At 49.3% G+C, this 72,089-nt stretch overlaps 1 protein-coding gene across 2 annotated transcripts; it reads left to right on the top strand.

The window, feature by feature from the left end:
* The first annotated feature begins 24,606 nt into the window (after window positions 1–24,606).
* Window positions 24,607–70,327, top strand: LOC141273128 (uncharacterized). Of its 2 annotated transcripts, none has more exons than XM_073684562.1 (7): window positions 24,607–24,744; window positions 50,874–51,023; window positions 51,153–51,332; window positions 51,415–51,538; window positions 51,587–51,717; window positions 64,631–64,721; window positions 68,102–70,327. In XM_073684562.1, the coding sequence occupies exons 1-7, from the start codon at window positions 24,619–24,621 to the stop codon at window positions 69,607–69,609; spliced, it is 2,310 nt and encodes a 769-aa protein (XP_073540663.1). In that variant the 5' UTR covers window positions 24,607–24,618; the 3' UTR covers window positions 69,610–70,327. The 2 variants fall into 2 exon arrangements, with proteins under 2 accessions (XP_073540663.1, XP_073540664.1); XM_073684563.1 differs by having other exon boundaries at window positions 51,620–51,717; window positions 68,102–70,325.
* The last annotated feature ends 1,762 nt before the right edge of the window (window positions 70,328–72,089 follow it).

The following is a 72,089-nucleotide window of genomic DNA, read 5'->3' as shown; positions in this document are numbered from 1 at the left end:
TGTACACACACAGCTCTGCCCTGTACACACCGTACACACACAGCTCTGCCCTGTACACACACAGCTCTGCTCTGCACACACCGTACACACACAGCTCTGCCCTGCACACACCGTACACACACAGCTCTGCCCTGCACACACCGTACACACACAGCTCTGCCCTGTACACACACAGCTCTGCACACACCGTACACACACAGCTCTGCCCTGTACACACACAGCTCTGCTCTGCACACACCGTACACACAGCTCTGCTCTGCACACACCGTACACACACAGCTCTGCCCTGTACACACACAGCTCTGCTCTGTACACACCGTACACACACAGCTCTGCTCTGTACACACCGTACACACAGCTCTGGCCTGTACACACACAGCTCTGCCCTGTACACACACAGCTCTGCTCTGCACACACCTCTGCTCTGCACACACCGTACACACACAGCTCTGCCCTGCACACACCGTACACACACAGCTCTGCCCTGCACACACCGTACACACACAGCTCTGCCCTGCACACACACAGCTCTGCTCTGTACACACCGTACACACACAGCTCTGCTCTGTACACACCGTACACACACAGCTCTGCTCTGTACACACCGTACACACACAGCTCTGCTCTGTACACACCGTACACACACAGCTCTGCTCTGTACACACCGTACACACACAGCTCTGCTCTGGACACACCGTACACACACAGCTCTGCTCTGGACACACCGTACACACACAGCTCTGCTCTGGACACACCGTACACACACAGCTCTGCTCTGTACACACAGCTCTGCCCTGTACACACCATACACACACAGCTCTGCCCTGTACACAACATACACACACAGCTCTGCCCTGTACACACAGCTCTGCCCTGTACACACCATACACACACAGCTCTGCCCTGTACACACCATACACACACAGCTCTGCCCTGTACACACAGCTCTGCCCTGTACACACCATACACACACAGCTCTGCCCTGTACACACCGTACACACACAGCTCTGCCCTGTACACACCGTACACACACAGCTCTGCCCTGTACACACCGTACACACACAGCTCTGCCCTGTACACACCTTACACACACAGCTCTGCCCTGTACACACCTTACACATACAGCTCTGCTCTGCCCTGTACACGCCGTACACACACAGCTCTGCCCTGTACACGCCGTACACACACAGCTCTGCCCTGTACACGCCGTACACACACAGCTCTGCCCTGTACACACCTTACACACACAGCTCTGCTCTGCCCTGTATACGCCGTACACACACAGCTCTGCCCTGTACACGCCGTACACACACAGCTCTGCCCTGTACACGCCGTACACACACAGCTCTGCCCTGTACACGCCGTACACACACAGCTCTGCTCTGTACACACACAGCTCAGCTCTGTACACACCATACACACACAGCTCAGCTCTGTACACACCATACACACACAGCTCTGCCCTGTACACACCATACACACACAGCTCTGCTCTGTACACACACAGCTCTGCTCTGTACACACACAGCTCTGCTCTGTACACACACAGCTCTGCTCTGTACACACACAGCTCTGCTCTGTACACACCGTACACACGCAGCTCTGCTCTGCACACACCGTACACACACATCTCTGCACACACCGTACACACACACAGCTCTGCCCTGTAGACACACACAGCTCTGCCCTGTAGACACACACAGCTCTGCCCTGTAGACACACACAGCTCTGCCCTGTAGACACACACAGCTCTGCCGTGTACACGCCGTACACACACAGCTCTGCCGTGTCCACGCCGTACACACACAGCTCTGCCGTGTACACGCCGTACACACACAGCTCTGCCGTGTACACGCCGTACACACACAGCTCTGCCCTGTACACACACAGCTCTGCCCTGTACACACCGTACACACACAGCTCTGCCCTGTACACACCGTACACACACAGCTCTGCCCTGTACACACCATACACACACAGCTCTGCCCTGTACACACACAGCTCTGCCCTGTACACACACAGCTCTGCCCTGTACACACACAGCTCTGCCCTGTACACACACAGCTCTGCCCTGTACACACCATACACACACAGCTCTGCCCTGTACACACACAGCTCTGCCCTGTACACACCATACACACACAGCTCTGCCCTGTACACACACAGCTCTGCCCTGTACACACACAGCTCTGCCCTGTACACACACAGCTCTGCCCTGTACACACACAGCTCTGCCCTGTACACACCATACACACACAGCTCTGCCCTGTACACACACAGCTCTGCCCTGTACACACACAGCTCTGCCCTGTACACACACAGCTCTGCCCTGTACACACACAGCTCTGCCCTGTACACACACAGCTCTGCCCTGTACACACACAGCTCTGCTCTGTACACACACAGCTCTGCTCTGTACACACACAGCTCTGCTCTGTACACACACAGCTCTGCTCTGTACACACACAGCTCTGCTCTGTACACACACAGCTCTGCTCTGTACACACACAGCTCTGCTCTGTACACACACAGCTCTGCTCTGTACACACACAGCTCTGCTCTGTAGACACCGTACACACACAGCTCTGCCCTGTACACACACAGCTCTGCTCTGCACACACACAGCTCTGCTCTGCACACACCGTACACACACAGCTCTGCCCTGTACACACCGTACACACACAGCTCTGCCCTGTACACACCGTACACACACAGCTCTGCCCTGTACACACCGTACACACACAGCTCTGCCCTGTACACACCGTACACACACAGCTCTGCCCTGTACACACACAGCTCTGCCCTGTACACACACAGCTCTGCCCTGTACACACACAGCTCTGCCCTGTACACACACAGCTCTGCCCTGTACACACACAGCTCTGCCCTGTACACACACAGCTCTGCCCTGTACACACACAGCTCAGCTCTGCCCTGTACACACACAGCTCAGCTCTGCCCTGTACACACACAGCTCAGCTCTGCCCTGTACACACACAGCTCAGCTCTGCCCTGTACACACACAGCTCAGCTCTGCCCTGTACACACACAGCTCAGCTCTGCCCTGTACACACACAGCTCAGCTCTGCCCTGTACACACACAGCTCAGCTCTGCCCTGTACACACACAGCTCAGCTCTGCCCTGTACACACACAGCTCAGCTCTGCCCTGTACACACACAGCTCAGCTCTGCCCTGTACACACACAGCTCAGCTCTGCATACACCGTACACACACAGCTCTGCACACACCGTACACACACAGCTCTACCCTGCACACACCGTACACACACAGCTCTGCCCTGCACACACCGTACACACACAGCTCTGCCCTGCACACACCGTACACACACAGCTCTGCCCTGTACACACACAGCTCTGCCCTGTACACACACAGCTCTGCACACACCGTACACACACAGCTCTGCCCTGTACACACACAGCTCTGCTCTGCACACACCGTACACACAGCTCTGCTCTGCACACACCGTACATACACATCTCTGCCCTGTACACACACAGCTCTGCTCTGTACACACCGAACACACACAGCTCTGCTCTGTACACACCGTACACACAGCTCTGGCCTGTACACACACAGCTCTGACCTGTACACACACAGCTCTGCACACACCGTACACACACAGCTCTTCCCTGTACACACACAGCTCTGCTCTGCACACACCGTACACACAGCTCTGCTCTGCACACACCGTACATACACATCTCTGCCCTGTACACACACAGCTCTGCTCTGTACACACCGAACACACACAGCTCTGCTCTGTACACACCGTACACACAGCTCTGGCCTGTACACACACAGCTCTGACCTGTACACACACAGCTCTGCTCTGCACACACCGTACACACACAGCTCTGCTCTGCACACACCGTACACACACAGCTCTGCCCTGCACACACCGTACACACACAGCTCTGCCCTGCACACACCGTACACAAACCGCTCTGCCCTGCACACACCGTACACACACCGCTCTGCCCTGCACACACCGTACACACACCGCTCTGCCCTGCACACACCGTACACACACCGCTCTGCCCTGCACACACCGTACACACACCGCTCTGCCCTGCACACACCGTACACACACCGCTCTGCCCTGCACACACCGTACACACACCGCTCTGCCCTGCACACACCGTACACACACCGCTGTGCTCTGTACACACCGTACACACACAGCTGTGCTCTGTACACAGCGTACACACACAGCTCTGCTCTGTACACACCGTACACACACAGCTCTGCCCTGTACACACCGTACACACACAGCTCTGCCCTGTACACACCGTACACACACAGCTCTGCTCTGTACACACCGTACACACACAGCTCTGCTCTGTACACACCGTACACACACAGCTCTGCTCTGTACACACCGTACACACACAGCTCTGCTCTGTACACACCGTACACACACAGCTCTGCTCTGTACACACCGTACACACACAGCTCTGCTCTGTACACACCGTACACACACAGCTCTGCTCTGTACACACCGTACACACACAGCTCTGCTCTGTACACACCGTACACACACAGCTCTGCTCTGCACACACCGTACACACACAGCTCTGCTCTGCACACACCGTACACACACAGCTCTGCTCTGCACACACCGTACACACACAGCTCTGCTCTGCACACACCGTACACACACAGCTCTGCTCTGCACACACCGTACACACACAGCTCTGCTCTGCACACACCGTACACACACAGCTCTGCTCTGCACACACCGTACACACACAGCTCTGCTCTGCACACACCGTACACACACAGCTCTGCTCTGCACACACCGTACACACACAGCTCTGCTCTGCACACACCGTACACACACAGCTCTGCTCTGCACACACCGTACACACACAGCTCTGCACACACCGTACACACACAGCTCTGCACACACCGTACACACACACCTCTGCACACACCGTACACACACAGCTCTGCCGTGTACACACCGTACACACACAGCTCTGCCCTGTGCACACCGCGTACACACACAGCTCTGCTCTGCACAGCGTACACACACAGCTCTGCTCTGCACACAGCGTACACACACAGCTCTGCTCTGCACACAGCGTACACACACAGCTCTGCTCTGCACACAGCGTACACACACAGCTCTGCCCTGTACACACCGTACACACACAGCTCTGCCCTGTACACACCGTACACACACAGCTCTGCCCTGTACACACCGTACACACACAGCTCTGCCCTGTACACACCGTACACACACAGCTCTGCCCTGTACACACCGTACACACACAGCTCTGCCCTGTACACACCGTACACACACAGCTCTGCCCTGTACACACAGCTCTGCCCTGTACACACAGCTCTGCCCTGTACACACAGCTCTGCCCTGTACACACAGCTCTGCCCTGTACACACCATACACACACAGCTCTGCCCTGTACACACAGCTCTGCCCTGTACACACAGCTCTGCCCTGTACACACCATACACACACAGCTCTGCCCTGTACACACAGCTCTGCCCTGTACACACCATACACACACAGCTCTGCCATGTACACACAGCTCTGCCCTGTACACACCATACACACACAGCTCTGCCCTGTACACACCGCTCTGCCCTGTACACACCGTACACACCCAGCTCTGCCCTGTACACACCGTACACACACAGCTCTACCCTGCACACACCGTACACACACAGCTCTGCCCTGCACACACCGTACACACACAGCTCTGCCCTGCACACACCGTACACACACAGCTCTGCCCTGTACACACACAGCTCTGCACACACCGTACACACACAGCTCTGCCCTGTACACACACAGCTCTGCTCTGCACACACCGTACACACAGCTCTGCTCTGCACACACCGTACATACACATCTCTGCCCTGTACACACACAGCTCTGCTCTGTACACACCGAACACACACAGCTCTGCTCTGTACACACCGTACACACAGCTCTGGCCTGTACACACACAGCTCTGACCTGTACACACACAGCTCTGCTCTGCACACACCGTACACACACAGCTCTGCTCTGCACACACCGTACATACACATCTCTGCCCTGCACACACACAGCTCTGCTCTGTACACACCGAACACACACAGCTCTGCTCTGTACACACAGCTCTGGCCTGTACACACACAGCTCTGGCCTGTACACACACAGCTCTGACCTGTACACACACAGCTCTGCTCTGCACACACCGTACACACACAGCTCTGCCCTGCACACACCGTACACACACAGCTCTGCCCTGCACACACCGTACACACACAGCTCTGCCCTGCACACACCGTACACACACCGCTCTGCCCTGCACACACCGTACACACACCGCTCTGCCCTGCACACACCGTACACACACCGCTCTGCCCTGCACACACCGTACACACACCGCTCTGCCCTGCACACACCGTACACACACCGCTCTGCCCTGCACACACCGTACACACACCGCTCTGCCCTGCACACACCGTACACACACCGCTCTGCCCTGCACACACCGTACACACACCGCTCTGCCCTGCACACACCGTACACACACCGCTCTGCCCTGCACACACCGTACACACACAGCTGTGCTCTGTACACACCGTACACACACAGCTGTGCTCTGTACACAGCGTACACACACAGCTCTGCTCTGTACACACCGTACACACACAGCTCTGCCCTGTACACACCGTACACACACAGCTCTGCCCTGTACACACCGTACACACACAGCTCTGCCCTGTACACACCGTACACACACAGCTCTGCTCTGTACACACCGTACACACACAGCTCTGCTCTGTACACACCGTACACACACAGCTCTGCTCTGTACACACCGTACACACACAGCTCTGCTCTGTACACACCGTACACACACAGCTCTGCTCTGTACACACCGTACACACACAGCTCTGCTCTGTACACACCGTACACACACAGCTCTGCTCTGTACACACCGTACACACACAGCTCTGCTCTGTACACACCGTACACACACAGCTCTGCTCTGTACACACACCGTACACACACAGCTCTGCTCTGCACACACCGTACACACACAGCTCTGCTCTGCACACACCGTACACACACAGCTCTGCTCTGCACACACCGTACGCACACAGCTCTGCTCTGCACACACCGTACACACACAGCTCTGCTCTGCACACACCGTACGCACACAGCTCTGCTCTGCACACACCGTACGCACACAGCTCTGCACACACCGTACACACACAGCTCTGCACACACCGTACACACACAGCTCTGCCGTGTACACACCGTACACACACAGCTCTGCCCTGTGCACACCGTACACACACAGCTCTGCCCTGTGCACACCGCGTACACACACAGCTCTGCTCTGCACAGCGTACACACACAGCTCTGCTCTGCACACAGCGTACACACACAGCTCTGCTCTGCACACAGCGTACACACACAGCTCTGCTCTGCACACAGCGTACACACACAGCTCTGCCCTGTACACACACAGCTCTGCCCTGTACACACCGTACACACACAGCTCTGCCCTGTACACACCGTACACACACAGCTCTGCCCTGTACACACCGTACACACACAGCTCTGCCCTGTACACACCGTACACACACAGCTCTGCCCTGTACACACCGTACACACACAGCTCTGCCCTGTACACACCGTACACACACAGCTCTGCCCTGTACACACAGCTCTGCCCTGTACACACAGCTCTGCCCTGTACACACAGCTCTGCCCTGTACACACAGCTCTGCCCTGTACACACAGCTCTGCCCTGTACACACAGCTCTGCCCTGTACACACAGCTCTGCCCTGTACACACAGCTCTGCCCTGTACACACAGCTCTGCCCTGTACACACCATACACACACAGCTCTGCCCTGTACACACAGCTCTGCCCTGTACACACCATACACACACAGCTCTGCCATGTACACACAGCTCTGCCCTGTACACACAGCTCTGCCCTGTACACACCATACACACACAGCTCTGCCCTGTACACACCGCTCTGCCCTGTACACACCGTACACACACAGCTCTGCCCTGTACACGCCGTACACACACAGCTCTGCCCTGTACACGCCGTACACACACAGCTCTGCTCTGTACACACACAGCTCAGCTCTGTACACACCATACACACACAGCTCTGCCCTGTACACACACAGCTCAGCTCTGTACACACCATACACACACAGCTCTACCCTGTACACACCATACACACACAGCTCTGCTCTGTACACACACAGCTCTGCTCTGTACACACACAGCTCTGCTCTGTACACACACAGCTCTGCTCTGTACACACCGTACACACGCAGCTCTGCTCTGCACACACACAGATCTGCACACACACAGCTCTGCTCTGCACACACCGTACACACACAGCTCTGCACACACCGTACACACACACAGCTCTGCCCTGTACACACAGTACACACACACAGCTCTGCACACACTTTACACACACAGCTCTGCTCTGCACACACTGTACACACACAGCTCTGCTCTGACACACCGTACACACACAGCTCTGCTCTGCACACACCGTACACACACAGCTCTGCTCTGCACACACCGTACACACACAGCTCTGCTCTGCACACACCGTACACACACAGCTCTGCTCTGCACACACCGTACACACACAGCTCTGCCCTGTACACACAGAGCTCTGCCCTGTACACACCATACACACACAGCTCTGCCCTGTACACACCATACACACACAGCTCTGCCCTGTACACACAGCTCTGCCCTGTACACACAGCTCTGCCCTGTACACACAGCTCTGCCCTGTACACACAGCTCTGCCCTGTACACACAGCTCTGCCCTGTACACACAGCTCTGCTCTGTACACACAGCTCTGCCTTGTACACACAGCTCTGCCCTGTACACACCATACACACACAGCTCTGCCCTGTACACACAGCTCTGCCCTGTACACACAGCTCTGCCCTGTACACACCATACACACACAGCTCTGCCCTGTAGACACAGCTCTGCCCTGTACACACCATACACACACAGCTCTGCCCTGTACACACAGCTCTGCCCTGTACACACCATACACACACAGCTCTGCCCTGTACACACCGCTCTGCCCTGTACACACCGTACACACCCAGCTCTGCCCTGTACACACCGTACACACACAGCTCTGCCCTGTACACGCCGTACACACACAGCTCTGCCCTGCCCTGTACACGCCGTACACACACAGCTCTGCCCTGTACACGCCGTACACACACAGCTCTGCCCTGTACACGCCGTACACACACAGCTCTGCCCTGTACACACACAGCTCAGCTCTGTACACACCATACACACACAGCTCTGCCCTGTACACACACAGCTCAGCTCTGTACACACCATACACACACAGCTCTGCCCTGTACACACACAGCTCAGCTCTGTACACACCATACACACACAGCTCTACCCTGTACACACCATACACACACAGCTCTGCTCTGTACACACACAGCTCTGCTCTGTACACACCGTACACACGCAGCTCTGCTCTGCACACACACAGCTCTGCACACACACAGCTCTGCTCTGCACACACCGTACACACACAGCTCTGCACACACCGTACACACACACAGCTCTGCCCTGTACACACAGTACACACACACAGCTCTGCTCTGCACACACTTTACACACACAGCTCTGCTCTGACACACTGTACACACACAGCTCTGCTCTGACACACCGTACACACACAGCTCTGCTCTGACACACCGTACACACACAGCTCTGCTCTGCACACACCGTACACACACAGCTCTGCTCTGCACACACCGTACACACACAGCTCTGCTCTGCACACACCGTACACACACAGCTCTGCTCTGCACACACCGTACACACACAGCTCTGCTCTGCACACACCGTACACACACAGCTCTGCACACACCGTACACACACAGCTCTGCTCTGCACACACCGTACACACACAGCTCTGCTCTGCACACACAGCTCTGCCCTGTACACACCGTACACACACAGCTCTGCCCTGTACACACCGTACACACACAGCTCTGCCCTGTACACACCGTACACACACAGCTCTGCCCTGTACACACCGTACACACACAGCTCTGCCCTGTACACACCGTACACACACAGCTCTGCCCTGTACACACCGTACACACACACACAGCTCTGCCCTGTACACACAGCTCTGCCCTGTACACACCATACACACACAGCTCTGCCCTGTACACATCATACACACACAGCTCTGCCCTGTACACACAGCTCTGCCCTGTACACACAGCTCTGCCCTGTACACACAGCTCTGCCCTGTACACACAGCTCTGCCCTGTACACACCATACACACACAGCTCTGCCCTGTACACACAGCTCTGCCCTGTACACACAGCTCTGCCCTGTACACACAGCTCTGCCCTGTACACACCATACACACAGAGCTCTGCCCTGTACACACCATACACACACAGCTCTGCCCTGTACACACAGCTCTGCCCTGTACACACCGTACACACACAGCTCTGCCCTGTACACACCTTACACACACAGCTCTGCTCTGTACACACCGTACACACACAGCTCTGCCCTGTACACACCGTACACACACAGCTCTGCCCCGTACACACCGTACACACCTTACACACACAGCTCTGCTCTGTACACACACAGCTCTGCCCTGTACACACCTTACACACACCGTACACACACAGCTCTGCCCTGCACACACCGTACACACACAGCTCTGCCCTGTACACACCGTACACACACAGCTCTGCCCTGTACACACCGTACACACACAGCTCTGCCCTGTACACACCGTACACACACAGCTCTGCCCTGTACACACCGTACACACACAGCTCTGCCCCGTACACACCGTACACACACAGCTCTGCCCCGTACACACCTTACACACACAGCTCTGCTCTGCCCTGTACACACCGTACACACACAGCTCTGCCCTGTACACACCTTACACACACAGCTCTGCTCTGCCCTGTACACACCGTACACACACAGCTCTGCTCTGCACACACCGTACACACACAGCTCTGCCCTGTACACACCGTACACACACAGCTCTGCCCTGTACACACCGTACACACACAGCTCTGCCCTGTACACACCGTACACACACAGCTCTGCCCTGTACACACCGTACACACACAGCTCTGCCCTGTACACACCGTACACACACAGCTCTGCTCTGTACACACACAGCTCTGCCCTGTACACACCGTACACACACAGCTCTGCTCTGCACACACCGTACACACACAGCTCTGCCCTGTACACACCATATACACACACAGCTCTGCCCTGTAGACTCCGTACACACACAGCTCTGCCCTGTACACACCGTACACACACAACTCTGCCCTGTACACACCGTACACACACAGCTCTGCTCTGCACACACCGTACACACACAGCTCTGCTCTGTACACACCATACACACACAGCTCTGCTCACACCGTACACACACAGCTCTGCTCTACACACACCGTACACACACAGCTGTCCTGTACACACACAGCTCTGCTCTGCACACACCGTACACACACAGCTCTGCTCTGCACACACCGTACACACACAGCTCTGTCCTGTACACACACAGCTCTGCTCTGCACACACCGTACACACACAGCTCTGCCCTGTACACACCATATACACACACAGCTCTGCCCTGTACACACCATATACACACACAGCTCTGCCCTGTACACACACAACTCTGCCCTGTACACACACAACTCTGCCCTGTACACACCATATACACACACAGCTCTGCCCTGTACACACCATACACACACAGCTCTGCCCTGTACACACACAACTCTGCCCTGTACACACCATATACACACACAGCTCCGCCCTGTAGACACCGTACACACACAGCTCCGCCCCGTACACACCGTACACACACAACTCTGCCCTGTACACGCCGTACACACACAACTCTGCCCTGTACACGCCGTACACACACAGCTCTGTCCTGTACACACCGTACACACACAGCTCTGCCCTGTACACACCGTACACACACAGCTATGCCCTGTACACACCGTACACACACAGCTCTGCCCTGTACACACCGTACACACACAGCTCTGCCCTGTACACACCGTACACACACAGCTCTGCCCTGTACACACCGTACACACACAGCTCTGCCCTGTACACACCGTACACACACAGCTCTGCCCTGTACACACCGTACACACACAGCTCTGCCCTGTACACACCGTACACACACAGCTCTGCCCTGTACACACAGCTCTGCCCTGTACACACAGCTCTGCCCTGTACACACAGCTCTGCCCTGTACACACAGCTCTGCCCTGTACACACCATACACACACAGCTCTGCCCTGTACACACAGCTCTGCCCTGTACACACAGCTCTGCCCTGTACACACCATACACACACAGCTCTGCCCTGTACACACAGCTCTGCCCTGTACACACCATACACACACAGCTCTGCCATGTACACACAGCTCTGCCCTGTACACACCATACACACACAGCTCTGCCCTGTACACACCGCTCTGCCCTGTACACACCGTACACACCCAGCTCTGCCCTGTACACACCGTACACACACAGCTCTACCCTGCACACACCGTACACACACAGCTCTGCCCTGCACACACCGTACACACACAGCTCTGCCCTGCACACACCGTACACACACAGCTCTGCCCTGTACACACACAGCTCTGCACACACCGTACACACACAGCTCTGCCCTGTACACACACAGCTCTGCTCTGCACACACCGTACACACAGCTCTGCTCTGCACACACCGTACATACACATCTCTGCCCTGTACACACACAGCTCTGCTCTGTACACACCGAACACACACAGCTCTGCTCTGTACACACCGTACACACAGCTCTGGCCTGTACACACACAGCTCTGACCTGTACACACACAGCTCTGCTCTGCACACACCGTACACACACAGCTCTGCTCTGCACACACCGTACATACACATCTCTGCCCTGCACACACACAGCTCTGCTCTGTACACACCGAACACACACAGCTCTGCTCTGTACACACAGCTCTGGCCTGTACACACACAGCTCTGGCCTGTACACACACAGCTCTGACCTGTACACACACAGCTCTGCTCTGCACACACCGTACACACACAGCTCTGCCCTGCACACACCGTACACACACAGCTCTGCCCTGCACACACCGTACACACACAGCTCTGCCCTGCACACACCGTACACACACCGCTCTGCCCTGCACACACCGTACACACACCGCTCTGCCCTGCACACACCGTACACACACCGCTCTGCCCTGCACACACCGTACACACACCGCTCTGCCCTGCACACACCGTACACACACCGCTCTGCCCTGCACACACCGTACACACACCGCTCTGCCCTGCACACACCGTACACACACCGCTCTGCCCTGCACACACCGTACACACACCGCTCTGCCCTGCACACACCGTACACACACCGCTCTGCCCTGCACACACCGTACACACACCGCTCTGCCCTGCACACACCGTACACACACAGCTGTGCTCTGTACACACCGTACACACACAGCTGTGCTCTGTACACAGCGTACACACACAGCTCTGCTCTGTACACACCGTACACACACAGCTCTGCCCTGTACACACCGTACACACACAGCTCTGCCCTGTACACACCGTACACACACAGCTCTGCCCTGTACACACCGTACACACACAGCTCTGCTCTGTACACACCGTACACACACAGCTCTGCTCTGTACACACCGTACACACACAGCTCTGCTCTGTACACACCGTACACACACAGCTCTGCTCTGTACACACCGTACACACACAGCTCTGCTCTGTACACACCGTACACACACAGCTCTGCTCTGTACACACCGTACACACACAGCTCTGCTCTGTACACACCGTACACACACAGCTCTGCTCTGTACACACCGTACACACACAGCTCTGCTCTGTACACACACCGTACACACACAGCTCTGCTCTGCACACACCGTACACACACAGCTCTGCTCTGCACACACCGTACACACACAGCTCTGCTCTGCACACACCGTACGCACACAGCTCTGCTCTGCACACACCGTACACACACAGCTCTGCTCTGCACACACCGTACGCACACAGCTCTGCTCTGCACACACCGTACGCACACAGCTCTGCACACACCGTACACACACAGCTCTGCACACACCGTACACACACAGCTCTGCCGTGTACACACCGTACACACACAGCTCTGCCCTGTGCACACCGTACACACACAGCTCTGCCCTGTGCACACCGCGTACACACACAGCTCTGCTCTGCACAGCGTACACACACAGCTCTGCTCTGCACACAGCGTACACACACAGCTCTGCTCTGCACACAGCGTACACACACAGCTCTGCTCTGCACACAGCGTACACACACAGCTCTGCCCTGTACACACACAGCTCTGCCCTGTACACACCGTACACACACAGCTCTGCCCTGTACACACCGTACACACACAGCTCTGCCCTGTACACACCGTACACACACAGCTCTGCCCTGTACACACCGTACACACACAGCTCTGCCCTGTACACACCGTACACACACAGCTCTGCCCTGTACACACCGTACACACACAGCTCTGCCCTGTACACACAGCTCTGCCCTGTACACACAGCTCTGCCCTGTACACACAGCTCTGCCCTGTACACACAGCTCTGCCCTGTACACACAGCTCTGCCCTGTACACACAGCTCTGCCCTGTACACACAGCTCTGCCCTGTACACACAGCTCTGCCCTGTACACACAGCTCTGCCCTGTACACACAGCTCTGCCCTGTACACACCATACACACACAGCTCTGCCCTGTACACACAGCTCTGCCCTGTACACACCATACACACACAGCTCTGCCATGTACACACAGCTCTGCCCTGTACACACAGCTCTGCCCTGTACACACCATACACACACAGCTCTGCCCTGTACACACCGCTCTGCCCTGTACACACCGTACACACACAGCTCTGCCCTGTACACGCCGTACACACACAGCTCTGCCCTGTACACGCCGTACACACACAGCTCTGCTCTGTACACACACAGCTCAGCTCTGTACACACCATACACACACAGCTCTGCCCTGTACACACACAGCTCAGCTCTGTACACACCATACACACACAGCTCTACCCTGTACACACCATACACACACAGCTCTGCTCTGTACACACACAGCTCTGCTCTGTACACACACAGCTCTGCTCTGTACACACACAGCTCTGCTCTGTACACACCGTACACACGCAGCTCTGCTCTGCACACACACAGATCTGCACACACACAGCTCTGCTCTGCACACACCGTACACACACAGCTCTGCACACACCGTACACACACACAGCTCTGCCCTGTACACACAGTACACACACACAGCTCTGCACACACTTTACACACACAGCTCTGCTCTGCACACACTGTACACACACAGCTCTGCTCTGACACACCGTACACACACAGCTCTGCTCTGCACACACCGTACACACACAGCTCTGCTCTGCACACACCGTACACACACAGCTCTGCTCTGCACACACCGTACACACACAGCTCTGCTCTGCACACACCGTACACACACAGCTCTGCCCTGTACACACAGAGCTCTGCCCTGTACACACCATACACACACAGCTCTGCCCTGTACACACCATACACACACAGCTCTGCCCTGTACACACAGCTCTGCCCTGTACACACAGCTCTGCCCTGTACACACAGCTCTGCCCTGTACACACAGCTCTGCCCTGTACACACAGCTCTGCCCTGTACACACAGCTCTGCTCTGTACACACAGCTCTGCCTTGTACACACAGCTCTGCCCTGTACACACCATACACACACAGCTCTGCCCTGTACACACAGCTCTGCCCTGTACACACAGCTCTGCCCTGTACACACCATACACACACAGCTCTGCCCTGTAGACACAGTTCTGCCCTGTACACACCATACACACACAGCTCTGCCCTGTACACACAGCTCTGCCCTGTACACACCATACACACACAGCTCTGCCCTGTACACACCGCTCTGCCCTGTACACACCGTACACACCCAGCTCTGCCCTGTACACACCGTACACACACAGCTCTGCCCTGTACACGCCGTACACACACAGCTCTGCCCTGCCCTGTACACGCCGTACACACACAGCTCTGCCCTGTACACGCCGTACACACACAGCTCTGCCCTGTACACGCCGTACACACACAGCTCTGCCCTGTACACACACAGCTCAGCTCTGTACACACCATACACACACAGCTCTGCCCTGTACACACACAGCTCAGCTCTGTACACACCATACACACACAGCTCTGCCCTGTACACACACAGCTCAGCTCTGTACACACCATACACACACAGCTCTACCCTGTACACACCATACACACACAGCTCTGCTCTGTACACACACAGCTCTGCTCTGTACACACCGTACACACGCAGCTCTGCTCTGCACACACACAGCTCTGCACACACACAGCTCTGCTCTGCACACACCGTACACACACAGCTCTGCACACACCGTACACACACACAGCTCTGCCCTGTACACACAGTACACACACACAGCTCTGCTCTGCACACACTTTACACACACAGCTCTGCTCTGACACACTGTACACACACAGCTCTGCTCTGACACACCGTACACACACAGCTCTGCTCTGACACACCGTACACACACAGCTCTGCTCTGCACACACCGTACACACACAGCTCTGCTCTGCACACACCGTACACACACAGCTCTGCTCTGCACACACCGTACACACACAGCTCTGCTCTGCACACACCGTACACACACAGCTCTGCTCTGCACACACCGTACACACACAGCTCTGCACACACCGTACACACACAGCTCTGCTCTGCACACACCGTACACACACAGCTCTGCTCTGCACACACAGCTCTGCCCTGTACACACCGTACACACACAGCTCTGCCCTGTACACACCGTACACACACAGCTCTGCCCTGTACACACCGTACACACACAGCTCTGCCCTGTACACACCGTACACACACAGCTCTGCCCTGTACACACCGTACACACACAGCTCTGCCCTGTACACACCGTACACACACACACAGCTCTGCCCTGTACACACAGCTCTGCCCTGTACACACCATACACACACAGCTCTGCCCTGTACACATCATACACACACAGCTCTGCCCTGTACACACAGCTCTGCCCTGTACACACAGCTCTGCCCTGTACACACAGCTCTGCCCTGTACACACAGCTCTGCCCTGTACACACCATACACACACAGCTCTGCCCTGTACACACAGCTCTGCCCTGTACACACAGCTCTGCCCTGTACACACAGCTCTGCCCTGTACACACCATACACACAGAGCTCTGCCCTGTACACACCATACACACACAGCTCTGCCCTGTACACACAGCTCTGCCCTGTACACACCGTACACACACAGCTCTGCCCTGTACACACCTTACACACACAGCTCTGCTCTGTACACACCGTACACACACAGCTCTGCCCTGTACACACCGTACACACACAGCTCTGCCCCGTACACACCGTACACACCTTACACACACAGCTCTGCTCTGTACACACACAGCTCTGCCCTGTACACACCTTACACACACCGTACACACACAGCTCTGCCCTGCACACACCGTACACACACAGCTCTGCCCTGTACACACCGTACACACACAGCTCTGCCCTGTACACACCGTACACACACAGCTCTGCCCTGTACACACCGTACACACACAGCTCTGCCCTGTACACACCGTACACACACAGCTCTGCCCCGTACACACCGTACACACACAGCTCTGCCCCGTACACACCTTACACACACAGCTCTGCTCTGCCCTGTACACACCGTACACACACAGCTCTGCCCTGTACACACCTTACACACACAGCTCTGCTCTGCCCTGTACACACCGTACACACACAGCTCTGCTCTGCACACACCGTACACACACAGCTCTGCCCTGTACACACCGTACACACACAGCTCTGCCCTGTACACACCGTACACACACAGCTCTGCCCTGTACACACCGTACACACACAGCTCTGCCCTGTACACACCGTACACACACAGCTCTGCCCTGTACACACCGTACACACACAGCTCTGCTCTGTACACACACAGCTCTGCCCTGTACACACCGTACACACACAGCTCTGCTCTGCACACACCGTACACACACAGCTCTGCCCTGTACACACCATATACACACACAGCTCTGCCCTGTAGACTCCGTACACACACAGCTCTGCCCTGTACACACCGTACACACACAACTCTGCCCTGTACACACCGTACACACACAGCTCTGCTCTGCACACACCGTACACACACAGCTCTGCTCTGTACACACCATACACACACAGCTCTGCTCACACCGTACACACACAGCTCTGCTCTACACACACCGTACACACACAGCTGTCCTGTACACACACAGCTCTGCTCTGCACACACCGTACACACACAGCTCTGCTCTGCACACACCGTACACACACAGCTCTGTCCTGTACACACACAGCTCTGCTCTGCACACACCGTACACACACAGCTCTGCCCTGTACACACCATATACACACACAGCTCTGCCCTGTACACACCATATACACACACAGCTCTGCCCTGTACACACACAACTCTGCCCTGTACACACACAACTCTGCCCTGTACACACCATATACACACACAGCTCTGCCCTGTACACACCATACACACACAGCTCTGCCCTGTACACACACAACTCTGCCCTGTACACACCATATACACACACAGCTCCGCCCTGTAGACACCGTACACACACAGCTCCGCCCCGTACACACCGTACACACACAACTCTGCCCTGTACACGCCGTACACACACAACTCTGCCCTGTACACGCCGTACACACACAGCTCTGTCCTGTACACACCGTACACACACAGCTCTGCCCTGTACACACCGTACACACACAGCTCTGCCCTGTACACACCGTACACACACAGGTCTGCCCTGTACACACCGTACACACACAGCTCTGCCCTGTACACACCGTACACACACAGCTCTGCCCTGTACACACCGTACACACACAGCTCTGCTCTGCACACACAGCTCTGCCCTGTACACACCGTACACACACAGCTCTGCTCTGCACACACCGTACACACACAGCTCTGCCCTGTACACACCATATACACACACAGCTCTGCCCTGTAGACTCCGTACACACACAGCTCTGCCCTGTACACACCGTACACACACAACTCTGCCCTGTACACACCGTACACACACAGCTCTGCTCTGCACACACCGTACACACACAGCTCTGCCCTGTACACACCGTACACACACAGCTCTGCTCTGTACACACCATACACACACAGCTCTGCTCACACCGTACACACACAGCTCTGCTCTGCACACACCGTACACACACAGCTGTCCTGTACACACACAGCTCTGCTCTGCACACACCGTACACACACAGCTCTGCTCTGCACACACCGTACACACACAGCTGTCCTGTACACACACAGCTCTGCTCTGCACACACCGTACACACACAGCTCTGCTCTGCACACACCGTACACACACAGCTCTGTCCTGTACACACCGTACACACACAGCTCTGCTCTGCACACACCGTACACACACAGTTCTGCCCTGTACACACCATATACACACACAGCTCTGCCCTGTACACACCATATACACACACAGCTCTGCCCTGTACACACCATATACACACACAGCTCTGCCCTGTACACACACAACTCTGCCCTGTACACACCATATACACACACAGCTCTGCCCTGTACACACCGTACACACACAACTCTGCCCTGTACACGCCGTACACACACAGCTCTGTGCTGTACACGCCGTACACACACAGCTCTGTGCTGTACACGCCGTACACACACAGCTCTGTCCTGTACACACCGTACACACACAGCTCTGTCCTGTACATACCGTACACACACAGCTCTGTCCTGTACACACCATACACACACAGCTCTGCCCTGTACACACCGTACACACACAGCTCTGCCCTGTACACACCGTACACACACAGCTCTGCCCTGTACACACCATACACACACAGCTCTGCTCTGCCCTGTACACACACAGCTCTGCCCTGTACACACCATACACACACAGCTCTGCCCTGTACACACCGTACACACACAGCTCTGCCCTGTACACACCATACACACACAGCTCTGCCCTGTACACACCATACACACACAGCTCTGCTCTGCCCTGTACACACACAGCTCTGCCCTGTACACACCTTACACACACAGCTCTGCCCTGTACACACCGTACACACACAGCTCTGCTCTGCACACACCGTACACACACAGCTCTGCCCTGTACACACCGTACACACACAGCTCTGCCCTGTACACATCATACACACACAGCTCTGCCCTGTACACATCATACACACACAGCTCTGCCCTGTACACACAGCTCTGCCCTGTACACACAGCTCTGCCCTGTACACACAGCTCTGCCCTGTACACACAGCTCTGCCCTGTACACACAGCTCTGCCCTGTACACACAGCTCTGCCCTGTACACACAGCTCTGCCCTGTACACACAGCTCTGCCCTGTACACACCATACACACACAGCTCTGCCCTGTACACACCATACACACACAGCTCTGCCCTGTACACACCATACACACACAGCTCTGCCCTGTACACACCTTACACACACAGCTCTGCTCTGTACACACACAGCTCTGCCCTGTACACACCGTACACACACAGCTCTGCCCTGTACACACCGTACACACACAGCTCTGCCCTGTACACACCGTACACACACAGCTCTGCCCTGTACACACCGTACACACACAGCTCTGCCCTGTACACACCGTACACACACAGCTCTGCCCTGTACACACCGTACACACACAGCTCTGCCCTGTACACACCGTACACACACAGCTCTGCCCTGTACACACCGTACACACACAGCTCTGCGCTGTACACACCGTACACACACAGCTCTGCCCTGTACACACCTTACACACACAGCTCTGCTCTGCCCTGTACACACCGTACACACACAGCTCTGCCCTGTACACACCGTACACACACAGCTCTGCACACACCGTACACACACAGCTCTGCCCTGTACACACCGTACACACACAGCTCTGCTCTGCACACACCGTACACACACAGCTCTGCTCTGCACACACCGTACACACACAGCTCTGCCCTGTACATACCTTACACACACAGCTCTGCCCTGTACACACCTTACACACACAGCTCTGCCCTGTACACACACAGCTCTGCCCTGTACACACCGTACACACACAGCTCTGCTCTGCACACACCGTACACACACAGCTCTGCTCTGCACACACCGTACACACAGCTCTGCCCTGTACACACCGTACACACACAGCTCTGCCCTGTACACACCGTACACACACAGCTCTGCCCTGTACACACCGTACACACACAGCTCTGCCCTGTACACACCGTACACACACAGCTCTGCCCTGTACACACCGTACACACACAGCTCTGCCCTGTACACACCATACACACACAGCTCTGCCCTGTACACACCGTACACACACAGCTCTGCCCTGTACACACCGTACACACACAGCTCTGCCCTGTACACACCGTACACACACAGCTCTGCCCTGTACACACCGTACACACACAGCTCTGCCCTGTACACACCGTACACACACAGCTCTGCCCTGTACACACCGTACACACAGCTCTGCTCTGCACACACCGTACACACACAGCTCTGCTCTGCACACACCGTACACACACAGCTCTGCCCTGTACACACCGTACACACACAGCTCTGCTCACACCGTACACACACAGCTCTGCTCTGCACACACCGTACACACACAGCTCTGCTCTGCACACACCGTACACACACAGCTCTGCCCTGTACACACCGTACACACACAGCTCTGCCCTGTACACACCGTACACACACAGCTCTGCCCTGTACACACCGTACACACACAGCTCTGCCCTGTACACACCATACACACACAGCTCTGCCCTGTACACACCGTACACACACAGCTCTGCCCTGTACACACACAGCTCTGCTCTGTACACACCGTACACACCCAGCTCTGCCCTGTACACACACAGCTCTGCTCTGTACACACCGTATACACACACAGCTCTGCCCTGTACACACCGTACACACACAGCTCTGCCCTGTACACACCGTACACACACAGCTCTGCCCTGTACACACCATACACACACAGCTCTGCCCTGTACACACCGTACACACACAGCTCTGCCCTGTACACACCGTACACACACAGCTCTGCCCTGTACACACCGTACACACACAGCTCTGCCCTGTACACACCGTACACACACAGCTCTGCCCTGTACACACACAGCTCTGCTCTGTACACACCGTACACACCCAGCTCTGCCCTGTACACACACAGCTCTGCTCTGTACACACCGTACACACCCAGCTCTGCCCTGTACACACCGTACACACACAGCTCTGCCCTGTACACACCGTACACACACAGCTCTGCCCTGTACACACCGTACACACACAGCTCTGCCCTGTACACACCGTACACACACAGCTCTGCCCTGTACACACCGTACACACACAGCTCTGCCCTGTACACACACAGCTCTGCCCTGTACACACACAGCTCTGCCCTGTACACACACAGCTCTGCCCTGTACATACCTTACACACACAGCTCTGCCCTGTACACACCTTACACACACAGCTCTGCCCTGTACACACACAGCTCTGCCCTGTACACACCGTACACACACAGCTCTGCTCTGCACACACCGTACACACACAGCTCTGCTCTGCACACACCGTACACACACAGCTCTGCTCTGCACACACCGTACACACACAGCTCTGCTCTGCACACACCGTACACACACAGCTCTGCCCTGTACACACCGTACACACACAGCTCTGCCCTGTACACACCGTACACACACAGCTCTGCCCTGTACACACCGTACACACACAGCTCTGCCCTGTACACACCGTACACACACAGCTCTGCCCTGTACACACCATACACACACAGCTCTGCCCTGTACACACCGTACACACACAGCTCTGCCCTGTACACACCGTACACACACAGCTCTGCCCTGTACACACCGTACACACACAGCTCTGCCCTGTACACACCGTACACACACAGCTCTGCCCTGTACACACCGTACACACAGCTCTGCTCTGCACACACCGTACACACACAGCTCTGCTCTGCACACACCGTACACACACAGCTCTGCCCTGTACACACCGTACACACACAGCTCTGCTCACACCGTACACACACAGCTCTGCTCTGCACACACCGTACACACACAGCTCTGCACACACCGTACACACACAGCTCTGCCCTGTACACACCGTACACACAGCTCTGCCCTGTACACACCGTACACACACAGCTCTGCCCTGTACACACCGTACACACACAGCTCTGCCCTGTACACACACACAGCTCTGCCCTGTACACACCGTACACACACAGCTCTGCCCTGTACACACACAGCTCTGCTCTGTACACACCGTACACACACAGCTCTGCCCTGTACACACACACAGCTCTGCCCTGTACACACCGTACACACACAGCTCTGCTCTGTACACACCGTACACACCCAGCTCTGCCCTGTACACACACAGCTCTGCTCTGTACACACCGTATACACACACAGCTCTGCCCTGTACACACCGTACACACACAGCTCTGCCCTGTACACACCGTACACACACAGCTCTGCCCTGTACACACCGTACACACACAGCTCTGCCCTGTACACACCGTACACACACAGCTCTGCCCTGTACACACCTTACACACACAGCTCTGCTCTGTACACACACAGCTCTGCCCTGTACACACCGTACACACACAGCTCTGCCCTGTACACACCGTACACACACAGCTCTGCCCTGTACACACCGTACACACACAGCTCTGCCCTGTACACACCGTACACACACAGCTCTGCCCTGTACACACCGTACACACACAGCTCTGCCCTGTACACACACAGCTCTGCCCTGTACACACCGTACACACACAGCTCTGCCCTGTACACACACAGCTCTGCTCTGTACACACCGTACACACCCAGCTCTGCCCTGTACACACACAGCTCTGCTCTGTACACACCGTACACACCCAGCTCTGCCCTGTACACACCGTACACACACAGCTCTGCCCTGTACACACCGTACACACACAGCTATGCCCTGTACACACCGTACACACACAGCTCTGCCCTGTACACACCGTACACACACAGCTCTGCCCTGTACACACCGTACACACACAGCTCTGCCCTGTACACACCGTACACACACAACTCATACAAAATGTAAAACCATCCTGATCCCGCACTGATCACATCCTGCACAACATGCTGCATAGGCCAAGGCAGCTGATCATGTGACCCCGTGACTCCTCCCATCCATGTGACTGATCACATGACTGTGACCTCTCCGCAGGTCCTGTGCGCAGTGATCAGTGATATATCCAGTCTATATGTAGCTCGGTGTGTATCGGCCTCAGCACAGTGCTTCGCATCAGTTCCTGTTCTCTACAGTCTCCAGGTAAGATTCAGATAGTTTAGATTTGCTCCTTTGTTTTTGATGGTGGATTGACTGTGTTATGTGATAAATATATATACAGTGGCTATAGAAAGTCTACACACCCTTTAAACTGCCTGGAGTTTGACATGTAAAATTATCATGCCAAGAAGAATCATTTCAGAACCTTTTCCATCTTTAATGTCACCTGAAATCTGTACAAATCCATTGAAAAGTAAAGAAAGATAAAGAACTAAAATAATGTGGTTGCATAAATCTGCACATCCTTAAACTAATACTTTGTTGAAGTGACTCACCCCCTGGGCCAGTGCTGTAGTGCGGCGCGCGGGGGATACCCGGAGCCGGATCCGATGGGGGTAGTAGTCTTCGTGTGGCGGTGACCCGGTCCGCGCCCAGGGTGGTCAAACTAAGTGGCAGTTATTGGTATGATGGTATTAGTGTCCGACTACGCCACCCGTTGAATGCGGTTATGAAACCGCCGCTGCAGGGCAGACCGCTGAGGCCGGTAGTATAGGTGTGCAGCAATGTTGATATAACCCCCAACGGGAGAGGTATGGCCTCAGGGCAGCGGATGTGGGTGATGTTGGGAGTGATGGTGTGGATGTCCCAGCACTAACGGTGCGACAAGGAAGCACGGAGACGCGAGGGTACAGTTCAGGGCCTTTACTGATGGTACAAGGCAAATTCCCCCGGGAGTACTGGCTAGTAGTTGGGGCCTGGTTAGTCTGTGAGTAAGCCGGAGTTCCCCTGGCCAGGTGGAGTTGTAGGCCTTCCCGTTAGTCTGTACCCTTCCTGGCTACCCTGCTTTCGGCGGTTACAAGTAGCCCACGTCCCTGGGTATACCGTGTGGTGCTCACCCGTATGGCTGGTGACCTGGGGCCTCCTGTTAGCCTCCGCTCCGGGATGGCGGTGCTGGTCCCTTCGTTGTGACTGAGCCTCCGGGCTTTTATGGCCAGAGGACCTGGAATCCCCTGCCGGATGGATTCTGCTGCTGGGTATATCTTAGTCCCCACAGCCTCGGACTCCTGTGTCCGGTTTTAGTACCTTCTCCCAGGGCGAGCTCTGCACAGCTCCAGCCCCTGGCGCTTCTCCTTGGCTCCTACAGAGCTCCTGATGTCTATCTGTCCCTGTTTCTGCGTGTCCAGACCAGACTCCGTCTCTGTCTGGACCTTCTCTCTCTAACCCTGCCTCAGCCCCAGTTTATGTAGGGGAAGTTCTTCCCCTCCCAGGACTGGGCAGGAGGTGTGGCATGCTTAGGATTCCTGCCCAGGAGACCTCCCACCTGCTCACAGACGTAATACTGCTATTACTGTGGAAACCAGACCCCTGGGGTGCCACATTCCCCCCTAGTGAAATTTAGTACTCCCGGACTAAACATAAACATAACAGGGTATAAACAATAACAATTAAATACATGAGATGGTCACGGCGTGTCCGTAACCGGGAAGCAATAAGGGTGTCCATTTCACCAAAGAACAGGGAGCCGTAACCAGGTAGGGGTCTGTCCTGCCCCGAGTCTTTAACAGTCTTTAGTCCATTCCTGGGTCACGCTCCAAACATATTTACAACAGAGTTCCGGTTACTCACTGTCCATAACCTGTCAGTCCATATAAAGAAATCTGTAACTGAAAAACATAATTAGCAACGGCTACAACAAAAGCAGGTAAACATAAAATAGTTAAAGCAACTAGCCAACTTAGATTCTCCAACGTACGGGCATCTGGCCTCTGGTAACCCTAGTGGACCTACGGAGCTCACTAACTGGTCCTGCACTACAGGGTGTAGGAGGTGTTATGGGCAGGCTGGGCAGCTTTCTGCGCACTCTTTGGCTCACTAGGGGCACGGCAGGCTCACTACTAGCAGAGGGTTGATCCTCCTGTACTGCTGGTGTGGACTCTTCTGCCTCTTGGGCCGCCTGCTCTTCCAGCTCTACTGGTTCCTCTGTAGGCACTTGCGGGGCTGGCTGGAGAAAGGTGAGGACGGGTACCACGACAGCACCGTTTACTTGTGTCCAAGACCGGGGGAAGTCTCCGAGTACAGTCCTGATCATTTCTTCCCTTTCCTCTGCGGGTCGAGGGTTTTCTTGATCTTCTTCTTCAGGGTTTTGCAGCTGCTCGGGACACTTCTTCAGGTGGTCTCTGGAGACAACGGCTGTGGTTTCTCCTCCATCCTTACTGATCACGCAAATCTTTGGGTTCTCATGGCTTGATGGCAGTACGGTGTACGGGTCCTTCTCCCACTGGTCGTCCAACTTGTGGAGCCGTCTTTTCCTCTTCAAGACCTGCTCTCCAGGTACCAGGGGAACAGCGGGAGCATACTGATTATAAGCCCTCTCTTGCCTTTCTCTAGCTTGAGACAGACTTCGCTCCACGCTCTCCTGCACTTTCCGATACTGCTGCTGCCGTCCTGTATCCCAGTCTGCCTCTGGCGAGGTGTCCTCGGGCGTCAGGACTCCCATATCCAGGTCGATAGGCAGCTTACCAGGCCTCGCTCTCATTAGGTAAGCCGGGGTACAGTTGGTAGAACCTACAGGGATGTGGTTGTATAGGTCCACCAGATCAGGCAGCTTCTCAGGCCACAGACTGCGTTCTTCCAGGGGCAATGTTTTCAGGAGGTCTATCACCACCTGGTTCATCTTCTCGCAGAGTCCATTAGTCTGTGGGTGATAGGGCGTTGTTCTTATCTTCGTGCTGCCATACAGGTTGCAGAACTCCTGGAAGACTTCCGCTTCGAAAGCTGGCCCTTGGTCTGTCAGCACTTGGTCCGGGTACCCGTGTGGACGGCAGAAGTGCTGCTGGAAGGCTCTAGCTGCTGTTTGAGCCGTTAAGTCCTTGACCGGGACCACCACCAGGAACCGGGAGTAATGATCTACGATTGTTAGGGCGTAGACATACCCAGATCTGCTTGGAGCCAGTTTCACATGGTCCAGGGCTACCAGTTCCAGTGGCTGTCGGGTGATGATGGGCTGCAAGGGAGTTTCTGGCTGGCACGGTCCTTCCTTCTTAGGTGGCACGGTCCACAGTCTCTGCACCACCTCTCGATGGCTCCTCTCATGCCTACCCAGTAGAACCGTTCACGCAATAAGAACTCCAGCTTCTTCCACCCGAAATGTCCTGCTCCGTTGTGGTACGCCTCCAGAATCATAGCCGCGTCTCGTCTGGGGACCACTACCTGCCAGGTCAACTCATGTGTTCGAGAGTTAACCATTCTCCGGCACAACTTCTCCCTGTAGAGGAACAGCCTACTTTTCTCCTTCCACAGTTGCTTAGTCTCCTCTGGGGCGTCTGGGTCCAGACTGGCATCGGCTTGGGTCAGCATTTCCTTCACCAGACGGACTGCAGGATCACTATCTTGCGTCTCCGCCCAGTTGTAGTGGGGCAAGGGATTGAACGTCGCGGAGCGTCTGTCCTTCACACGGTGGGAATACAGGGTAATCCCATGACGGTGGAACGCAGGGAGCTCAACTTCTTCCAGATCTTCTGGATCTTCCCCTACGTCTGGTAAGTTCGGCATTCTAGACAGGGCATCCGCGTTGGCATTTGAGCGTCCTGCCCGGTATTTGATGGTGAATTCAAAGTTGGACAGGCGAGCCATCCATCTCTGTTCCAGAGCACCGAGCCTTGCAGTGTCCGGGTGTGTCAACGGGTTGTTATCCGTGTACACGGTGAATTTGGAGGAGGCAAGGTAATGCTTGAAACGTTCGGTCACTGCCCACATTACTGCCAGGAACTCCAGCTTGAATGAGCTATAATTCTCAGGGTTCCTCTCGGTGGGTCGTAGCTTTCGGCTAGCGTAAGCGATTACTCGTTCTTTTCCTTGCTGGATCTGGGACAGCACGGCTCCTAGCCCGATGTTACTTGCGTCCGTGTGGAGGATAAAGGGCTGGCTGTAGTCTGGATATGCCAGGATTTCATCCCCCGTGAGGGCCATCTTCAGCTGGCAAAAGGACTCCTCTTCCAGCTTTTCCCACCTGAAGGGCGGCTTCTGGTTTTTGGCTTTCCGAGATTGACCTATCAGGAGGTCCTGCATAGGGGCTGCCATTTTGGTGAAACCGGGAATGAATCTTCGGTAGTAGCCTACCAACCCGAGGAACTGCCGCACTTCCTTGATGCTGGAGGGTCTTGGCCAGTCCTTAATCACGGTGATCTTATCAGGGTCAGGAGCCACTCCGTCAGCACTCACCACGTGTCCCAGGTATTGCACCTTTGGTTTCAGGAGGTGACACTTGGAAGGTTTCACCTTTAGGCCGTAGTTTGCCAGAGCTTCGAACACTTCTGCCAGGTGTTTCAGGTGGTCCTCGTAGGTCTTGGAATAGACGATGACATCGTACAGGTATAATAGGACCGTCTCGAAGTTCCGGTGTCCCAGAGAGCATTCCATCAACCGTTGGAAGGTTCCTGGTGCGTTGCAGAGCCCGAACGGCATACAGTTAAATTCGCTGAGACCCATCGGGGTGGTGAATGCGGTCTTCTCTCGGTCTGCCTCTGCTACAGGAACCTGCCAGTACCCGCTAGTGAGATCCAAAGTAGAGAAGAAGTTAGCAGATTTTAATGCAGCTAAGGACTCTTCTATCCTTGGTAACGGGTACGCATCTTTGTGTGTGATACGGTTGACCTTCCTGTAGTCTACACACATTCTCATAGTGTTGTCCTTCTTTTTCACTAAGACTAGTGGAGCTGCCCAGGGGCTACAGCTGTCCCTGATTACCCCAGCCTCCTTCATGTCTCTAAGCATCCCCTTGGCGTGTTGGTAGTGTGCAGGGGGTACGGGTCGGTATCTCTCCTTTATGGGAGGATGGTCTCCCGTGGGGATGTGGTGTTCTACCCCCTTTACTCGCCCGAAGTCTAACGGGTGTTTACTAAACACTCTCTCGTACTCTTGAACCACCCGATAGACTCCTTGTTTCTGGTGTGAGTGAGTGGAGTCAGTACCCAGATGTAGTTGCTGACACCAGTCCTCCACTGGTTTCTTAGAGCCGTTACCTTCCTCTGGTTGAGATGGAGGCAAGGGTTCCACGGCCTGTACAGAATTCTGGTTTATGGTGAACAATTTAGCTAGCGTGGCATACCGGGGCAGGTGTACTTCTCTCTCACTGATATTTATGATGCGAACGGGCACCCTCCCATGGCGTACATCGACCACCCCCCGTGCTGTCAAAATGGTGGGCCTACTGTCTGAGTAGACGGGTTCTACCATTGCTTGGTAGTCTCTACCTCTTAGACCAATAGCTGCCCGGCACCAAATCATCATCTCACTTTTTGGGGGCATGGCAATAGGGAACAGGTCACACATTCTCACGCTACCTATCTCACCACCAGATAGTTCCACCTGTTGCCGCTTCATCAGTGCCCGGATCTCTTTTTGGAGCACACGCTGCTGGCCGGAACTGGCGTTCTTGGCAACCTGCTGTAAAATGAGAATCACCTCTGCAAGACAATTTTCAATTACATTGGTTCCCAGGGTGATTCTAGGGTGACTCTCATGACGGTCTATGTCCACTATAATCAGTCCTTGTTCCGCCAGTTCGACTTTACCGATTTTAATGGTCACCTCCTTGAATCCCACCTGCGGCACGGGCTGACCATTGCTGGCGATGATACTCAGGTCGTCGTCTGGGTAGCGGGTTATGTCCGAATCATTCCAGTACTGCTTGAAGATCACGTACGGGATGGTGGTGACCTGTGACCCAGTGTCTAGTAGGGCACTCATAGGAATGCCATCCAGTACCACAGGCAAGATTGGACGTCCCCCTACGTATTTATCACGCCAGTTTGATGGGCCTGATGGTCTTATGCCTGGGGGTTGGCCCTCTACCCCAGGTTGTGCCCGTTTAAATGACAGTACCTTGCCACATGTCCGGGTTGATTGCAGCGGCGGCAAATAGGTCGTCCGTCCTCGTTGTATCGATCGCTGGGTCTTCCTCTGGCCGGTGGGGTCCTCCTTGGTCGGCGCCACGGGATGTCCTCCGGTCCGGATGCCAGCTCGATCTTCCCTGCAGTAGAAACCTGTAAAGACTGCACAGTTCGGGTTAGCGCGGCAACGCTTTTAGTTAGCTCTTGGACCTGATGGTGCAGGTCTGTAGCCGGGTCACTGTTTAAAGCCTGCGCATCAGCTCCCACAGGCCCTGCAGACAAGGGCGCCGTCTCCTGGTGATAAGTGATAGCAGGGCGCCTGTGGGTCACAGCGCCACCTGGTGCCGGTTCTCGGAGCAGCCGGATGGCTCTGTCCTTGAACTGTGCAAAGTCCAGGTCAGGGTCCTGTAAGGCCATTGCCCGCAACTGGGTCCGGTGGGCATTGCACAGTAGACCCTCAATGAATTGTTCAGTCAACAGCTTATCTTCATTTCCCACGCTGTCAGGGTCTGCCTGCTTAATGGCTCTCAGGGCCTCTTGTAGGTTTAGAGCATAGTCTCTTACTCTCATGTGCTCGTTGTTTGCACCCATAAAATCTTAGTTTTATTTCGGCTGAGGTGCGGGTGTCAAATGTGTCTTTCAGCCGGGTTAGTATGTCTCTGACAGTCCTCTTCCTCCCAGGTGGCCAGGACTTTACCTCCCTTTGGGCTGCCCCGATTAATTGGGCCACCAGGATGCTCACTTTTTGCGCCTCCGTGAGGGGATACACCTGGAAGAGGCTATCCAGCCTTTCTCTGAAGTCATTTAGGGTATGTGACTCCCCTGAGTACTGGGGTAGCCAGGCTGCCCCCGGGATATAGGGCATGGTGAAAGGCATGACCGCAGCAGCGGTGGCGCTGGCGGCGGCTGTGGCGGTGAAGCTCTCCTCCGTATCCGACATCTTCCTCCCCCCTAGTGGACCGTGGCCTACCTTGCGATGATCCTCTTCCGTAGGCCGCGGCTCCGCAGTGGATCGTCAGGGTTGAGGACCTTCCGTCGCGCTCCTGTGACGTCGGCGTCTGCTGGGCTCCTTCCAGGACCTTACGCAACGTCCGGACGTGAGGCGGGGCTTCAGTTCTCGCGGGCTTTCGGAGTCCACGCCCCTCTTCTTCCCGCGCGGCGCCCTCAGGATGGCGTCCAATGGCGGGAAAACTCCACGGATGGCGGGAAGAAGGCAGAAGATGGCGTCGGATGGCGGGAATCGGCTCCAGATGGCGGGAAACGACTCCGGACGGCGGGAAACTTCACCACAGGTAAGTATAAAAGTCTCTTTTTTCAGGCACGCAGTACCCGGTGGTTGCGGGCACGTAATCCTGCCGACTACGCCAAAGTTGACTCACCCCCTGGGCCAGTGCTGTAGTGCGGCGCGCGTGCGCGCGGGGGATACCCGGAGCCGGATCCGATGGGGGTAGTAGTCTTCGTGTGGCGGTGACCCGGTCCGCGCCCAGGGTGGTCAAACTAAGTGGCAGTTATTGGTATGATGGTATTAGTGTCCGACTACGCCACCCGTTGAATGCGGTTATGAAACCGCCGCTGCAGGGCAGACCGCTGAGGCCGGTAGTATAGGTGTGCAGCAATGTTGATATAACCCCCAACGGGAGAGGTATGGCCTCAGGGCAGCGGATGTGGGTGATGTTGGGAGTGATGGTGTGGATGTCCCAGCACTAACGGTGCGACAAGGAAGCACGGAGACGCGAGGGTACAGTTCAGGGCCTTTACTGATGGTACAAGGCAAATTCCCCCGGGAGTACTGGCTAGTAGTTGGGGCCTGGTTAGTCTGCGAGTAAGCCGGAGTTCCCCTGGCCAGGTGGAGTTGTAGGCCTTCCCGTTAGTCTGTACCCTTCCTGGCTACCCTGCTTTCGGCGGTTACAAGTAGCCCGCGTCCCTGGGTATACCGTGTGGTGCTCACCCGTATGGCTGGTGACCTGGGGCCTCCTGTTAGCCTCCGCTCCAGGATGGCGGTGCTGGTCCCTTCGTTGTGACTGAGCCTCCGGGCTTTTATGGCCAGAGGACCTGGAATCCCCTGCCGGATGGATTCTGCTGCTGGGTATATCTTAGTCCCCACAGCCTCGGACTCCTGTGTCCGGTTTTAGTACCTTCTCCCAGGGCGAGCTCTGCACAGCTCCAGCCCCTGGCGCTTCTCCTTGGCTCCTACAGAGCTCCTGATGTCTATCTGTCCCTGTTTCTGCGTGTCCAGACCAGACTCCGTCTCTGTCTGGAACTTCTCTCTCTAACCCTGCCTCAGCCCCAGTTTATGTAGGGGAAGTTCTTCCCCTCCCAGGACTGGGCAGGAGGTGTGGCATGCTTAGGATTCCTGCCCAGGAGACCTCCCACCTGCTCACAGACGTAATACTGCTATTACTGTGGAAACCAGACCCCTGGGGTGCCACAGAAGCACCCTTTGAACTTATGACGGCGTTCAGTCTTCTTGGGCAGGAGTCTATCAGCATGGCACATCTAGAATTGGCAAACATTGTCCAGTCTTCCCTGAAATAGCTCCAAATCTGTCAGATTGTGAGGGCATCTATGTACAGCGCCCTCTTCAGGTCACAGAAATTGATTGCAGGTCTGGGGTCTGATTGGGCAATTCCAAAACTTTGATCTGCTGGAGAAGCTGTTGTTTTGAATTAAGCTCGTTGTCGTGCTAAAATTCCTCTTCAGCTTTTTAGTAGAGGCCCAAAGACTTGGTTGCAAAATTGATTATTGGAACTGTTCATAATTTCCTCCAATTTGAATAAAGCCTCATTTCCAGCAGCCGAAATACAACCCCAAAGCTTAATGCTGCCTCCACCGTTCTTCACTTCATTATGGCCAAAAGTTCAACCCTGGTCTCATCAGACGATAACATATTTTGCCACTATGTAGATTTTGACTTTGTGATGTATAAGCAAAGGCTTCCATCTTGCCACTCTACCCCACTAACAGGCATATGAAGAATACAGGAGATTGTTGTCACATGCAGTACATGACCAGTACCTGCCAGAAATTCCTGCAGCTCCTTTAATGTTGGTGTAGACCTATTAACAGCCTCCCGGACAAATTAAATTTTTTAATTTTCATTGATTTTTGAGACACGACAGGTTTTAGGTAATGTCACTGTTGTGTCAACTTAAGTCACTTCTTGATGAACATCTTCATGGTGTTCCTTTTGTATACCTAATGCCTTGGAAATCTTTTTGTAACCTTCTCCTGACTGATAACTTTCAACAATGAGATCCATTTGCTGTGTTGTAAACTGTTTTCAGACCATTGCTTTTGCTGTAAAATAACGAAAAAAATGTCAGGAAAGTCTAACCAGAAGGGCTAACCTTTTATATGTGGGTAAACAGAATCACTGTAAATGATGGCACCTGTGTACTGACTATTATTTAAATGAGTTTAAATGTGATTGGCTAATTCTGAACACAACCACATCCCCAATTATAAGAGGGTCTTCACACTTATGCAACCACATTTTAATTTTGTTATTTTTATTTTCCCCCTTTAAAATAATTTATGTTTTTAGGCCGGTTTCACACTTCCGTATATTTCCGGTACCGGAAAAACCGGTACCGGAGATATCCGTGTCCCGTGTGTCACACGTTTGGCAACTGTGTGCCGCCCGTGTGCCGCATCAGCATCACACGGACCGGCATTTGGGAATCGGTGTACAGTTAGCGCTGTTCCCAAGTGCCGGGTGCTGAACACTGCCCTCATCATGGTTCCCTGCCGGCGCCGCGATCAGCACCAGCGGGGACAATGATGATAGTAGTCTGCTCCATGTCACAATGATGTCATCCATGTGTGTTCAGCGTGAGACGCTTTTTCGGACCGTGCATCCGCAAAAAAACGGACATGTCAGCATGTGGAGCACATGGACACACGGTCCGTGGAAACACACTAAGATTAGCATAGACCCATAGGTTTGAATGGGTCTGTGTGTGTCAGTGTCTCCAGTACGTGTGGAAACTGTCACCACACGTACTGGAAACACAGACGTGTGAAAGAGCCCTTAGTGAATGTATTTGTGTGGATTATGGGGGACATTAACCCCTTTACACCAGAAGGTGGTTTGGACATTAATGACCAGGCCATTTTTTACAATTCTGACCAGTGTCACTTTATGAGGTAATAACTCTTGAACGCTTCAACGGATCCCACTGATTCTGAGATAGTTTTTTTGTGACATATTGTACTTCATGATAGTGGTAAAATTTATTCGATATGACTTGTATTTATTTGTGAAAAAATTGGAAATTTGGCAAAAATGTCGCAATTTTCAAAATTTTAATTTTCATGCGCTTAAATCTGAGAGATATGTCAGACAAAATAGTTAATGAATAACATTTCCCACATGTCTACTTTACATCAGCACAATTTTGGAACCAAATTTTTTTTCCTTAGGATGTTCTAAGGGTTAAAAGTTGACCAGCAATTTCTAATTTTTCCAACAAAATTTACAAAACCATTTTTTAGGGACTACACCACAAGTTACTTTGAGGGGTTTATATGACAGAAAATACCCAAAAGTGACACCATTCTAAAAACTCCACCCCTCAAGGTGCTCAAAACCACATTCAAGAAGTTGATTAACCCTTCATGTGCTTCACAGGAATTAATCGAATGTGAAAGGAAAAAATGAACATTTAACTTTTTTCACTAAAATTTTACTTAAGGCCAATTTTTTTTATTTTCACAAAGGTAACAAGAGAAATTGGACCCCAAAAGTTGCTGGGTACATTGATACCCTATATGTGGGAGAAAGCCATTGTTTGGGTTCACGGCAGGGCTCGGAAGGGAAGGAGCACCATTTGACGTTTTCAACGCAAAACTCGTTCGAATTGACAGCGGATGCCATGTCATGTTTGGGGAGCCCCTGATGTGCCTAAACAGTGGAAACCCCCCACAAGTGACCCCATTTTGAAAACTAGACCCCTTAAGGAACTTATTTAGATGTGTGCTGAGCACTTTGAACCCCCAAGTGTTTGGCAAAAGTTTAAAATGTAGAGCCGTGAAACAAAAAATGAATTTAGCCACAATTTTTTTATTTTCACAAGGGTAACAGGGGAAAATGGACCCCAAAAGTTGTTGTACAATTTCTCCTAAGTACTCTGATACCCCATATGGGGGAAAAATGGACATGGACAAAAAAAAAGTCCTGGAAAACAGTGAGCACGGACTTGCGGAATTGATCAGCACTCGGCTGCTCCAGGACCCACGAAAAAAAAAAAACTGCCAAAAATCATGCGATCAAGTACTTATCAGTGATCAAATACTGATCAGCCCTCAATGACAGAAAGGGGGTTGAGAAGGGGGTTAAAAAGACGGTGGGGAGGTGGGGTTGAGGGGGATTGGGGTGGATGAGGAGAGATCAGGCAGGGATCAGGAATTAAAAAAAATATTCTTGCCATTGTCTTCGGTCTTCTTTCACCTGTCTTCTATAGCAGCAGGAGCAGTGATTGTGGTGTCACAAGCTTCTGTGGCACCACAAGGCCCAGCACGGCGCATGATCAGACAGCGTTACTGCCTTGTACAAAACTAAGTTAATTGGAAAAAGTGTAAAACAGCGAACGGCGGAGGGAGAGGGGGGTTGTAAGGTGTAAAACTGCAAGCACGAGTGCTGATCAGTGATTTGCGTCACCGATCAATGCTCGGCGGCTGCTGGATGTGCGCACGAAGGACAGAGACAAAAAAAAAGTCCTGGAAAACAGTGAGCGCAGACGTTGATCAGTGATTTGAGTCACTGATCAGTGCTCTGCCGCTGCAGTACTCACGGAAAAAAAATCTGCCAAAAATCATGCGATCAAGTACTGATCAGCGCTCGGTGGCAGAAAGGTGGTAAAAAGAGGGGGGTGAAGGGGATTGGAGTGGATGATGAGGAGAGATCAGGCAGGGACCTTCTTACTGATGTCCTTTGTCTTCTGTATTTTCTTCTTTCAGCAGCAGCAGGAAGAGCGATTGTGGTGTCAAAGGCTTCTGTGGCACCACAAGGCTCAGCACAGAAGAGATCAGCAGCGTGACCGCCCTGTACATATTCTCAGCCACTAGGATGGCGGTCACATAATAATACGTACCTGGTCATTGAGGCCCAGAGCGCAGACACGTATTATTACGCCTCACGTCAAAAAGGGATTAAAATAAAGGTGGAACATTTTCTGAAATGATTCTGCTTGGTATGATTTTTTTTTACATGCTAAAAACCTGCCATTTGTGTGCAGACTTTCTTTTATATATATATATATATATATATATATATATATCTATATATCCACCTTGTATGCGTTAGTAGATACATTGAATAACTTGTCCACTATATATATATATTAGGACATGAGTGTATGGCACTTGCTATTATGCAGGTATAAGTTCTCCAACTTTGTAAAGCGCCATCTGCTTGTTAGCGCAGCTTTCTTTACAGACTACACAGTGCTCATGTTCCCAAAATAGCAGTTGATGGAGGCACCTGTGACCAAACCTGTCCATCAGTCTTTACACGAGGGAATCTTTCCTCCAATTGGAGGATGCTGTTGTACACACCTGTTCACATGCTCCTCCATCAACTGCATTTCTGAGGACATTAGCACTGGGTAGTCTGTGAAGAAGGCAGCTGCTACACGCATATGCTTTACATAAGAAAAAAGAAGTATGTCAAACAAGTGAAACTTAGGCCATTTAGTGCTGATGCATCACACCCAAATCGGATTACAAAAATATTTAAACACAGGATGTAATGTAACAAAATAGGTAAAAAGCCAAGGGGGTGTATACTTTCGCAAGCCACTGTACATGTACGTCAAAGGTAGTGAAAAGGTTAAAGTAGAGATGGTGAGGACTGACAGAAAGGGCATATGGTAGTGGGCTCACTCTGGAGGAATGTGCAGATACCAGCCACAACCCCCTTTCACAGCCAGAGATAGAAGGAATCAGCGGCCCCAGGTGATGGGCCGGTGCAGGAGCCACCATGTGTCAGATAAATAGTTAAAAAATAAAAGTGCTGCTGAGTATCTAAGACAGGCAGGTAATATCTTCATATGAATTTATTAAAACAATAAGGGCTATGCGTTTGAACATTTTCAGTGCTTTTATCACCCCCTTTTTTATAATAGTTTAAAAATTACTTATCACATACATCATAAGTATCATATGCTCCCAGTACCAATTAAGAGCCCTTTTTCAAACTATTATGTTCACACACAGCTTTTTTTCTGCTCCAAAAACCGAAGTGTTAGCAGTAAAAACGCCATGTAAACTACGTGCCCTTTTCCCTCGTTTTAGATGTGTTTTTACATGCGTCTAGAGTACAGTCATGGCCAAAAGTATTGAGAATGAGACAAATAGTAATTTTTCCAAAGTTTACTGCTTCATTTTTTGTAATGGCAATTTGCATATACTCCTGAATGTCAAAGAGTGATCAGCTTAACAGCAATTACTGTACTTGCAAAGTCAATATTTGCCCAGAAAATGAACTTTAACCCCCAAAACACATTTCAACATCATTGCAGTCCTGCCTTAAAAGGGGCAGCTAACATCGTTTTAGTGATTGATCCATTAACACAGGTGTGGGTGTTGATGAGGACAGGGCTGGCGATCAATCAGTCATGATTAAGTAAGAATGATATCACTGGACTCTTTAAAAGGAGGCTGGTTCTTGGTATCATTGTTTCTCTTCAGTTAACCATGGTTATCTCTAAAGAAACACGTGCAGCCATCATTGCACTGCACAAAAATGGCCTAACAGGGAAGAGTATCGCAGCTACAAAGATTGCACCTCAGTCAACAATCTATCGCATCATCAAGAACTTCAAGGAGAGAGCTTCCATTGTTGTTAAAAAGGCTCCAGGGCGCCCAAGAAAGACCAGCAAGCGCCAGGACCGTATCTTAAAACTGTTTCAGCTGCGGGATCGGACTAACAGCAGTGCCGAGCTTGCTCAGGAATGGCAGCAGGCTGGTGTGAGTGCTTCTGCACGCACTGTGAGGCGGAGACTCTTTGAGCAAGGGCTGGTTTCAAGGAGGGCAGCAAAGAAGCCACTTCTCTCCAGAAAAAACATCAGGGACCGACTGATATTCTGCAAAAGGTACAGGGAGTGGACTGCTGAGGACTGGGGCAAAGTCATTTTCTCTGATGAATCCCCTTTTCGATTGTTTGGGACATCTGGAAAACAGCTTATTCGGAGAAGAAGAGGTGAGCGCTACCACCAGTCTTGTCTCATGCCAACTGTAAAGCATCCTGAAACCATTCATGTGTGGGGTTGCTTCTCAGCCAAGGGAATTGGCTCACTCACAGTCGTGCCTAAAAACACAGCCATGAATAAAGAATGGTACCAGAATGTCCTCCAAGAGCAACTTCTCCCAACCGTCCAAGAGCAGTTTGGCGCCCAACAATGCCTTTTCCAGCATGATGGAGCACCTTGCCATAAAGCAAAGGTGATAACTAAATGGCTCATGGAACAAAACATAGAGATTTTGGGTCCATGGCCTGGAAACTCCCCAGATCTTAATCCCATTGAGAACTTGTGGTCAATCATCAAGAGACGGGTGGACAAACAAAAACCAACAAATTCTGGCAAAATGCAAGCATTGATTATGCAAGAATGGACTGCTATCAATCAGGATTTGGTCCAAAAGTTGATTGAGAGCATGCCAGGGAGAATTACAGAGGTCTTGAAGAAGAAGGGGCAACACTGCAAATATTGACTTGCTGCATTAACTCATTCTAACTGTCAATATAACCTATTGGTACTCATAATATGATTGCAATTATATTTCTGTATGTGATATAAACATCAGACAAATACTAATAAAAACCAGAGGCCAGCAGATCATGTGAAAATATAATTTTGGTGTCATTCTCAACTTTTGGCCATGCCTGTAGGGGAAAACATTTAAAAACGCTGAAAAAATTGACATGTAGCAGATTTGAAAAAAAAAACAACCATGTAGTTGCCATGTACTTACTCTTATACAGTATGTGGGGACTTTAACCCCTTAATAACATCTGACGTACTAATACGCGTCTGTGCCCTGGGACTTAAGAGCCAGACCCGTATTAGTACGTCATCGCGATCGCGCGCGCACACAGGCTGTGCGGGCGCGATCGCCGCCGGGTGTCAGCTGATTGTCACAGCTGACACCCGGTACTATGTGCAGGGAGCGGTCACGTAACGTAAACAAATAATGTGCCGTACCTCTGGGTTCAAAATGTTCACTATACACCTTAATAAAATCTTTGAGGGGTATAGTTTCCAAAATGGGGACACTTGTGGTGGAGCTCCACTGTTTAGGCACATCACGGGCTCTCCAAACGCGACATGGTGTCCGCTAACAAATTGAATGGAAAATCGGCTCAAATTGTTAGCGGACACCATGTTGCGTTTGGAGAGCCCCTGTGTGCCCAAACATTGGAGCTCCCCCACAACTGACCCCATTTTGGAAACTAGACCCCCCAAGGCACCTATCTAGATGCATAGTGAGCACTTAGAACCCCCAGGTGCTTCACAAATTGATTCGTAAAAATGAAAAAGTGAAAATAAAACACTTTTTCATTTTTATGAATCAATTTGTGAAGCACCTGGGGTTCCAAGTGCTCACTATGAATCTAGATAGGTGCCTTGGGGGGTCTAGTTTCCAAAATGGGGTCACTTGTGGGGGAGCTCCAATGTTTGGGCACACAGGGACTCTCTAAATGCAACATGGTATCCGCTAACAAATTGAATGGAAAATCGGCTCAAATTGTTAGCGGACACCACATTGCGTTTGGAGAGCCCCTCTGTGCCCAAACTTTGGAGCTCCCCCACAAGTGACCCCATTTTGGAAACTAGACCCCCCAAGGCACCTTTCTAGATGCATAGTGAGCACTTGGAACCCCCAGGTGCTTCACAAATTGATTCGTAATAATGAAAAAGTGAAAAAAAAAAAAACACTTTTTCATTTTTATGAATCAATTTGTGAAGCACCTGGGGTTCCAAGTGCTCACTATGAATCTAGATAGGTGCCTTGGGGGGTCTAGTTTCCAAAATGGGGTCACTTGTGGGGGAGCTCCAATGTTTGGGCACACAGGGACTCTCCAAATGCAACATGATATCCGCTAACAAATTGTCGGCTCAAATTGTTAGCGGACGCCACATTGCGTTTGGAGAGCCCCTCTGTGCCCAAACTTTGGAGCTCCCCCACAAGTGACCCCATTTTGGAAACTAGACCCCCCCAAGGCACCTTTCTAGATGCATAGTGAGCACTTGGAACCCCTAGGTGCTTCACAAATTAATTCGTAAAAATGAAAAAGTGGGTTTTTTTTCACTTTTTCATTATTACGAATCAATTTGTGAAGCACCTGGGGGTTCCAAGTGCTCACTATGCATCTAGAAAGGTGCCTTGGGGGGTCTAGTTTCCAAAATGGGGTCACTTGTGGGGGAGCTCCAAAGTTTGGGCACAGAGGGGCTCTCCAAACGCAATGTGGCGTCCGCTAACAATTTGAGCCGATTTTCCATTCAATTTGTTAGCGGATACCATGTTGCATTTAGAGAGTCCCTGTGTGCCCAAACATTGGAGCTCCCCCACAAGTGACCCCATTTTGGAAACTAGACCCCCCAAGGCACCTATCTAGATGCATAGTGAGCACTTGGAACCCCTAGGTGCTTCACAAATTGATTCGTAAAAATGAAAAAGTGTTTTTTTTTTTCACTTTTTCATTGTTACGAATCAATTTGTGAAGCACCTGGGGGTACCAAGTGCTCACTATGCATCTAGAAAGGTGCCTTGGGGGGTCTAGTTTCCAAAATGGGGTCACTTGTGGGGGAGCTCCAAAGTTTGGGCACACATGGGCTCTCCAAACACAACATGGCGTCCGCTAATTATTCAAGCAAATTTTACAATCAAAAAGTCAAATAGCGCTCCTTCCCTTCCGAGCCCTGCCGTGCGCCCAAACAGTATTTTTTCCCCAAATATTGGGTATCTGCGTGCCCAGGGGAAATTGCACAACAAATTTTGGGGTCCATTTTTTCTTGTTACCCCTGTGAAAATAAAAAAAATTGGGTCTAAATTAACATTTTTGTGAAAAAAGTTAAATGTTCATTTTTCTCTTCCACATTCAAAAAATTCCTGTGAAGCACCTGAAGGGTTAATAAAGTTCTTGAATGTGGTTTTGAGCACCTTGAGGGGTGCAGTTTTTAGAATGGTGTCACTTTTGGGTATTTTCTGTCATAAAGACCTCTCAAAGTGACTTCAAATGTGATGTGGTCCCTAAAAAAATGGTTTTGTAAATTTTGTTGGAAAAATGAGAAATCGCTGGTCAACTTTTAACCCTTATAGCTCCCTAACAAAAAAAAATTTTGGTTCCAAAATTGTGCTGATGTAAAGTAGACATGTGGGAAATGTTATTTATTAACTCTTTTGTGTGACATATCGCTCTGATTTCAGGGCTTAAAAATTCAAATTTTGAAAATTGCAAAATTTTCAAAATTTTCGCCAAATTTCCGTTTTTTTCACAAATAAACGCAAGTGATATCGAAGAAATTTTTCCACAATCATGAAGTACAATATGTCACGAAAAAACAATCTCAGAATCAGGGGGATCCGTTGAAGCGTTCGAGAGTAATTACCTCATAAAGTGACAGTGGTCAGAATTGTAAAAATTGGCCCGGTCATTAACGTGCAAACCACCCGCGGGGCTTAAGGGGTTAAGTTGCATTTACACTGAAAACTAATAGTGAAACAACGTTCATAATTATCTTTCCATGTAAGCAGGCTTCCGATCACCCGATGAACGTGCAAAACACTCATTCAGCGAGTGAAATAAATAAATCACCAGGATCAGATAGGTTAATTAATGAATATTACAAAACATTTTGCCCTATTATCTTGCCCTATTTGACCCGTCTTATTAAAGAATTTACTCAAGTAGATAAAATTATACAAGAGATACTTTAAGCACATATAATTACCACATCCAAACAGGGTAAACCCATGGATTACTCAAACAATTTTAGAGCCATCTCAATACTGAATTCAGACCTCGAGATTTACTCTAAACTCTTGACGGACTCTCTGACTATATACCACACTATATCAGTAATTTAGAAAGATCCAATCGTAGAGATGAGAGGATTGCTTTGTGCAACCTCAGTCCAAGTCAGTGCTCTCTACCCATGGACAGTAGCTATGTGAATTTTCTGAGCTTCCTGGTACCCCGGGGCCTTGTTTTATTTGTCGGTCTGGTATGGTGTCATCAGTGTGGTGTACATGTGACGTCTCGCCAGCCCGGTTAATCATAAGATGAGTCTGGGATTATGGACGGTAAGGAAATTGGCCCAGTTCGTGTCCAATGCCAGAGATCACTGACCTGGACCATGAATTGGGCTTGCGCAAAGTTATCAGCTAATCCTGCCATCTAGGTTTTGTTAAAACAAGGCAAACCATTGACAACACAAGATATATTAACCTGATCCATTTAACTGAGAGAAAGCATGTGTCTTCTCTGTTCTTCTCTTTGGATGTGGATAAGACGTTTAACAATTGTAGGGATTCAATCTCGCTGGTAAGCATTAGGCCTGAGGTAGTGTACACACAGACAATGCAGTTTTGGTCCAAACGTGCAGTTTTATTGCTTTCTAACAAGTTGCACAGCACCAAAACAACAAAATCCCTGGTCTTGTGCAGGCAGTAACTAAACATTATAGATCCTGACTACTTCAGACACCGCTGAGCTAGCTCCAGTTCGGTCAAGCAAAACTGCTGTTTGGTGCACACTTTGAAAATCGGAGTTTGTGGGTTTTTTATAATCACCTAGGCAGGTTAACGATGCAACAATATTTTATTCCTTACATCCAAGGTAATACAACAATTCCAGGTAAATGTCCAAAAATACAATTGTCTCAGTCCACAATCCTCCATATGGCAGATAAAACGATGGAAGCACAGGTATCCAGTAGCACAGTTCTTTAAGAAAGTTTAAATCCCAACGACATATCTCCCAACTGTAACACGTTTATCCAGCCCAGTCGGTACTGATCTCCATATCACATTGATTCATCCATGCTCCAGGACCTCCGTCTCGATCCTATTCCTTCGATGTCCTTCCACTCAACTCATTGACTAAAACATGTGGCTTCTCTTTCTCCTACACTGGGATCAGCCCCCTGAATGGGCAGAAGAGCTCACCCCTCCCCCCCCCCTGCTAAGTGTGCCTTAGTAGAGTTATTTTCCCATCACCTGTGTGTTATTTTCCCATCACCTGTGTTTGCATGTGAGACTCCCTGTGGTAATGGATCATCCACTGTGTCTACTGTCCTCTTCCACACAATGGGGCTAGTAGCTGAGAGACAATGGAATGATTGCTTTCATTGATTACCAATCTTGAGTCTGGCCTTATGTATGCTTACTGTCACTGAATGGAAGCATTGATACCTGAAGCTGAACTGATGAGCAAATAAATCACTAATGAGATGAATGGAATGCTGGACACTTTACAAGTGAAATTAGTGCACACACTGACAAGCAAACAGAACTATATAAAACCTAACAAGTAAATCACTAATAAAACATAATAATATTGACGGAACCGGTTCTCCATGATGGAAAAGTCTCAGTCTTTAGTAAGTGGGCAGATCCTCACACACACTTTCTGTGCAGGCTCTTCTCAAAGAGATTCTGGCTTGTGTCTCTTTTCAAATTCAAGACACATCCAGTCTGCTCCGCCTCCCCAGCAGACTGACTAAGAGGAACACCTAGCCTGTTTATATGCAGAGAGCTTGCCAGGTGTACTAATCAAAGCCTGCAGAACTCGAATTTAACCTTAGCCTTACTGGCATTGCTTCACCGTGTACAATGGGGATAATTAGAGGAAGTCTTAACAAAATTTGGGTTTATTGGTAATATTTTTAGAGCAGTTATGGCCCTTTACTTATCATTGGCACAAGTTTTACCCTCAGGATTTATTTCCGAACCAGCTCTGATCCATAATGGAACTAAATTAGGGTGCTCCTCTCTCTCTCATCATTTTCGCCCTCACCATAGAATCTCTTGCAGAATTTATTACTTCTAACCCAAATATTACAAGATTACAACTAGGCAATACATCCCATAATATAGGCCTTTTTGTAGATTATATCATTCTTGCTCTCAAAAATCCAATGCAATCTCTGCCCGAAAGTATGAAACTCATCAAAACTTTTAGCCAAATCTTTTACTATAGCATAAATTGCACTAAATGCCGAGGACTTATCATGGGTATGGAGCCGACAAATTATAATACACTAAAACAGATGTACCCTTTTCAATGGGATAATGACTGCATTCACCTAACTTTTCCCTCTACAAATATGTTACAAGCCAATTATGACATATTAGAGAAGAAAATTAAGAAGAACCATTTTAACTACATCTAATCAGGATGTCTCTTGGTTAGGACATGTAGCATCTATTAAAATGCTAATAATTTCTTAAATATTATGTGTTCGGAAACCTTCCCATCCATTTCCCCATGGAACATCTAAAAGAGCTGCAATCCATTATTTGTAAATGTGGCTGTAATAACACAAAAGCTATGGTTCAAGTGGAAATATTGTACCTTCCAATACCTAAAGGAGGCATGAATAATTACCTTTCGATTGTACAATATTACAGAGCTTGCATTTTAGAGCAAATGCATTATCCATAGATAGAGGGTCTTACCAAACACTGGGTGTTATGAAAAAACATCTTTGGGGGAAAGCCCATAAACAAATCTTTTTTCATTCCTCCATTTTGTGTAAATTTCCAATTGCGCATCTCTTACCCACCACCCAAAACTCTCTGGAAACTTGGCATTTCTGATTACTAATAAGTGAGTAATCACTTTTCCCCACTTAGAGAGATTCGTACAGCAATTCTAAAAGACTTCTTCTCTTGTAGTTTAAATGTGGCGTCTCCAAAGCCGATTTATATAATGAGGGGAATTTGTTGACTGATTTAAAACTAAAAAAATAAATTCTAAACTTCTGAAACCTGTCCCCTTTCTGACATTGTCAGTAATAGTACGTCCCTGTGCCCTGGGCCTATTGGACCAGGGACGTACTATTACTGACCGCCAATCGGGCCCGGGCTGTGCGGGCGCGATCGCCGCCGTGTCTCGGCTAATTCTGTCAGCTGACACCCGGTACTCGGTGCCAGGAGCGATCCCGCACTGCTCCCGGTAACCCTCGAAATGCTGCAATCGAAGCTGATCTCAGCATTTCCGGGGCAAGCAGAGGTAAGAGCGCCCCTCTTACGTTGGATCGAAGACCCCGCGCTGTCAGCGCGAGGTCCCGAACGGTACCGTGGTTACCCGATGTCCGGGTCACCAGGCATCAGGAAGTTAGATAGATCTTGCGCAGTGAATGCTATGTAAGTGATCAGACTGCAAAAATTGAAAGTCCCATAGTGGGACAAAGTGTAAAAGTGAAAGAAAGTGTCAGTGAAAAAAAACAAAAAACATTTTTTTAAAAAATGAAAAAATAATCCCCAAAAAATAAAAATATACTATACTCATAAATAAATATTATTATGAAAAAAACAACAAAAAAGTACACATATTTGGCATCGCCGCGTCCGGAACGAACTGACCTGTCCCACTAGTTAACCCCTTTATTGAACATGGTAAAAAGCAAATAAAAAACGACGCAAAAAACAATGTTTTATCATCATACCGCCAAACGAAAAATGGAATAAAACACGATCAAAAAGACAAATGTAAATAAAAATGTTAAAGTAAAAATGCTGAAAACGTCATCTTGTCCCGCAAAAATCAAGCCGCCATACAGCTCCATCAGCAAAAAAATAAAAAAGTTATAGCTCTCAGAATAAAGCGATGCAAAAAATTTTTTTTTTCTATGAAATAGTTTTTATTGTGTAAAAGCGCCAAAACCATAAAAAAACTATATAAATGTAGTATCGCTGTAAATGTACTGACCCGAAAATTAACGTTGCCTTATAAATTCTACCACATGCGGAACAGCATAAAAAAAAAAACAATTCCTAAATTGTTGTTTTTTTTGTTTATTCTGCCTCCCAAAAATTGGAATAGAAAGTGATCAAAAAATGTCACGTGCTTGAAAATGGTACCAATAACAACGTCAACTTGTCCCGCAAAAAACAAGTCCTTACATGACTCTGCCAACCGAAATATGGAAAAATTATAGCTCTCAAAATATGGCTATGCAAAAACTTGTCTTTGCAAAACAAAGGGGTCTTTTAGTTTGTGACAGCTGTCAATCATAAAAACCCGATATAAATCTGGTATCACTGTAATCGCACCGACCCGAAGAATAAAGTCATCTAATCACTTATACCGCACGAGGAACGGCATAAAAAATAAATAAAAGCAATTCTTCACCTGTCGTTGATTTGTTCATTCTGCGTCCCAAAGATCGCAGTAAGGCTCGGCTCACATCTATTCTGCGGTCTGCACTCAGCGCTTATGACGCGCCCCCTGGGCCTGTGCTGTGCAGGAGGAATACCCGGAGCCGGATCGCTGGGGGTTGTAGTTCTCCGTGGTGGTGACCCGGTCCGTGCCCAGGGCGGTCAAACCAGTGGCAGTCTAAATGTTGTAATAAGTGTCCGACTACGCCACCCGTGGATTGCGGTCAGTGGGGACCGCCGCTGCGCTGCCTACCGCTGAGGCTGATGTTGGTTGCGCAGCCGAGTATGGGATAACTCCCCACGGGAGAAGTATTGCCTCAGGGCAGCTAATGTGGATGATGGTGGTGATGGTGTGAGCGTCCCAGTACTTATGATGCTGGTGCGGCGAGGAATCACAGAGACATGCAGTTGCAGTTTTCAAAGCTTTACTCACGGTTGTTATTCTGGTCACTTGTGCACATGAGGGACCGCCTGAGCCGTGCTGCGTTCACCAGGCAAGGGACTCGACCAACTCCCAGGCAATTCCAGAGTGCGGTTCAGAGCTCCCCTCTCTTCCTTTCTACTGGCCGTCCCCACCAGGGACCCACCTTTGTCCAGCTTCCTCGGGCCTTCTGTTGGTGAAACCTATCTCCGGTTTCCCTGACCCTATACGGTATGCCTTTCTGGTGGATGTAGTGAGGGGTCGCACCAAGATGTGGTCACAACCTCCGGTTTTGGCTGAGGATTAGTCGCCTCCACCAATTCGGGTTCCGGTACCCTGCTCTGCCAACCCTTCACCCTGTATCTCCTCTGGGCATATGGGGTTCCTTCTGTCCTCGTGTCTCTGGGCCTTTCTCTGTGTTCCTTGCTTCCTTTCTCCTCTGTTCCAGTTCCTTTCCTACTTTCCTTTCTCTTCCTTCTTCTCTCTCTCTCTCTCAGGCTCCAGCCTCCTGACAAGGCCTGCCTGCAGAGCAGAGCCCATGAAGGGGCTCTGCTTCCCGTCTTCTCCTCAGACTGTCTCCACTGAACTGAACTGGACTGGACTGAACCCTGTTCTAAGATGGTGCCCACCTTTTATACCTCCTTCTGACACCCGAGCCCAGGTGACTAGCAACCAATGGGCTCCTACCTATGCCCAGAAACCCACCCCTATCTGCTCCTACACCACTGGGTGTACTTTGCCCTCCCCACTCCAGCCAGGAACAGAAGCTGTCGTTCCTGCACTCTGTCTAGTGGGAGCACCGTTGGTCTGTTCCTCGGAAATGGGGTGTGTGTGGTGCATGCAGCCTACTGAGCCCCGGTCCACACTCCATCCTTACCCGGGAGTGGAATATAACACCTCTGGTTCGAGGTGCAATACCCCTGTAGCAGCCGAATCCTCGGGGTGCTACACTTACACCGGGGTTTCCGTGTAAATCTCTGAAATACGTGATTCAGACGGAAATCCCGGCAGAAGGTTCCCTGTAATGAGGCAGATGGAGGCACCGTGGACAATGTCTGGCCTGTGATCCCACAGTGTCCTTCTTTTTATTAGGCGTGCATAAAAGTGCTATCGGACACAGTTTTGTGAACCTCTGAAAAAAAAGACACCGCTAAACAGAGGCCAGATGGAGTCCAGAGTAACTCTACTGTCTCACTATAGTGAATGGACTCCTCAAGATAAGGTTAGGGTGGTGTTAGGGTTAAGGTGGTGGTGGGGTTAGAGTTAGGATTTTTTTCAAGAGTAAAAAAAAAAAATAATGACGATATGGTGACTAGTGTTGAGCGCAAGTGCTCGCTACTTGAGTTTGCATCGGGTGCTCGGGTATGCACTGAGTATCGCGGATGCTCGAGTGATCTTCTCGAGTCCCCGCTCTGCATGGTTCACGGCTGTAATACAGTAAAAAAAAAAAAACACGGGGTTTGCCTGCCATACATGAGCAATCCCCGCATGTGTATTTTTTGGGTGTCTAACAACCGTGAAGCATGCGGGATGGGGACTCCAGCATGTCACTCAAGCACCTGCGATACTTGGTGCATACCCGATGCAAACTCAAGTAGAGAGCACTTGCGCTCAAGACTAATGACAACATATTCAATATGATGACCTAATGTTATCAAATTCTGTGTCATACCTCTGGGTTCAAAATGTTCACTATACCCCTTGATAAAATCCTTGAGGGGTGTAGTTTCCAAAATGGGGTCACTTGTGGGGGTTTTCCACTGTTTAGGCGCATTAGGGGCTCTTCCAAACAACGCGACATGGCGTCCGCTCTTGATTCCAGCCAATTTTGCGTTCAAAAAGTCACACAGTGCTTCTCAGTCACATCGGCTTACTCAGGAGAAATTGCACAACAAATGGTATGGGGCAATTTCTCCTGTTATCCTTATGAAAACGCAAAATTGGGGGCTGAAAAATATTTTTGTGTCGGAAGAATGTGAAAATTTTATTTTTACAGCTCAATGTTACAAACTTCTGTGAAGCACCTGGGGGTTCAAGGTGCTCACCACACATCTAGATAAGTTACCTGAGGGGTCTAGTTTCCAAAATGGTGTCACTTGTGGGGGTTTCCACTGTTTAGGCACATCTGGGGCTCCCCAAATGCGACATGGCGTCCGCTAATTATTCAAACAAAGTTTACATTCAAAAAGTCAAATGGCGCTCCTTCTCTTCTGAACCCTGCCGTGCGCCCAAACAGTGGCTTTCCCACACATATGGGGTATCTGCGTGCTCAGGGGAAATTGCAGAACAAATGTTGGGGTCTATTTTTTCCTGTTACCCTTGCAAAAATAAAAAAAATTGGGTCTAAAGTAAAATTTTTGTGAAAAAATGTTAAATGTTCATTGTTTTCTTCCACATTCCAAAAATTCCTGTGAAGCACCTGAAGGGTTAATAAACTTCTTGAATGTGGTTTTGAGAACCTTGAGGGGTGCAGTGTTTAGACTGGTGTCACTTTTGGGTATTTTGTGACATAAAGGCCCCTCAAAGTTACTTCAAATGAGATGTGGCCCTTATATAAAATTATTTTGTTAGAAAAATGAGAAATATTTTAACTCTTATAACTTCCTAACCCCCCCAACAAATTGGTTCCAAAATTCAAAATTGTGCTGATATAAAGTACACATATGGGAAATGTTATATTCTTCCCAATATCCCAAATTGTGTGACTCACTTGGAAAACTCCAGAAAGATTCTATACAGATGGTATGTCACACCTAACAGATTAGCTAGAATATATCAAGGTCCCTCTGCCTCCTGTTAGCGCTGCCCCAACACTACTGACAATATGAAACATATTTGTGATACTGCGCCGTAATTTCTCCACTATGGGAAGCGATAAGCAAAGTTCTATCTATGACTTGTATTTACAAAATCTCTTTGACAGCCAATCAAGTTTACTAATGCTAGGTTTAGAGATGTTTCCTAGCGTTCACAAAATAGTCATGGTCCATTGTATTATAGGTACAAGAATGAAGATAGCTTATTATTGGAACAAACCCAAAGTACAATCACTCACCGAAATGATCAGTAGAATCGGTGAACATTGCTTACATGAGAGGACCATAGCCCTAAATTTAAATGTGTTCACAAAGTTCTTATTTAGCTGGGATGTATGGTTTGTTTTGCCCAATAACAATATTATTCCTCTGTAATATTAATCTATACTTGGAAATGTATTTCTATGATTCAGGAAGTTTCTCTTTTTATGTCACCGACTTTTGTTTTTTTGTTTTTTTTGTAGTTTATTGCGAAATTTATATATTTTTGTAGTTTTTTTTTTAAATTTTTAATAAAAATAATATGAAGGTTATACCGGGGACAGGATGATGCCCATTACTGGATTTAGGAATCATGTTAAGCAGGTAATATTCTCTGGAAATTTCTTACATGGGATTCTTTATGATTTTACATCGTCTCATCTTCTTTCCACTCAGGTTCCTACAATATCAGATCTTCTCAGTAGATGTCTTCTATGTAAGAGAACTGTCCTGATTGAATCGTCAAGAATGGATAGGGAAAAGGACAATATGGCAGAGAGGATATTACACCTCACCCTAGAGATCCTCTTGCGGCTTACTGGAGAGGTGAGAGATTCTGATGAGGTTGCATCACACCATTCTTATCTATGGTATTAACAGATGGACAGAACCGGAGTGGTGAGGACTTTGGAAATGTGTATAGTGAGATTTATTTATGTGTCTCTTTATAAATAGGATTACACAGTAGTGAAAAACACCTTTAGTGAGCACTGTCAGGCCTCTACGTCTGAAGGAGCAGGGGGAACCCTGAGCTCAACCACGAGGCCTCCACCTCACCCCCTGATACATGAGGAAATCAAACATCAGAAGATCCTAGAACTCGTCTACAAGATCATTGAGCTGCTGACTGGAGAGGTGACATTGGTGGGAGAGCTAGGACATTATACTGTAACACTATGAAGGAATCGGGGTGGATGACTGTATCATTGTGTGTCAGGTTCCTATAAGGTGTCAGGATGTCGCTGTCTATTTCTCCATGGAGGAGTGGGAATATGTAGAAGGACACAAAAATCTGTACACGGACATCCTGATGGAGGTTCCCCAGCACTTCACATCACCAGGTAATAGACAGGACTGTATACATGGCCTGTAATTATCTGTATGTAAAGAATACATTTTGTTCCTGTATGTGTTCCCTGCAGTTCTATCCAGTAAGAGGACAACACCAGAGAGATGGCCCTGTCCTCTTCTTCCACAGGACTGGTCAGAAGAATATCACAATGTTCCTTGGGATCATCAGGTAAATGCAGAGAAGGTTTCATGAAATCTTCCCTATGATGTGTAGGAGTCTGTGAAGGTCTTGTGTTCAGTCTTGTTTTATCCACCAGTATTATACACTGAATGGTCCATTAAAGACACTGCCCTCTGCCAATTGAGAATATACCATACAGAAATAAGAGCTGTAATTCTTCAGTGCAGCAGAAACTCTATCAGCTAGTAATAAGGCATTATCATCAATGCTAGAGTCAGCGACAATATTTAAAAACTTTGCCAACCTTAAGGGGGTTTTATGTGCAATGGTGTCAAGAGTTTACTGAGAATGTTGTAATTAAGGAAAATCCTCAAATGAAAGGGGATCTTTTGGACATAAACAACTCCTCAATGAAGACATCAAGAATCATCCTGAGGAACAGGTAGTGTATAGTCATTCAAAGTGCAGCTGAGTGCAGCACTGGTACTCCAAATAATATGTCTGAATGTGCTTGGTCTTTCCCTGCACAGATGGACTGTGCCTTATTATGAGAGCCATATCGTTTTTTATTTCTCTGCTGATGGAGCTGTATGGCGGCATGTTCTTGCCAGAGAAGATGATGTTTTCAGTGATACCATTTTTATTTACATTCATCTTTTGTTAGTGTTTTATTTCCCTTTTTTTGGCAGGTATGAAGAAAAAGAATAGTTTTTTTGCCATGTTTGTAATTGATTTATTTTATAGTGTTCACTGAAGGGGTCAACTAGTGTGACAGTCTTATACATAGTAGTTCCATATCAGGGATACAAAAATTTGTGTACTTTTTTTTTTTCTTTTACATAAATATACATATTTATTGGTATAAGATTTTTTTTTTTTATTTATTGTTTTTATGTTGTGATTTAAAAAAAAAAAATGTTTACAATTGTTTTTGTTTTACTTAGTCCCTCTATGGGATGTTAACTTTTATGACTCTGATTACTGATATAGTGCATTGTGTTACACTGACAGAATGCCTTTTAGACCATGCTCCTGGCATGGTCTAATAGACCAGAATAGCTTACATACTCGTAGGTCATTAATTGACCTCCTTCTGTCATGGAAACCATGCGGCCCCAGCAATTACTTCACTGAGGTGCCAGTCAGATGGGAGAGGGAGCCCCCACCCTCTACTAGCCTTCTAAATGCTTTGATCGCTATTGATCATGGCATTTACGGAGTTAAACAGCCAGGGCTCGACTATCACTTATGCCAAGCTTCCGCGGCGATTGTGCGGGCACAGGAGCTGTGCCCGCACAATCTATTGGCAGTACCGGGACGTCCATTTGCAGGAATGCACTGCAAATAGGATGTACCGGTATGTCTAAGGTCAGGAAGGGGTTAACAATGATAAAAAGATACTAAAAGTTGTTGTTTACCGTCATCATCAGACTGTTGACCATACAGAAACCACAATATGAATTAGACATCCAAGTATCTTACAGGTGTTAACATGAAAAAAATACAATTGTATCCAGCTCACTCACAATTAAGTAATCACAAAGCGATGCACGGGCTGAAAGCTTGTATCGGCCACAAGAAATGAAGCAAATGGTGGGGAAAAAAATTCCAGCATCCAATATGGGGGAAATTTTTTTTTTTGTAAAAACAACCTTTAATGAAAAATCTTTTAAAAAAACAAGAGAGGTTAAAAACTGGTCGCGGATACAACCGCATGCATGCGTGCGACGACTCGTTTCGAACTGAAACTAGTTCTTTATCATAGTCTAAGTATGAGCACATGGTACCTGTAGCGTCGGCGTCCCTGCCTCCTGCTAGGCAGGGACGCTGTTCCCCTCACCTCTCAGCTCCGTGCCCGGCGTCTTCCTCCCGCTCTGCTGGCAGCGCGCGCTGCTTCCCGGCCACGGTGCTTGGGGCGCGCGCGCTCCCCCTCTCTCTTAAAGGGGCCGCGCGCGCCGTCCTAAGGAGTCCCCGGCCAATGGCCGGAGGACTTCACCATATATAAGGCACCTCCTCCAAAATGGAGGTGCCCGAGCAATGTTGTTGCAAAGCCTTCACTCTTCTTCAACCCTCAGGTCCCGTTGCCAGTTACCTGCTAGTCACCTGCCAGATTCCTGCTTGATACCTACCTGATATCCGCTTACCTGCTTGCAAGCCTGCGGTCCGACGGTCTGCCTTCCGACACCTGTCAGTCTGTCTATGGACCAGCCTGCCCGCTCACCTGGGAGCGCTCATCTGCTACCTGCCTGCTAGCCTATCTGGAGGCTCCGCCGTCACTTGCCGTGACCACCTGCCTGTCCAGAGACTCTTGCCTGCTCACCTGGGAGCGCTCACCTGCTACCTGTCTGCCTAGCCTACCTGGAGGCTCTGCCGTCACTTGCCGTGACCACCTGCCTGTCCAGAGACTCTTGCCTGCTCACCTGGGAGCGCTCACCTGCTACCTGTCTGCCTAGCCTACCTGGAGGCTCTGCCGTCACTTGCCGTGACCACCTGCCTGTCCAGAGACTCTTGCGTGCTCACCTGGGAGCGCTCACCTGCTACCTGTCTGCTAGCCTACCTGGAGGCTCTGCCGTCACTTGCCGTGACCACCTGCCCGTCCAGAGACTCTTGCCCGCTCACCTGGGAGCGCTCACCAGCCACCTGCCTGCTGTCCTTCTACCCAGAGACTGTCCCTGTCACTTGCCGTGAGTACCCGTCCTTCTACTCATAGACTGTCCCTGTCACTTGCCGTGACTACCTGCCCTTCTACCCAGAGACTGTCCCTGTCACTTGCCGTGACTACCTGCCCGTCTTCCCTGGGAGCCACCCGCTTCCTTACAAGGACCGCCCCCTTGTATAGTTGCTCAGAGGTTCCGCCTCCCAGACCCGTTACAGTTTGCTTGGGCCATGGAACCCGGTGGCACCCAAGCTCCCTCGCTCTCGGACCGATGTCATGAACTGTCCCGTCAGAGGTCCCAACAGGAGTCCATCCTGAGTCATCTGCGGAATGTCAACTCTCGCCTGGACACTCTGACTGCTCCACCAGCAACCACCGCTAGTGTCTTGACTCGCAGCCCGGCAGCGCCGCTGCCCACCAGTACCATGGCATCCTGCCCCGGACCCCGGCTTTCTGCACCTCCTCGCTTCGGAGACGACCCCGCTCAAGCTCGGGGCTTCATAAACCAGTGCACCCTGCACTTTGAACTCCTGTCCCACCAGTTTATCTCCGACCGGGCCAAAGTAGCCTTCATCATGTCCCATCTCACGGGGGAGGCACTGGCTTGGCTAAATCCTCTATGGGAGAGAGGAGACCCCCTGGTGTCCAACCTGCCAGCCTTTCTCACGGCTTTCCGGAAAGTCTTCGACGAACCGGGACGGAAGACCTCATCCGCATCGTCTCTGCTACGCCTCCGTCAAGGAGATCTCACCGTGGGCCAATATGCCATACGGTTCCGTACCCTTGCTTCGGAGCTGGCCTGGGATAACGACGCTCTGGTGTCTGTCTTCTGGGAGGGTCTGTCCGGCCGTATTAAAGATGAACTCGCCGGCCGGGACATTCCTACCACTCTCGACGACTTAATAACACTTGCCACCCGGATTGACATCCGATTCCAGGAGCGCGCCAAAGAGGTCACCCGTGAGAGGAGGTTTCCACGTCTTGCCCCCACCTTCCAGAAACCCGTCACTCCCTCCGTTACTCCCCAGGCACACTCACCTGAGCCTATGCAGGTCGACCAGACCAAGATGGTCAAAACCCGTCAAGACTTACGCCGTGCCGAGGGGAGCTGCTTCTACTGTGGCAGTAAGGAGCACCGGATCCGTTCCTGCCCTGAGAGGTCGGGAAACGCCTGTGTCTAGGATCGCTCAGAGAGGTCGCCCTAGACAAAAGTAAACCCTCTCCATCTCTGATGCTGTCAGTCTCTATCACCTGCGGAGAGAACCGCTATTTCGAACTGGCTCAACTTGACTCAGGAGCTGCTGGAAATCTCATTTCTCAGTCTCTGGTAGAGAAATACCGCATTCCCACCAAACCTCTGGCCGTACCTTTATCTGTCGCCGCCGTGGATGGGGGCCTCTTACCACATCCCATCCAACTCATCACCGAATCCATAACTCTGGAGGTGGGAATGCTGCATTCTAAGAGCATCTCCTTTCATGTTCTGCCTGGACTCTCTCACGCACTCTTGTTAGGCCTAACTTGGCTCCAGAAACATGCACCCGTGCTTGACTGGCAGACCGGAGAAGTCCGCTGGGGACAGGACTGCCATAGGACTTGTCTAGTTCCCGTTCATCCTGCTCGTCCTTCTCCTACCCCAGTCAATCTACCCGGTCTACCGGTTCCCTATTGGTCTTATGCGGATGTCTTCAATAAAAAAGAAGCAGAGACCTTACCCCCTCATGGACCATACGATTGTCCAATCAACCTGATACCCGGCTCTACTCCTCCCCGTGGGCGTATCTACCCTTTGTCTGCAGCGGAGACCCGGTCCATGTCAGAATATATTGAGGAGAATCTGGCCCGGGGATTTATCCGGAAATCTACCTCCCCGGCGGGAGCAGGCTTCTTCTTCGTCAAAAAGAAGGACGGCTCACTCCGTCCATGTATAGATTATAGAGGCCTTAACCAGATTACAGTGAAGAATAAATACCCCCTCCTGCTCATTCCTGAATTATTTGACCGCCTGAGGGGGGCTATAATCTTCACCAAACTGGATCTCCATGGGGCGTATAACCTGGTCCGTATCCGTCAGGGGGATGAGTGGAAGACGGCATTCAACACCCGGGACGGCCACTATGAGTACCTTGTAATGCCCTTCGGTCTCTGTAACGCTCCTGCCATCTTTCAAGAGTTGGTCAATGACATCTTCCGTGACCTTCTCTACTCCTGCGTGGTGGTGTACCTGGACGACATCTTGGTCTTCTCTCCGGACCTTCCTACTCACTGGAGGGATGTTCGTCAGGTCCTGCTCAGGCTCAGACAGAACCACCTCTACGCTAAATATGAGAAGTGCATCTTTGAGCAGACCTCTCTTCCATTTCTGGGCTACATAATCTCTCAGACCGGCCTACAAATGGATCCTGAGAAACTGTCTGCCATCCAGAAGTGGCCCCGACCAGAGGGGTTGAAGGCTATTCAGCGGTTCCTGGGCTTCGCCAACTATTACCGCCTCTTCATACCGCACTTCTCTTCCCGGACTGCCCCTATCTCTGCGCTCATCCGTAAGGGTACTAATCCCAGAGAATGGCCGCCCGAAGCTGAGGAGGCCTTTCTTTCCTTAAAACAGGCCTTCTCCTCCGCCCCGGTGCTGCATCGTCCGGACGGCAACAAACAATTCTTCCTAGAAGTTGACGCTTCCTCCTCCGGAGCCGGGGCGGTACTTACCCAAAAGTCATCGTCCGGAAGGATGGTAACCTGCGTTTTTTTCTCCAAACTCTTCTCCTCTTCTGAGCGCAACTATTCTATTGGAGACCGAGAATTGTTAGCCATTAAGCTGGCACTGGAGGAGTGGCGTTACCTGCTCGAGGGGGCTCTTCACCCGGTAATAATTTACACGGACCACAAGAACTTGGCTTACCTTCAGAGCGCCCAGAGACTTAACCCGCGCCAAGCCCGGTGGTCCTTGTTTTTTGCCCGCTTTGATTTTGTTCTTTATTTTCGCCCGGCAGACAAAAACATCAAAGCTGACGCCTTGTCCCGATCCTTCCTGGTATCTGATCTAGAGGAGGAACCTAAGCACATCATTGATCCCGCCAGAGTAATGCAAGTGGCTCCCGTGAATCTAAATCGTCTCCCTCCCGGTAAGACGTTCGTATCAGTACCTGATCGGAAGAGGGTCCTACACTGGGGTCACTCGTCTAAGCTAGCTGGCCACGCCGGTCAGAAAAAGACCCTCCAGCTCATTACCCGGCATTACTGGTGGCCTACCCTGCACAAGGATGTAATAGACTTTGTTTCTGCCTGTGTGTCCTGCGCCCGCAACAAAGTTCCGAGACACCTGCCAGCCGGTCGCCTTCTTCCTCTTCCAGTACCTGCTGCCCCGTGGCAGCATATTGCTATGGACTTTATAACGGATCTTCCTGTCTCTGCCGGTTGTACGGTCATTTGGGTGGTCGCTGATCGCTTCTCCAAGATGACGCACTTCATTCCCCTGCCGGGTCTCCCGTCTGCACCCGAACTGGCTAAAGACTTTATCCGCCACATCTTCCGTCTCCATGGCCTGCCCCTCCACATCGTGTCAGATCGTGGGGTTCAGTTCACCTCACACTTCTGGAGAGCCACATGTAAGTTGCTTGACGTCACTCTGGACTTCTCCTCCGCTTACCACCCACAGTCCAATGGTCAAGTGGAGCGGATCAATCAGAACCTGACCAGTTACCTCCGGCACTTCGTTAATGCCAACCATTCGGACTGGGTGGATCTCCTACCATGGGCCAAGTTCTCTTACAATAATCACGAGAGCGAATCTTCCTCCAAATCCCCGTTTTTTGTAGTCTTCGGTCAGCATCCTCGGATCCTATTTCCCGTCTCCACCTCGGTGGACAATCCGGCTGCGGAATCTCTCGTTAGCGAATTCGCCTCTATTTGGGAGAGTACCCGATCCGCACTCATTCAGTCGTCCGAGCGGATGAAAAAACACGCTGACAAGAAACGCCTGGATCCTCCACAATTCCGTCCTGGAGATAAAGTCTGGCTCTCGTCCAAATATGTCCGGCTCAAGATTCCTTCCTACAAGTTAGGGCCTCGGTTCATCGGCCCACTGGAAGTTATCAAACAGATCAACCCGGTGGCCTATAAATTAAAACTCCCGGCCAACTTACGGATCCCTAACTCCTTCCATGTATCTCTCCTCAAACCCGTGGTACTTAACTCTTTTTCCAAGTCTACAGGTACGCCTCCTGCTCCGGTTTCTGCTGAGAACGAGTTTGAGGTAGAGAACATTCTGGCCACCAAAAGGGTAAGAGGAAAAACCTTTTTTCTGGTAGATGGAAGGGGTTTGGTCCTGAGGAGAGAACGTGGGAGCCCCGGGAGAACATCCATGCCCCTCTCATCCTTGATAAATTTCTCTCTGGCCTAAAAAAGGGGGGCCTAAAGGGGGGGGTACTGTAGCGTCGGCGTCCCTGCCTCCTGCTAGGCAGGGACGCTGTTCCCCTCACCTCTCAGCTCCGTGCCCGGCGTCTTCCTCCCGCTCTGCTGGCAGCGCACGCTGCTTCCCGGCCACGGTGCTTAGGGCACACGCGCTCCCCCTCTCTTAAAGGGGCCGCGCGCGCCGTCCTAAGGAGTCCCCGGCCAATGGCCGGAGGACTTCACCATATATAAGGCACCTCCTCCAAAATGGAGGTGCCCGAGCAATGTTGTTGCAAAGCCTTCACTCTGCTTCAGCCCTCAGGTCCCGTTGCCAGTTACCTGCCAGTCACCTGCCAGATTCCTGCTTGATACCTGCCTGATATCCGCTTACCTGCTTGCAAGCCTGCGGTCCGACGGTCTGCCTTCCGACACCTGTCAGTCTGTCTATGGACCAGCCTGCCCGCTCACCTGGGAGCGCTCATCTGCTACCTGCCTGCTAGCCTACCTGGAGGCTCCGCCGTCACTTGCCGTGACCACCTGCCTGTCCAGAGACTCTTGCCTGCTCACCTGGGAGCGCTCACCTGCTACCTGTCTGCCTAGCCTAAATGGAGGCTCTGCCGTCACTTGCCGTGACCATCTGCCTGTCCAGAGACTCTTGCCTGCTCACCTGGGAGCGCTCACCTGCTACCTGTCTGCTAGCCTACCTGGAGGCTCTGCCGTCACTTGCCGTGACCACCTGCCCGTCCAGAGACTCTTGCCCGCTCACTTGGGAGCGCTCACCAGCCACCTGCCTGCTGTCCTTCTACCCAGAGACTGTCCCTGTCACTTGCCGTGAGTACCCGTCCTTCTACTCAGAGACTGTCCCTGTCACTTGCCGTGACTACCTGCCCTTCTACCCAGAGACTGTCCCTGTCACTTGCCGTGACTACCTGCCCTTCTACCCAGAGACTGTGCCTGTCACTTGCCGTGACTACCTGCCCGTCTTCCCTGGGAGCCACCCGCTTCCTTACAAGGACCGCCCCCTTGTATAGTTGCTCAGAGGTTCCGCCTCCCAGACCCGTTACAGTACCTCATGGTTGCTTAAATCAGAGCGAATGTTCATTCCCCCGAAAAGAGGTGGGGATAGAACACGCTTGTTAAGATTTAAGGAAGCAGCATGGATTTTAAAACTCAATAGCAAAGTCCCCAATGGAATCAACATTCGCTCTGATTTAATGTATATACACTGAGTTTGTATTATTTTGTATACATTATCATGCAAAGGTTTATAATTAACCCTATTTCCATATTCTTTACCAATCCCATTTTTTTCCTCCCACTATTTCCTTTCTCTATTTAAGCAACCATGAGGTACCATGTGCTCATGCTTAGACTATGATAAAGAACTAGTTTCAGTTCGAAACGCGTCGTCGCACCCATGTATGCAGTTGCATCCACGACCAGTTTTTAACCTCATGTTTTTTTAAAAAGATTTTTCATTAAAGGTTGTTTTTACAAAAAAAATTATTTCCCCATATTGGATGCTGGACTTTTTTTCTCCACCATTTGCTTATCTTACAGGTGATGTCTTCTCTCTATGAAGCCATTCTCCTACCTTTTGTCTCTGTGTAATACAGACGCCATGATGAGATTTCACAACTAGAACTAGTCTCTGCAGAATTCCCTCTTCTGTGGCCATCTGCATCACATCCCGACATGGTGCCTGTCAAAGATGACACCAGAGAGATCACGCAGATCCCACTGCTGCCACCAATTCTCAAAGATCACAGCCAGGGGTTCACTGTGAACCCACCACGCTGTTATCTTTTTGTCACGAACATCCCTCTGCTGCCCCTTATCATCAGGGCAATTATGCAATTGATTGACGATTAAAAGAGGATGCTGTGGCTGTTACCACTAATAGGCCGGTTATTGGGGAACTCACAGTGAGCATATGGTATATACACCTCCGATTCCAAAGCTTGGAATATATGTATACCCTGGTACGGTCACTGCTAACTTCACAATAACCCAAGAACTACTCGCTGCCACCACCAATCGTTTATACAGACTGATTGGACGCCTGGGTTCTGATAGCGTATGGCTTTCAGGACTGTGGTTTACAGGACAAAAGGAACAGAACTATTACATTTTATATTTAATCCAGAACGATAGGCAGTGTTTATAAAAAAATATTTTAAAAAATTTACAATGGGGACAAAACAGTACAGCATATATAATTACATAAAATAAAATGGATTAACCGAGAAACTTACTATGCTGGTCACAGAGATGGCTTAGCTTAGCGGATGGAAGCTATCCGATTGAAAACTTCTGGATAATGTGAATCAAGCCTAAACGGATATGTATGTTCCTTAGCATTGAACACAGATCATAATTCACCTTGACCTTTTATCAGCAGCTAAGTTACTCCCACACACCTCCCCTTGATGACTCACAACTGGGCTGGCCATGGGATGCGGCTTCATTTTCAGAAAATTATGATATTTCTAGGGATGAGCGAGTATACTCGTTACTATTCGGTACTCGCCAAATAGTACGGTACTCGGGCTACTCGTTACTCCCCGAGTTTCCTTGTGATTACTCGCTAGGAGTAACGAGTACAATGTAAGTCAATGGGAAATGCGAGTAAGCCAAGTAATTGTCTGCTGGAGCCTATAAAGCGGACTGCTGGGGGCTGAGGAAAAGGCTGAAATGGGTGCATGATTGTTTAAAAGCCGGCGGTAAAAAGCCGCAGGCTTTTAAACAATCACTCAGCCCCATACTCGCTTCCCTGCAGCCTCCCATCCCGATCCTCTGCTCCCCCCTCCACCTCCCATCCCGATCCTAAGTTAGGACCGGGCAGGGAGCGAAGCACCAGGGAGCCTTTTCACTGCCGGCTTCCCCGCCCGGGTCCTTCGCTTCCCGCTCCCTGGTACTGCGCTCCCCACCCGGTCCTAACTTTGGATCGGTATGGGAGGCGGCGGGGGAGCAGAGGATCGGGATGGGAGACTGCAGGGAAGCGAGTATGTGGCTGAGTGATTGTTTAAAAGCCGGCGGATTTTTACTGCCGGCTTTTAAACAATCATGCACCCATTTCAGCCTTTTCCTCAGCACCCAGACCTCTTTATAGGCTCCAGCAGACAATTACTGGGCTTACTCGCGTTTCCCATTGACTTACATTGGACTCGTAACAAGTACCCGAGTATTGGGACCTCCTCGTTACGAGTATAGCAAGTCCGATTATTTCACTACTCGCTCATCCCTATATATTTCCAATATCTTCACTCTCGACCATCACAGGAGTTCGATATCGCCATCCTAGGAAACATGGTATGGATGTTGTCAGCGATCTAGTTACTATTGATTTGGGGCTGATTGGCATGTGTCACAGTTATGAAAAAATATGTATATTCTTCCCACATTAGTCCTGACGTTAAAAACGTATGTCCCATCAATATCTGAACAATACTAACCCCAATATTCATAACTTTCCACCGGTGCCTCAGCGTCTAGTTGCAGATGTCCCATTTCCTCTGAAGGGAACAAAAGTTTCCTTTCAACTCAGGATGTCTTTCCTGGGGACAAAAGACATTCTCCATCTACAGTATATGTAAACACATGTCCTTTTGGTATCTGGACCTCAGAAAAGATCTTTCCTGTTTAATTACCTGTACTCTGTTGGAAGTCTTAATTTGTTTTGTCACTTCTTAGCTACTACTAATTTCCTTACTTCCCTATGTTAAACATGTGGTTCTACTACCAAAACAGGTTTAGAATTTCAGCTCTTTCTCCTACTGGAAATTCTGTGTGAGAGAGGTGGGGTGTATGCCCCTTCCCTGCAGATGTGTTATGGATTTTAGTGTTTTCTATGACAATGCCCATAAAAATAAGTGTCATTATATTGACCCCTTGAATAAAAGTCTCCCATGTTGGGTCCCTGAATACATAATTCCCCCTCACTTTGCTCCTTGCACAAAATATCATTCCTACACTGTGCCTGCTTATAATACATTGCCTCCACACTGTCTGCCCTTATAAGTTATAACCACCACACTGTCCTCTCTTGTGAACTATAACTGCCACACTGTTCTTAGTTATAAACTATGGCCTCTAAACTGTCCTCCCTCATGTTTTTCCTATCTTCAGTGTCCCCCCTACACCTCTGCATGCTGTACCCTGCACCCGCCCACATTTTCTTATTGTCCCCCCACGCTGCTACCTCTCTATACTGTGCCCCCACACTGCTCCCTCTCTATTCCACCATCCATATTCCCACCTTTCTATCCTGTCCCCCCACTCTGCCCCTCTCTATACTGTCTCCCCATGCTCCCACTTGTTCATACTGTTGCCCCCTCCATGCTTGTACCTCTCCTTCCTGTCCCCCTAAATTGCACCTCTCCATACTGTCCTCCATGTATCCACCTCTCTATATTGGCCTCCACCGCACCTACCTCTAATTTCCACAATCTGCACCTTTCTATGCTGTCCACTAACACTGTCCCTCTCCATGCTTTCCCTTCATGGTGCCACCTCTCTTTATTGGCTCCCATTGCTCACACTTCTCTATAATAATCTCCCCAAAGCTGCAGCTTTTCATACTCTCCATTCACACCGCCCCTCTCCTTACTATCCTCCACCATGTTCCCATCTCTCACCTTTTCATATTTTTCCCTCACAGTGACCCTCTCCAAATTGTCCCCTCACACTTTTCTTTATATTGCCACGCCAATCTCTAATAATGTTCCCCTACACTGCTCCATCCAAACAGTCCCTTCACTCGGCTCACTCTCTATACTGTACCCCCTTTTCCACCCTTTGCACCTAAAAATACTGTGCCCTCACATTAATGCTCCCCCATCTACAATTAAAGTCCATACATGCAACTTCGGTTTCATAGCGCGCATGCATTCGCTGCCTTTTCGGTGCAGCAGTAGGCTCCTGCCTCTGTCCTGACATTCATTAGTTTAAATATATTCGCATCTGAAATACGCAAATATAATTAAATACATAAAAAAGAGAATCAGCACCGTGAGCTGCCAGAAATCCTTTGGCAGGGCAGTATACAGCCTGTGGGCTGTTGTGCCAGCCTGCTATAGAGCATTTCTTGGACTAGGTAGAATGGGTTGTTAAGAGCATGTTAGTACATCCATCTCATTTGTGGCAACTGCAAGAAGGTTTGCGTTAGGCTAATATTTCTGCAGAACTACAGTATTTCAACAACTAGTGGAGTCTATGATGCAATGAATTGCTGAGGTTCAGAAAGCTAAAGGAGATTCAACGTGCTACTTGAAACCAAATAACAAAAAGGAGGATGATACAGCTCACCATTCTAGCAACAGCTTGTTTATTAGAGGATAATCCCAGTATCAGGTGCACAGAAGCTCCTGGGCCGCAGAGCTGTAGTAATGAATCCAAAAAGTTTATAAACTTCTAGTATCTGGTATAAAAAACTACATTCCTCTATTCAAACATGGTTAAAAGATGCATATAGCCATGGTCATCAGCACACCCTATGCGTTTCAGGTATGTCCACATTTTAGTAGCTACATGTGTTTTAACCATGTTTGAATAAAAGAGTGTCATTTTTATACCGGCTGCTGGAATTTTATCAACTTTTTAGATTCATCGTGCTACTACATAGGTGTCTCTACTAAGTTTGGCCATTCAGTATATGGTTTATACTTGGAGATTGCAGGATGAAAACTGATCCTAGATATTAGATGTTTTCTGGTTATGGAGACGGCTGGTTAGAATTAGGAGCTAATAGGTCTAATTTATATATGACCATTGTGGTATGGTGCACTGTCCCTCTTTGCTACTGGTATAATTTTATTTTCGGTGTTCTTGTTAGTTTATGATCTTTTCTTAATCTGTTCTTCAAAATCATTTCTTACACCTTCTCCATCTGTCTGACTTTTACAATATTTGTTTCAGGGTAAAGATCTAAACCATATTAATAGTACCGAGACATATGTGTGGGGTGATCAGCGGTGGAAAGAAGAAATTCCTACAGATAACCACGCATGTGAGTAGTGATGACCACTAAATACAGAGAAGTCAAAGATTCTACTCATTCACTGGCTGCTACAATTACGTATGTGTTGAATTTTTTTTTAGGGTTTGTTCACACAGTTTTTTTAGGTGGATTTTACACCTAAAGAGCAAAAATACCTTTTTACACTATTTGTATGGTTGTTTCTCGACTTTAGAAGAGATTATTCTGTTTTCATAGTCCTGTTTAACACGGTCATCTGAGACTTTTCAAGCTGGTCAATGGCAGGGATTTGAACTCAGGAGCCATGATATGGAAAGGCAGAAATATTACTAGTGAGCCACAGCCTATAGTGTTACGTACAAGAGAATATAACCAGTCTTAAAACCTCAGCAGCGTTCTTCTTTACAAGTTTAACATACGGGTATATTGATGGTGCAATTGTTTTTATACTTTGCTCTCAGTAGCATTCTTGTAAGTTATACAACTGTAAAAACATGCATCATGTAGGACTATTTTCTCCATTCTAAAAAAAAAAGGACACATAGCGAAGCCTATATGGACCCCCATAATAATCAATAGGACCTCTCTGCTTCCGTTTACATCAGTTATGCAACAGATTCGTTTTGGAAATAAATTCCTGTCTGTTCACAATTTGGAACAGACAAATGAAACTCCCATACACAAGTGTGAACACAGCCTAAAGCTGTCCAACAAAAAAGAAGACGTTCAAATATGATCCATAGATATGACAAAAAATAGGATGACAAATGGCTTATAAAAAGTGACACTTGGACCAAAAATGGATCCACACATTGAAAAACCTTTGTAACATAAATATTTTTTCACGCATTAATAAAATTACGGATGTCTGATTGAGGTCTAAGGCTATGTTCACACTCTGAAGTGTTGTATGCAGATCATTGTCTCTGGCAATTGCATCTTTATACACGAAAATGATATGCAAACATGCCCCTGACATGTCCATTCAGTACAATGAGGCAAATGTAGACAGAAATAATAGTGCAAATGCTGGTCACACTTAAGAACTTAAATTGAGGTCCTTTCTCGGCCTGTGTCTACTGTCTGAATTTCCGTAAAATTTCCATAAAATTAAGTTTGATGAGAATAGGGTCAGAGGGCAATTGAAGAAATCGCACTCACAGCGCCGGTACCAGAGAATCCTGACAGTGCGCAGTGTACACACTGTCAGGATTCACAGGTCTGCAGTCATATATAGTGACTGCATACTTTAGCCCCAAGCCTGGACAACCCCTTTAAATAGTAGTCAGCGCTCAGATGCCATCATTTAAAGTAACTCTGATTAACCCTTTATAAAGTTTACCAGTTCTAGTAGAATTTATCCGGACATTTTCTTAGTTGCGTTCTACAGCAAAAGCCACGGTCTGTAAACCGCTTACAACACAGCAAATGGATCTCATTGTTGAAAGTTATCAGTCAGGAAAAGGGTTACTAGACATTAGATATACCATTGAATACTGTGAAGACTGTCATCAAGAAGTGGCTTAAATTTGGCACAACTGTGACATTACCTAGAACTGGGTGTCCCTCAAAAATTGATGAAAGACAAGAAGACAATTTGTCCTGGAGAACACCAAAAGGCCTATTGCAACATTAAAGTAGCTGCAGCAATTCTGGCCAGTACTGGTTGTGTACTGCATGTGACAATACTCTCCTGTGTTCTTCATATGTCTGTTATGTGAGGTAGTATGGTGAGACAAAGTAAAACATCTAAGCCCGGCTATGTTTTGCCAAAACGTGGTTAGATCAAGTCAGCCAAAAGCATGTGGATCCACACATTGAAAAACATTTGTAACATAAATATTTTTTCACGCATTAATAAAATTACGGATGTCTGAGGTCTAAGGCTATGTTCACAGTCTGAAGTGTTGTATGTTATGGTCTGATGAGACCAAGGTTGATCTTTTTTTATATAATCCAAAGACGTATGTTTAGCTCAAAGCCAACCCTACACATCACCCAAAAAATATCATACCCAAAGTGAAGCATGGTGGAGGCTACATTATGCGTTTGGGGCTTTTTTTTTCCATAGCTGGAACTAGAGCTTTAGTCAAGTTGGAGGGAATTATGAACACTTTCAAATATCAGTCGATTTAGCCTCTCCTAAAAAGCTGAACACAAGAGGATTTTCATCTTTCAGCTCGACAACAACCCTAACCATGCCTTCAAAACATCAGAGAATGGTTTTGACACAAGAAGAGCAAAGTTTTCGAATGGCCCAGCCAGAGCCTAGAACAATTGAAAATCTGTGGGTGATCTGAACAGGGCTGCACAGTGGAGATACCCTTGCAATCTGGGGATTGGAGCTCGACTGCAAGGAAGAGTGGCCAAAAATTGCCATCTATAGATGTGCCATGTTTATAGACTCCTACACAAAACGACTGAATACGATCATAAATTTATGATGTACTTCAACAAAGTATTAGTTTAAGGGTGTGAATATTTATGCAAAAACGCTATTTTAGTTTTTTCTTCTTTCACCCAAAAAGATTTCAGTTTATTTTTTTCAATTGAATTGTACGGATTATGGGTGACATTAAAAATACTGAAAGTTCTGGATTCATTCTTCTTGGTATGTTTTTTTACATGAGAAAAACTTGTCATTTTAAATTAAGTGTGTAGACTTTTTATATCCACTGCAAGAGCAACTTTATTAGCTACAGAAACTTAGCCACTTATGTGATTACTTATTTTTGGTGCACAACGGTGTTTATAGCTTTTAAGCTAGGTGATGTATGAAAGAACTAGAGACTGGCTACCATGGGTTGCAGAGGACACTGCTGGAAATTATTTTTCAGTTCCCAAAGTTCTTTCATAGTCCGTTATTCGTGCTGGAAGCTAAAGGTTCTGTTGGCTTCCATCATGCATAAAAAAGTGGAAATGACTTGTTCTCCTTTTTTGTTTCCTCTGCCTATTTTAATAAAAAAAATACAATACCCTACACTTGTTCCAAAACTATGGTTTCTTTATACATTACCATACTGCTCCACAGATTTGCCTTATTTTGTGCTAGATTGCATGTAGCTGTGAGGGAGGGTATGAAACCGGATACCACCTAATAGAACTGACTTTCAGATCCCTTTATGAATCTCCACTGAACATGTAACTGGAAATGGTTGGTGACAAGGCACAGTGAAACATGAACCTACAGAGAAGATAGATTCAACAGAAAAGTGAAAAATTGAAAGCGCACCACCCGATGGCCTAACATCATAATCTTTTAGTACCTGCTTTATGGTCTACTGTCTTAGTTGATAATTGAAATGCATAACAATTTATATGGAAATGTTATAAAGTATATAATATGAATGGTAATATCGTTTCAACGCAGCGTTATTGAAAGATAATTAAATGATTTTTATTTTTGACAGATGACTGTACCAGGAGCTCAGATGGACATCTGATATTTACAGGTTTTACAGAAGATGAGCGTGATATGACAGCTACATTTGAAGAACATGCCCTTATCCCAAATACACCTCCAGACCTTCACAGTAAAGATGTATCATCTGACCCTTTTCAACAGGTCTTATCTTCTACTTCATCAAAGACCAAAATGAAAAACAAAAGTCAAAGAAGGGCTGATGAACATGAACTAGCTGACAAAGCAGAGAAACCATTATCCTGCTTAGAATGTGGGAAATGTTTTGGACAGAAATCAAATCTTGTTAGACATCAGAGAAGTCACACAGGGGAGAAGCCATTTTTATGTTCCAAATGTGGGGAGTCTTTTAATCAGAAATCAAATCTTATAAGACATCAGAGATGTCACACAGGAGAGAAGCCATTTTCATGTTCAGAATGTGGGAAATGTTTTACAGAGAAATCACATCTTGTTACACATGAAAGAAGTCACACAGGAGAGAAGCCGTTCTCATGTTCAGAATGTATGAAATCTTTTACAGAGAAATCCTATCTTGTTACACATCAGAGAATTCACACAGGGGAGAAGCCATTTTCATGCATAGAATGTGGGGAATGTTATAGCAAGAAATCCAAACTTGTTACACATCAGAGAATTCACACAGGAGATAAGCCATTTTCATGCACAGAATGTGGGAAAGATTTTAAATCAAAGTCAAATCTAGTTACACATCATAGGATTCACACGGGGAAGAAGCCATTTTCATGTTCAGAATGTGGAAAATGTTTTACAGAGAAATCACATCTTGTTACACATCAGAGAAGAAGTCACACAGTTGAAAAGCCATTTTCATGTTCGGAATGTGGGAAATGTTTTAATGAGAAATACAACCTTGTTAGGCATCAGAAGATTCACACAAGGGAAAAGCCATTTTCATGTTCAGAATGTGGGAAATGTTTTAACGAGAAATCACATCTTGTTATACATCAGAGAACTCACACAGGGGAGAAGCCGTTTTCATGCTCTGAATGTGGGAAATGTTTTAACTGGAAAACTAATCTTGTTACACATCAGAGAATTCACACAGGGGAGAAGCCGTTTTCATGTTTAGAATGCGCAAAATCTTTTAAAGAGAAGTACAGTCTTGTTACACATCAGAGAACTCACACAGGGGAGAAGACATTTTCATGTTTAGAGTGTGGGAAATGTTTTAACAAGAAATCAGATCTTGTTAGACACTGGAGAATTCACACTGGGGAAAAGACATTTTCATGTTCAGAGTGTGGAAAAAGTTTTAATGAAAAATCCGACTTCGCTAGACATGTGAGAATTCATACAGGGGAGAAGCCATTTTCATGTTTAAATTGTGGGAAATGTTTTAGTCAGAAAATAAATCTTGTTAGGCATCAGAGAACTCACACAAAGGAGAAGCCATTTTCTTGTTCAGAATGTGGAAAATGTTTTACAGAGAAATCAAGTGTTATTAGACATCAGAGAACTCACACATGGAAGTAGCCGTTTTATTTTATCATTTTATTGACAACCTGTGCAAGAAAAAATACAAGCTATAGTTAAGTAAAGCCACATGTCTACAAGAGAATGAGAAAACTAGAGCACTAAATGATTATTAGAAACTGTATACAATTACCATTGATTATTTGCAATTAAAAAGCAATTAGTATCCGTATAATTGATCTACATATGAACCATATAAACTGTTTTACAGCCGCTTAAATGGATTGTCCTGTTATGCTCTCTTCCATCCGATTTGACATCTGCTATATGTTCAGGACAGTTGCCGAGATAACTATCCAATGTACAAATTGCACCACCCCCCCTCAAAAAATCCCCCACAAAGAAACAATTTGGCAGAGTCATGGCACATAGACGCAGTCACAGAAGATCATAACTCCCCACTCCAAGCGAAAAAAAGAGAAAAATGTATAAATGTATTGTGGCACAAATACAGTAATAGTGCCACTAGTGATGTCCACACTGCAATATGTCTTTCATTGCATCAACACACCATGGCACCGCCAAGATGCCCCTCCACACAATATGACAACTACAAAGATGCACAGTATTATACCCCCCTCAGTGCACACCCCCACACAATACAGTTAGGTCCATATATATTTGGACAGAGACGACATTTTTCTAATTTTGGTTCTAGACATTACCACAATGAATTTTAAACAAAACAATTCAGATGCAGTTGAAGTTCAGACTTTCAGCTTTCATTTGAGGGTATCCACATTAAAATTGGATGAAGGGTTTAGGAGTTTCAGCTCCTTAACATGTGCCACCCTGTTTTTAAAGGGACTAAAAGTAATTGGACAGATTAAATAATTGTAAATAAAATGTTCATTTCTAGTACTTGGTTGAAAACCCTTTGTTGGCAATGATTGCGTGAAGTCTTGAACTCATAGACATCACCAGACGCTGTGTTTCCTACTTTTTGATGCTCTGCCAGGCCTTCACTGCGGTGGTTTTCAGTTGCTGTTTGTTTGTGGGCCTTTCTGTCTGAAGTTTAGTCTTTAACAAGTGAAATGAATGCTCAATTGGGTTGAGATCAGGTGACTGACTTGGCCATTCAAGAATATTCCACTTCTTTGCTTTAATAAACTCTTGGGTTGCTTTGGCTTTATGTTTTGGGTCATTGTCCATCTGTAGTATGAAACGACGACCAATCAGTTTGGCTGCATTTGGCTGGATCTGAGCACACAGTGTGGCTCTGAATACATCAGAATTCATTCGGCTGCTTCTGTCCTGTGTCACATCATCAATAAACACTAGTGACCCAGTGCCACTGGCAGCCATGCATGCCCAAGCCATCACACTGCCTCCGCCGTGTTTTACAGATGATGTGGTATGCTTTGGATCATGCGCTGTACCACGCCATCACCATACTTTTCTCTTTCCATCATTCTGGTAGAGGTTGATCTTGGTTTCATCTGTCCAAAGAATGTTCTTCCAGAACTGTGCTGGCTTTTTTAGATGTTTTTTAGCAAAGTCCAGTCTAGCCTTTTTATTCTTGATGCTTATGAGTGGCTTGCACCGTGCAGTGAACACTCTGTATTTACTTTCATGCAGTCTTCTCTTTATGGTAGATTTGGATATTGATATGCCTACCTCCTGGAGAGTGTTGTTCACTTGGTTGGCTGTTGTGAAGGGGTTTCTCTTCACCATGGAGATTATTCTGCGATCATCCACCACCGTGGGCGCCCAGGTCTTTTTGCATTGACGAGTTCACCAGTGCTTTCTTTCTTTCTCAGGATGTACCAAACTGTAGATTTTGCCACTCCTAATATTGTAGCAATTTTTCGGATGGGTTTTTTCTGTTTTTGCAGCTTAAGGCTATGTGCCCACGTTGCGGACCTGAAGCATATTTTTTACGCTTCTCCCTGGCGGGAAAATCGCATGCGGATATTACATGCGGTTTTCCCGCCAGGTAGAAGCGTTTGTGAGGCGTCTTTGCATGCATTTCCGCATGCGGGTTATCAAGCACTTCTCCAAGCATCACTTGGAAAAGTGCTTGACAACTTGTTCAGAATGGTAAAAATTAAAAAAATAAACTTTATACTCACCTTCCGATGCATTCTCTGCCCCGTCCGGAGTCTTGAGCGGCTCACGCTGTTGTGTGCAGGACCTGCGGTGACGTCATTGAGTCATGTGGTGGGTCACATGACTCAATGACGTGGCAGGTCCTTCAGACAACAGCGCGACGGAGGGAAAACATCAGAAGATAAGTATAAACTTTATTTTTTTCTTTTTTTTCCTTTTTCTTTGGTACCCAGGTCTGGATGAGAGTCTCCTCTCCTCCAGACCTGGGTACCATCCGCACATTGATTCCGCTGCGCTTCCGCAAAATTAATGAACATGCTGCGGATTTTTGACCGCAGCATATACGCTGCGGAAAAATCCGCAGCATGGGCATTGACATTGCGGAATGCCATTGGGGACCATGGGGTGCGGATATACATGCGTTTTTCAAG

This window comes from Phyllobates terribilis, unplaced genomic scaffold (assembly GCF_046119375.1).
Source record: "Phyllobates terribilis strain yellow unplaced genomic scaffold, ASM4611937v1 Scaffold_5__5_contigs__length_657084704, whole genome shotgun sequence".
Lineage (NCBI taxonomy): Eukaryota > Metazoa > Chordata > Amphibia > Anura > Dendrobatidae > Phyllobates > Phyllobates terribilis.
This window is presented reverse-complemented; position numbering and strand designations above follow the sequence as displayed.

What these genes read in the sequence shown, in the direction of transcription:
- LOC141273128 (XM_073684562.1), top strand. Translation starts at nt 24,619, where the DNA reads ATGACTGTGACCTCTCCGCAGGTCCTGTGCGCAGTGATCAGTGATATA. An exon ending in TCTTGCGGCTTACTGGAGAG is followed by an intron (nt 51,024 to 51,152) that starts GTGAGAGATTCT and finishes CTTTATAAATAG; the next exon opens with GATTACACAGTAGTGAAAAA. An exon ending in ATGTTCCTTGGGATCATCAG is followed by an intron (nt 51,718 to 64,630) that starts GTAAATGCAGAG and finishes TATTTGTTTCAG; the next exon opens with GGTAAAGATCTAAACCATAT.